The following is a 72,089-nucleotide window of genomic DNA, read 5'->3' as shown; positions in this document are numbered from 1 at the left end:
AAACCCAGAAAAATCCACGCGACCACGGGGAGAGAGACACGCAAACTCCAAATATACAGGCGTCAGGCACTTGCCCCCAACATTCCGTGTAGGCTTTCTCGGTGATCTTTGTCTGTGTGCCCTGTGTCACAGTGGCGAGAGAGCACAGGTGGTGAACCTACCAATCATCATCTCGGTCGGTTAACCCAACTCACCTGGGTCCCTCGAGTGACCTCCTGCCTTCGAGCCTTCATGCGTCACGAACCCGGCAACCCGCCTTCGAGTCCCGGGAAACGGCTCACGTGAGTGACTATCTCAAACCAGTGCTGGGCCTCGCCTAGGTCGACCCAGCCTCAACAAGTACCTGTCGCGGTGTGTAAACATGAGCACTGGGGAGACGAGACGCGGCCGGGCGCCGTGCCGACCTTTAATAGGTAGGTTTCTCGCTTACAGCACTTGCCCCAAAAGTCCGCGAAGGCTATGCGGGCGATCTTTGTCTCGAATGCGTGTGCGAGCGAATGCTCGCGTGGCCAAGCCCAGTCCAACAAATCCTGAGAGCCGCCGTAGCCGCACAGCACTCCGCAATGAAATTACCTCGTCCTGTGTTGTATTTTACTAACAAATAATGAAATCGCCTTCCAACCAGGTGCACGCCCGAACGAGCAAACACGAAATCATAATGAGTTCAGGGCTCCCCGGCGACGCGCGAAATAGGCCAAGCGTAAAGATCGACCAGCGAGAAGGAAAATGCTCCACTCCGCACACGCGCACCCAACCACCGCCACCACCGCCACCGCTGCCGTGACTACCGCGTGTATTGCTGATGAAGACGCACTTGCTTCGTCACGACAATCATCAGCGCCCCCCTCCCCATCCCTTCCCCTACCTGACATCTCAACAGCAGCTGCCCTCATGTCAAATCGACGGGCGGCCGGGCAGGCGGGCGAGGACATGCATATAACGTATATATGTTGAACTTCGTATGTTGAACTTCTTTCGCGCCGTACGTAGCCGACCGTGCTAATGGGAGGTGAATTAATGTAATGGAGTTGGTCAAACTTACTAATGTAGGACCGCGGAGCTTGGGCAACTTTGGGCGCCTTGCCAAGCGCGTGTCCGTCGTTTCTCCTGCGCCTCCGTGTGAACCACAACAGCGCGCTCCACGGATTCTGCAGCAGCGTTTTGAGATGCAATTCGCGTTCATCTTTGCGGAGATGTAGTATTATTGTTAGCATCATCATCCATCATCAACGCGTGTTTTTTTTGGACAATGTACAGATGTTTTACATTTCACGTCGTACATTAACTCTTATCTGTTACAACGTCAACAGTGCCGATTCATAAATAGCCCTAATTGGCATATTTAATTTGATTAGCTGATGTCGGGTGGCGCATTGTCGTTGGTAAACAAAAACAATTGATATTATACCTGCACGACGATCGAACTTTAAAATAATCTAGCTGTTAATCGTAGACATTGATCGCGAAAGCCTTCGTAGGCAATTCTAGACTTGAAGCTTTCGTGACTGCAAGGAATCATATTCTTAGGTTTTTTCGGTAAAGTCACGTAGGTAAAACATCAAAATTAATGAAAATAAAATAAAATAAAACAAAAATCACGACGTTTCGGAGGCAACACAAGTCTCCGTCATCAGGTGGGACCGTCACAGCCAGATTAGCTGCATCAAGTGAGGCAATGATTCAAGATGTAATCCCTTAAAAGCGAGTTGAGGGGGGAGGAGAGGGAGGGGGGAGCTCATCAGAATATGGTAGCCAATGAATGGAACGTATCGGGAGGGAGGGGGGGGGCGGGGCCAAAAGGGTGGGCGACGGCGTGGAAGCGATTGTGCGCAAGCGACAAACTACTGCACACGCCAACACAATGGACAGAGAGGGGGAGGGGAGGCCTGATACACATGATAGACAAAAGAACGAAAATGCCCATGTTTATACCAATGCTGGCTGAACAATGAAGAGAGTACTGTTATTTTTTAACAGTACTCTCTTCGTTCTTTTGTCAATCATGTGTATCAGACCTTCCCTCCCCCTCTCTGTCCATTGTGTTGGCGTGTGCAGTAGTTTATCGCTTGCGCACAATCGCTTCCACGCCGTCGCCCACCCTTTTGGCTCCGCCCCCCCTCCCTCCCGATACGTTCCATTCATTGGCTACCATATTCTGATGAGCTTCGTAGGCAATTTTAATAGCGCCGATTATGGCTGGCTGCTCGGGCAGCCAGCCACAATCGACCAGCCCCCCTCATTAATAATCATGAACAGGTTACGTCCTCCACATGGACCCCCCCCCCTCCATTAATAATCATGAGCAGGTGACGTCACTCCACATCGAACAGCCCTCCTCATTAATAATCATTATAAAGTGATGTCCTCCAAATGGACACCCCCCTCCCCATTAATAATAATTAGCGGGAGACGTCACTCCACATGGGGGGGCGAGGCGCCTCTTCCCCCCTCCTCGGCGTCAACTTACAACCCTCACTACAAAGGCAGAACCCTCACATCACGTGATCTCCGTAACGCTGTTGAGACATCAAAGTAAAAAGGACGTCGTGATGAACGAGGGATTATAACCTTTAAATGAAATAAGTCTGTGTCACCGCGCCCTTACAAATTGCACACGAATTGATGCAATGAATATCACGTCGCGGTCTGATTTTCGCTTGCAAGATTCAGATTTACTGCAACACAGCCGTCCTTGGACGGGCAAAAACCTCGTTATTTATATCAGTCTCGTCTACATTTTCAGATGACATTTCAACATAAGGCAGCTGTAATACAAAAAATCCTAAATTAATTTCAAAAGAGAATTCGTGCATGCGTGCATTAATGTTAATGAAAGTCGGTTTGAAAAGGTGTTAAAATAAATTAAAATAACCCCTGTGTGATTTAAATGTGTTTTTTTACCACCCTGTGCCTTGACTTGTGGGTCTCCCTGATGCAAAACATTACAGGCGGTGTTAAAATGTTCAAACACCAAATAGACACCCATTACACACCTCCCATTACTCCCCGCGCCTCCGATCAGCACGGTTGGCTACGTACGGTGCGAATGAAGTTCAACAGATTGTGCATGCAAGGCGGCAGGTGTGCGCTACACGCACTCGTGGTAAAACACGCAAACAAATGTGCCTCGGTAATGTATGCACTGCCCTTGAAACTAATAGGCCTTAAGCCTTGTGGTAGGCGTCTATTTCGTGTTTGAACATCTTAACGCCTCACCTCTATTATTGCCGTAAAAAAAATGGTCCCCAGAGACAATATATATTTGTATTTTATTTAAATGCGGAAGCTGCCGTGCTGTAAACGATCAGCACACTGGGGGACTTGCAATCCAAGGTCGCCGATTTCGTTCTCCCAGCTCGGCAGTTGAAAACGATAACGCCTCTGGTCCACATAACAGTAGAAACGAGCATACTCTTTGGTTCTTTCGGTAAAGTCACAGAGGTAGAAAAATAAAACAATATATCACGACGTTTCGATCGCAACACAAGCGGCCGTCCTCAGGCGGAAAAAAACAAATCCAGCAGTGGAACTGCTGAACCAGTAAGAACACAGCGAGAGAGCTGTTACAACAAGAGGTTATACTGGTAGGAACCTCATGGCTCCACCAGCCCACAGGGGATTATTGTGTCCGTCCGTCGTGCATCCAAAAATGAGAGGGGTGGGGCTGGGTGGGGAGGGGCTGGGTGGAGAGGGGCTGGGTGGGGAGGGGAGGGTGGGGAGGGGCTGGATGGGTAGGGTGAGGCTGGGTGGGGAGGGGCTGGGTGGGGAGGGTGGGGCTGAGTGGGGGGTGGGAGGGGTGGGGCTGGGTGGGGAGGTGCTGGTCACCCCATGGTGCCCTTATAAAACTCAACGTTTAACCTACTCACGCCGGCTTGTGCCCGCCCTCGCAGTCGAGCATATTTGCGGAAAACACCACGCCGCGGTTGACGCTGGCCATTGACCGAGCAACCCAACGTTCCTACCAGCTCCCTCCGCAGGAATGTGTTTTATGTTGGCGAAGGGCAAGCAGGCGGGGTCTGAGCTGGTAGAAATGAGCACACAAACTACGCTACTGCATCGGCAGGTTGTCGCGTGTGTTAGTGTGGTAAAGTGTGTGTGCTGCCACCGCCTTGCGAGACGTCAGTCCAGCGTGACAGGGTCGTGCCTTGCAGTACCGCATGGACATCGTGGGGTTGGCTGGGGGTGCGCTTTTAGAATGGGGGGGGGGGAGGGGGGGGGGAGTTCTTTCCATTAGACGCAGTGGTTCTTCTTAATCTGGGGTACACGCTGCACCCACTGGGGGTGGGAGATGCCCTTTCTGGGGGTGCGAGACGTGGCCACATTTCTTTTTAGAAGGTAAGATTATCGACAAACACAATAAGCACGGGCACTTAAGTACAACTACTATTTATTAACTGTTGTTTATTAATATTATTTTAAAACATTTACGATTGAGAACCAAAGGGGTGAACGGCTGCAGTCAAGGTTAAGAACCACTGCGTTAGGGGCCGTCCATAAATGACGTCACGCGATTTTGGACGATTTTTGACCCCCCCCCTCTCTCGTCACACGGCGTCACAAAAAGTCAACCCCCCCCCCCCTCAAATATGACGTCACAAAGCTCTGCCCCCCCCCCCCCCCCCCCAAAATAAAACGTGCTTCAAATCGCTTTAAACTATTGTCATTGCAGTGCGTATTTAATGTGGCGCTGCACTCTGATGTTGTAGGAAAAAACATTTATTAAAAAGTCTACTTAATTAAGTAGAACGTGTTGTCTATATTTAATTATAGTTGCGCATTTTGATGTGACGTCACATTTCTCAAACCCCTCCCCCCATCGTCACACATCGTTACAAATGTCTGACCCCCCCTCCCCCCTAGGTGCGTGACGTCATTTATGGACGGCCCCTTCGACGTAGTGGTGCGCTCCTGTGATCCAGCGATTTGGAGGTGAGGGTTGGTGGATCACGTAGAGATGTGTAAAACTCGAGATGCTGTACTAATAATAGGGATACAAAAAACACCGAGTACATTTAGCAGTTGCGTCATTCTTATCGTGACGACGTGAAAGCCTTGTGCGATGTTTCACAGAGGAGGCGATATGCAAATTTGGCAGAATTTAGAGCACGACTCTCGGCACATGACCTCCCCTGGCGTTTAAAAATATATAAAGGTCACGTGATCTTTAACGGACACCCGGAGCGTTAACCAGGGCGGCCGTTGCTCTCGAACCGCGAACCTCTTCAAAGACAAGCGGCGAACGCGCAGTACAACCGCACGGCCCGGTCACCGCCTGTAAACAAAGCCGGTGGGATGCGTGGCGACCAAACAGGATAGCGGTGCAACAAGTGTGGTTTCTTGAATCCATCTGTGCGGAGCTTTCAGAGTGTTATCCCCTCGTACGCGTGGTGGATTTTTTTTTTGGGTTTTCCTCCGTGCGACTCCCAAACGTGCAAGCCAAATAACTCGATCCCAAACGCAGAACTCTCGCGAAACTCAATGAATCTTTCCCGGATTAGGAATAAAAAAAAATCACACAAAGTTATTTCTCCTCGGGGTAACCAAGAAAGTGCAGGGGTCATCTCAACACGGCTCCCACAAGGGGAGCCCCTAATTAGGGTGGGAGGGGGGCAGGAGAGGTTGGTGGAGGAGGGCGGGGAGCGGACCCAGTCCGCGTTTTTTCTGCTCATTCATCACCGCCCGGAGCACTGGGTCACGGGGTCTGCTATTGGGTGCGTTACGCAATCCTGCATCTTGCACCACGAACCAGCGTCACGTGCACCCGGCACCACGCCCGAGCACCCAGCGTCACGAGCACCCAGCACCACGAGTCTGCACTCTGTACCACGAGTCAGCAGTCTGCACCACGAGCACCCAGCGTCAGAGCACCTTGCACCACGAGTCAGCACCCTGCACGACCAGCACCCTGGACCATGAGTCTGCACCTTGCATCACGACCTAGCACCCAGCACCGTGAGTTAGCACCCTACATCAGCGAGCACCCAAATAAACTACCCCTTACCTTTAAGCCAGATGAGGATCCATCACGGCACGTATGCGGGCATCGCTCGATATTCGGAACAGACACGTGACCAAAAATGTGTCCGTTAAACGAAATTCCATAAATCGATCCCTATTTCCCCCATTGACTTTCATTACTTAAATTGGAGATGCGTTTGTACGGAAACAGAAATATCGATTCTCAATTAAATGTGTGCCTTAAAAATGCTTTGCTACATTCCTAAGTGTGATATTCTTGTGTCTTGGGGCCGATTTTTTTCTGTCGTCGTCGGAACGCATCTCCAATGATATAACGGAAGGCAAAGGCGGAATAGGGTTCGATTTATGGAAGTTCGCTTGTGCGGACACATTTTTTTCCAGGAAGGGATCCGTGTTCCGTATATCGAGGGATGCTCCGACATCCTGACCTCTGGAATGTTATCACCCGGTCCAACAAAGGAAACGGCACTTGAGGCGGCATCCGATTAGCACGGTTGGCTACATGCGGTGCGAAAGAAGTTCAGTATACAGTGGATACGTACGTACGTACAGGTCAGGGGTCGGCAGCCTGAGGTTCCGGAGCCGCATGTGGCTCTTCTAAGGACCGCTTCTTGGCACCACACACGCAGTGCTTTGCGGATCTTGAAATAGTGAGCGTTGTTTTTTTTTGTTGCACCGAATTCAAAAAAAAAATGTCTCTCCTTGTGACTTTGCTTGCTGACCTCTGGTACAGGAAGAACCCCGTTTGGGATACGAACCCGGGTTTCTCTACGTCGTCATCATCAGCAGTGGTGGTGGAAGGGTGGGGGGTTATGGAGGGGGGAGAGGGGGGGGGGGGGTGGACCGGCTGTGAAGACAAAAATCCATTAAAATTATCGCGAGGTAAAGCACGACGTGCACATTTCCTAACGACGACGGCTAAGTCGCCATTAAATAATTAAGCAGACGCTTTAACGCGCAGACATCTCGCGCGCCTCCATTACACAGCCCCCCCCCCCCCCCCCGCGTTTCCGTTCCGCCTCAGCGACGCGGGCCCCCCCCCCCCTCCACTCCTGGACTCAGCCGCGAAGTCGCTTTTGTTGCTGTGGCCGAAACGTTGTTAATCGTCGTCAGACGTGAGCAATCCACTGCTGAATGAACTCCCCCCCCCCGAACCCCATTACCCCCTCTCCCCATTCCCCTCATCCCCCGTACGAATCGTCTGGATCGTTTAGATTATTTCGAGTATTTGGCTGCTATGAATTTCCACGCAATAAGTCACTCCGTTGAGATGTCATTTGTGGCGAGATCGCTTTTGAAAAGGCAGCTAATTGCTCAGTGGGCTTTAGCTGGTAAAATTAAAAAAACAGTTTAGTTTTGATTGTATTTGTGATGTGCTTACCTTTTCTACACTTTACACTCCTATCGAGTTGTTGTGTTGTTTGTTGTTGTGCGGTTCTGATCCGCCCCTCCTGGACATCTGTGAAATAAAATTGAGTTACACGATTTGAGGATACTACAACAACAACAGAGTGAGTTAAATAAAAGCGTGTAAAAAGCAGCTCTGTCGCTCATCGGATTCCTCCATCCACTCAAAGAAAAGATTCCGATTCCGATCGTGAATTCGGCACTCACCGACCCTCCTCGTCACGCTCCGTCTCCGTGGGTGGACGTCCCCTACGGGGGACGCTCAAGCTCTGCATGGGCAGCCACTCTCCGTTGTCATCCCTCTCGCTCCGTCGGGTCACGCACGCGGCTGCCTGTAACCCGGCGCTGTGGAGCCAGCAGAGGTCGCAACCGGGTACCCGATACCCGACTACCCGTACCCGGCCGCACCAGGGTGGCAAACGGCTACCCGTACCGTGAGTCACTGGTGAGTAACTGTTTGTCACTCATTTCGGGTAGGGTACGGGTACGGGTAGGGAACGGGCACCCGTACCCGGCCGGGTACTGGTACGGGTACCCATTTGCGACCCTGGTGCGGCCGGGTACGGGTAACCAATCAAAACCCGTTTGCGACCTCTGGGAGGCAGCAAGCGAGAGTTGGTGGATGACCACACTCATGTTGTGAAGCTCCCTTCCCGTAGGCGTCGAGGAGTTGGCACATACTCCGGGCTCGCCGCGGGAAGGCAATACAGCGGGTGGAATAGTCGCCACCTGTTTTTGTTACATTTGTACGGGGATATAGTGTTGCACCCTCGCGTGCGTGGATTTTAAGCGGGTAGTTCGGTGCTCTGGCTAAATAAGCGACGTGCCCTGCACAAATCCCACATTTAATTCCCTAAGTGATGTAAAAAATGGCGTCTCTACATTTGTATGCGTTCTTTTAGGGGCCGTCCATAAATGACGTCACGCACCCCCCCTCGTCACACATCGTCACAGACATTTGTGACGATGTGTGACGAGGGGGGGGGGTTTGATAAATGTGACGTCACATCAAAATGCGCAACTTTAAATAAATATAGACAACACGTTCTACTTAATTAAATAGACTTTTTCATATTTCGTTTTCTCCTACAACATCAGAGTGCAGCGCCACATTAAATACGCACTACAATGACAATAGTTTAAAGCCATTTGCAGCATGTTTTATTTTTGAGGGGGGGGGGCAGAGCTTTGTGACGTCATATTTGAAGGGGGTCTGATTCTTTGTGACGCCGTGTGACGAGGGGGGGGGGGGGGTCAAAAATCGTCCAAAATCGCGTGACGTCTTTTTTGGACGGCCCCTTATCCGCGTGTTCTTCTCTCTGCCTCTCAGCGTGACCTCAAACATGCATCTGCAGTGGCAATCATAATAATACTGAGGACGACGATGACGATGGGGCGACATGCAGCCTGCTCGGGGAGGAGTGACTGCGACGTCAACCTTGTACGTGCTCTAAGATCGTCACTGCAGTGACGCCACTAGAACGCTCCTCGTTAAAATGTAAACTTTTATTTTGCTGAACCAGGTCCAAAACGCCAAAACTTTACCCCACCGCACGCGAAACTGCCGTTCCTACTAACGAGCATCGACAGCGGTGTGCGGTGGTCATGGGGGGAGGGGGGTGGGTTAAGACGCCTCAGCATATTGCGCACGGCAGATGGAATCGATATTATTAGGTTTTTTCGGTAAAGTCACGTAGGTGACATTTTTTAATTCAAATTAATAAAATTAAAATTAAATTAAAAATCACGACGTTTCGGAGGCAACACAAGCTTCCGTTGCCTCCGAAACGTCGTGATTTTTATTTTATTTTTATTTTACTTTTATTAATTTAAATTTTAACTTTTTTACCTACGTGACTTTACCGAAAAACCCTAACAATATGAATCCTTGCAGTCACGAAAGCTTCAAATCTAGATGGAATCGAGCCAGTGGCTTCGCTAGTCGAGGGCCCCCCCCCCCCCATTTACACCGCGAACAGCTTCGTTGAGGTCGACCTCAATTATAAAATAATGAGATGGATGTCACGATGTCGTGGCTCGACGTTCTTAATCGATGCTCTCCGACAATCAACATTCGAGGCGAAGCCGCGCGGCAACCCGAGTTGATGCGGAATATCAATTAGCGCCGAGTCAATTAGCGTCATCGCGATCAATTAGCCCTGATTGCTAGCAGGCCGCGTCTCCAATGAAGTGACGCAATTAGTTCGGGAGACAAACCCCATTACGCGGGGGGGGGGGGGTTTGTGTAGAGAATTATGGGTAATGACACGTGCAAGTGTTTCCACGTTCAAGTGAATAAATGAATCCGGTGACGAGTTCCCCGCTTTCGCAGCAGCACGTGACACGAAGGGGAGAGGGGACCGAGTTCCAGAATGCAGTGACGCAATATTAAGTGGAGCAGCAGCCTCGGTATCTGTTTAAGCAAACAAACGGCATCAGCTGAAGCATTTTTTTTTACTTGATACAGCAGTCGTGCTGTGACGGTTCCACCTGAAGACGGAAGCTTGTGTTGCCTCCGAAACGTCGTGATTTTTATTTTATTTTAATTTTATTTTACTTTTATTAATTTTAATTTTTTTACCTACGTGACTTTACCGGAAAAAACCTAAGAATATTCTTTTACCGGTTTTGATCGTCTGGATCTCACCGGCTCAATAAGAAAATCTCAAATCCAGAACGGAGCGTGAAACTCTTTGCTCGGTATCCAATTTGATGGAGATGTTCACGCAATGTATTTAATTCTACTGCCCGATGGCCTCATCCGCGTGCTCCTAGTTTGGTCGTGAAATATTTTTTTTTATTTTTAAATAATGATTGCTGAGCGCAGGCCAAAAAGGCCCAAATCTCCAGACGATCAGCAACAAACAGCACTAATAGCGAAGGAGTCTAGACGATTTCTTGAATTGAGCAAGGTTATTATTATTAGAGCGTGTGGTGGGGGGGAAGAGAAACGATGGGAGGGAATGTTTAGTCGAGCAAAGCGAGGGAATATGCATCGAGAGTGAAGCCTTGTACAGGGGCAGTGTTGACGAGTGAGTGAGTGGGTGAGTGATGGAATTAGTGGGAGGTTTGTGTTGTTGTGACTGGCAGTGTGGTGGGTAAACAAAGCACGGATGGGACAGCATGGATGGAGGGATCAAGGTTGTTAACGACGTTCATAGGAGCCGTAAACATGGTAGTAGCGACAGCAGAGTGATCGGGAGGCAACTTAATGTGATGAAAGATTGACCGCTCGCTCATTCATTCATTTGTTAACCCAGCCTCACCTGCTGGTCACGTGCTCGTGCTTTTAAGACGTCGATGTGATTAGTACATTATTCATTCCAAGGCCACTTAGCGTCCACAGAGAGCCGCCCATGTCAGACAAAGATCACCCGTATAGCCTTTAACAGACTGTTGGGGCAAATGCTGTTTAGCGAGCACCTATGAAGGCCGGCACGGCACACTAGGGGGTGGGTGGCCAACACCGCGCTCGACCGCCTTTGTCTCCCCAGTTGTGACGTTTACGCACTGCACGAGGTACTCATTTAATGGTGGGTCCACCTACGGGGAGGCCCAGGACCGGTTCTAATGTTCGCCACTGTCGTGAGCGGGAATCGAACTGGGTTCGATCCGCAGCGCTCCACCATCGCACGCGCGCGTGCACGCACACGCCTGCATGGTGTATTGGTCAGCACACTGCACGGTTCGTTCTGCCGACGCGACAGTTGAAATAATGGAGCAAGTTTCCTGCCCAGTCAGCAGTGTATGAATGGATACATCACCGTTCGTCGAACGGCAGGATCGCGTGTGGTGGGGTAAAGTATGAGTGCTCTAACCTCTTGAAAAATATGTCTGGAGATCGTGGAAGAGTACCGGTCGGTCAAATAACCTCATAGAGCTCCCTTTAGGTGGAGGCCCATTCGCCCCAGCAGTGGCGTGAACAAGCACTTGCAGGGCCGCGCCTTTATCTTTACGCGTAACAAAGGGGTGCGAATATTTTTGTCTCGATTCGAGTATCATCGACGTGCGCATCCGTGATCGGTGTGACCTCATGAACTCTGTAACTCAATCACCATCCTCGCCGCGCGCGTCTCTCTCGTCCTCCGTCTTAATCTCTTTCTCCGCAAATCTCCGAGTTATCAAACGGGCCTCTCCCCCTGGGATGAGGTCGCCAGCATTAATTAGGCGTCTCTTCCGCAGCTGCGACGCTGGCGCAATTAGCGGCGGGCGCGCGCGCGCGCAATGAGTCACACAGGCAACGCGCACACAGGCACAGAGTTAATTAGGCTCAGAGAGATGGGGACTGTGTAGTTGGATCCCAGGTCTCAGCAAGGGGTTCCTGTACGGTCCCTGCTCTCAGAAGTGGTCTCCCTGCCTGCGTGGCATGGGCAGTGGCGCAAGAAATTGAATTGGGCAGGTTGTGATGGGGCTAGGGCCACGAGGGCTCAAGTGCAGTTGCACCGCCTGCACACTCGATAGCGACACCGCCGGTTCCCTGATCCTCGTGACGTTGAGGCCCGATCCTTAGGCCAAGCACGACGCCCCCACGAGCTCTGTGTCGATCTACTGCTGGATGAAGATCGCCCCGGCGCCGTCTCGATCAAATGGTTTTGTTTTACCAATGCTGCTTTGTGCGGGTCAACGAAGGGACGGGGCCATTTCAGACGTCACCTTCTTCCCCGATGTTAACCGTGGCAGGGAATCGAACGGAGGTCGCCGGGTTCACACCGTAGTGCGCTAACCACCGCGCCGCCGCTCCAATTTAAGGTCGATTTAAGTGAGCGGGGTTTTTGCCGCTGATTGGGCTCCCGATTGGAATTTGAAACCGATCACATTTGATTGTCTTACCACAGGCAATTAGCCCGCGGTGTAACTCTTACCATGGTTATTGCGCGCGCGCACACACACATCTAATATTAACCCTTTGATAATTAATCCACTGCTGGATGAAGGCCTCCGCACAATTGAATCACGTGGAGATGTTTGACCATACTTCACCACGCTGGTCAGTGCGGGTTGGTGAAGGGAGAAGCCCAGGCAGGACCCGTTTCGACATTAATTGCCACTGCTGTTCACCACGGCTAAGAATTACACTCAGCGGGCTAACTCCTGCGCCACCGCTCCCCGGATAGAATTGAGAGTGGATTATGTTTAAAAAAATTAACCCGTAAAAACAAAGTTTTTCACTATAAATCCTTTATATGCGTGTTCAATGGGCCACAACCCAGCCCACATTGGTCTTTGAAACGGGCGGCTAGAGTCCTCTCGTCCTCTGGCTTGAGATGGCTGCCACCTATGGGTCAGATGATTGCCTGCCACCATTAAGCAATTGGTAATTAAATATATATTTTTTTTCCTAAAAAGTGTAAAATTTAGGAATTTTTTTTCACGAAAATAAATTGTCACGCACAACGAGTCTGTGTGCAAAATGTCAGCTCGGTTGGATCACGGGAAGTGGGTTAAAAAAACGACCGAAAGATTTGCATGGTCGTAAGCGAGCAAGCAAGCAAGCAAGTGAACTTAATATAAAGGATTTAAAAAAGAGAACCGGGGAGGACGGCGTTAAACACGACACGGATCACAGCTCCGCCACACGCACGGATCGCGACGGGAATAACCTTCAGACCTTCATCGATGGCAGTGTGTTCGTCACTCAATTTCAGAGGGGGGCCCACTTTCGCCGACCAGACGTCAGTGTCATGAGGCCCGCCACACCGCCTGCTCGGGCTGTTTTCACATTCGTGTATTGTCGGGGGGCCACACGCCGCACTAAAGAAGGCCACCAGGGGCCACCAATGGCCAGCGGGCCTTGCAATGAACAACACTGGGCTATACCATCTGGCAGCACCACGCCACAGCGACAACGAAGCCTTGTTTTGTCCACACATCTCGGTGAGCCGAGGAAGCTCTGTTTTGCTCCGGGGTTTGAAAGTTCGAGCCGCACCACCACCCGGCCCTACTGGTGGAGCCGGCCAGGACCTGGTATCACTGGTGGAGTGGCCGTCTGGACAAATGGAGTGAATATGGATCCCAATTTGCCCATCATCACCACCAACTTTATCGCCTCTCCCCTCCCCCGTTACTGTCATGAGATTAAATCTTCATTAATCATTTCTAGATTTGAAGCTTTCGTGACTGTAAGTAAATAATAAAATAATAGAAATAAAAATAAAATAATAAATCACGACGTTTTGGAGGCAACACAAGTCTCCGTCATCATGAGCATAATAATTATGTTTTTCTTTTAGTAGCGGCCGGCACCGTCCTTCGGAAGTGACGGTCTGTCCGTTCGTTCGTCCATCCCTCGCTCCGGAGGGGACATGACATCCAGCCAGCCAGCCAGCAAAACTTTTTTTTCTAAAATAGTGTGAAGTATATGATATATATCCACGTATATATGCACGCCCTTTACTCTCAGCGGGCTGTGTACGCGCGATAAGCTACCAACTTCATCAAATCACCGGCTGCAGTCAGCACTGGCCTTCATTCATCCGCTATCTTCATTAAACCCGCGGTCTTAATTAATCCGTAGTATTCAAGAATCGGCTGTCTTAATTAAGCTGCCGTCTTAATTAAGCCCCGTGGTCAGCATTAAGACAGGGTCTTCATAAAACACCGGTCTTCGTGATTTTCTACAGTCTTCAATCAGCCGCTATAATATCAATTAACCTGTCGCCTTCATTAAGCTTCAGTCTACACAAATCCCGAATCTTCATTAAGCCGTATTTTTAATGAAGCCGGCACCTTCATTTAGATAGTCTTCATTACGCCCGTCTTAATTACACGCGCCTCCACATGTTTTTACCCCATCTTCTCCATGAAAATACAAATTAATATTCAATAACCTGCAGGATTAATTACAGGCCACGGTCTTCATTACAAGCGAGCGTCTTCATTTAATCCATCCACGGTTTACAGTAAACCTTCAACGCCCCATTATTCCGGTGGGGGGGGTCTTAGCGAGGCCGGCAGATTCAATTAAGCCACGATCTTAACTCGTCCAAAATGTGGAGATGATCAGAACAGCCCCTATCAAAACGGAAAAGGAGTGCAGGCGGTCAAACCTCGAGTGTGCAATGATCGAGTACTCTCTGTACAGAGGTTGATTGCTCTTGGCATTATGGGGTTTTTTTGTGTGTAGTTTCAAACTTCTCATCTTCACCCGGCTGCTATCTTCATTAACCCCACGGGTCTCTATCAAACCAATTTTCTTGAGAAAAGGCGCCGAATAATCTGGTTCGTCCACACCACCACGCGTTGCTTTACATCACAACGCAACGTTGTAACTGGCTTCCCGTGGTATTTAACAATGGATACTGAAATGTAGTTTTACGCAATGTGTTTTTACCAGTGTAATAATATATACCGCTTATTTGTAAATCCACTGCTGGATTTATTTGTAAATCCCCCATGCAGTGTCGGCCCTGTGGGTGGTATCACCTTATTTTAGGAATGTTTAGGCTTTTGAATACAAACGAATTTCTTCCTTTTTGAATATTTTTTTTAATTTAATGTTTATATTATGACGCTTTGAGTGGCAGATACGTACCAGAAAGGCGCCACGTGTTAAGCGAAAATAAATTGATTTGACGACTTGAGACATTAACCATTGTGCCATACGGGCGACCGACATTGCAGCTACGTTTCTGCTGGGGGAGCGCGGGACGGGGAGGCTCTGTCCGTTTTGTCTGGTGCGGGTTTGTTTTTCCCGACTGATGTTGGATGGAGGGGGAACAGCCGTGCCACCGCAAGGAGCAGCCGCCGGCTTGGGGCTATAATTACCGTGGAATTTCCATGGAATCAACCCGAATGGTCGGAACGCGGAGATGGCGCACGAGCAGTAATTGAATCATATCGAGGTCAGCAGTACACGCGGCAACGGGCGGGGATGGAATTTCAGCGACGCGCGGTTTCGGGGTTAAGCGATCTTGCGGCAGCTTTAATGCCGTATTATTTGCAGAGGTAAACACCACCACCCCCTACACAGATCACGCACCTTGAGTTAAGTCAGCATAATTTATCAGGATCGGAGCGGTGGTGCAGTGGTTGGCGCACTGCGCTAACGTGATGTATCCTCGGCTGAACATCAGCGGCAAGCGAAAGCTTAACTGGCTCTGGGCACCACTCCTAACCCTCCACCAACCCGCACTGCCGATCATGGCAAAGTATAATCAAACACCCTCCTTGACCCATACGACACTAGGAGGCCTTGATCCAGCAACAGACTGGCCTTGTACCTCCGATTCGCACGGTTGGCTGCGTACGGTGCGAAAGAAGTTCAACATACTGTCTTATTTACAGTATTTAGCAGGGCCATCTTCAGTGGCACGTGTCAGGTCAATTATTGTTTAAAAACAATCTATATCCAAGCCCGTTCTGTATAGAGACGAATCTTACCCATGTTTAATTTTATGCCTTTTATGAATTAACATCCCAATGATGTGGTATGCTCCCACTTAGTATCCACCGCAACAGAGCGCCGCAGAATATATTTAAATTGGACCTGCACTTAACGCTTGACTGCAGATACTCTTGTAGGTTTGCGTTTTATAGGAATCCGTAATAGCTCTTTATTGACATATATATGGATACATAAAGATCACAGGCTACAGTGATATATTCATATACAGCCAAAACACTCACCTCTGCTGCTATGACCATTGTGATGAAACATTCGTCCAGAAGGCCCCATGCTTGATGGACTATGAACAGGCAATACAGACTTTTATCGCATCTTTTTGAACAACACGGTGCAACATCACAATGAATGTTATATGCTTCATGTAGCCTGTTTTTTATGCATCGTGAACACACTAGCCTGGCCGTTTCACCAGATTCCACACAACATTGACAAGAAATGTGTCTCGGAGTGTGACGCTCAGATTTCAAACAAATGTTGTACACTAACGGTGCACGGTGATGCATCAGGATTGCCAAAATTTCACATGGCTTTCATGGCGGACGTTTTTACATTTTCTAAATTGAGAAACAATGATGAAAATGCCTGTGAAAGTTAAACAAAAGCAGCTCACAACGGGCACGTCAGATGCATATGGCCTCATCACATCCACACAATCCTCCACAACCTTGTGACAGTTTTGCTTTGAAGATGTCAATTTGGAGACAATATTGAATTGGTGAGATGTGCCTAGTCCACGATCGATGCATCCCCGCTTTGAACCGGGCATACTTGATTAAATTCTTAAACCGTGGAGCCGAGAACTGGTTGCGTAAGGGACTGTAGCTTCAAGATGTAATATCCTATTGGAAGTGTATCTGGTTAGAGTTGATTGCAATGGTAAATAAAATAAACAGCAACTGCTAAACACGTGGCGTGTGAAGGGATGTAGAATACGTAAAGGGTTGATGGGTAATACCTCGATTTCACCTGCTAGAGGCAACGAGGGACACATGACATTTCAGAAATCCTATCAACACGCACTTTTTCAAGTACAAAGTTCGGTTCAAATCGGAGTACCACTCTATGAATGTCCCTTGTGAGATCTGGTGTCACAAGAGATAGTGCATTGCACAATCATCGCAGATTTATCACAATCAACTAAGTGGTCCGAACTTCCTATATTCTCAGACACAAGAAATTAGATTTCGATTTAAAGCTTTCGTGACTGCAGGGATTCATCTTCTTGGTTCTTTCGGTAAAGTCTCGTAGAATGGAAACAATAAAAATAATAAAAATAAAACATAATAAAATATTGTTATATATTATATTGTTTCATTTTTCTTATTTTATTATTTCCCTTCTACGTCACTTTACCGAAAGAACCAAGAAGACAAGAAATTAGGTTTATGGTCCATCACACCTGTGCACTTGCAGTGCCCTATTGCCACCCAGTGGTGGCACGAGAGCTAACAGGATTTTCTTTCCCCTCAAAGACACTCAATCTGCATCGTGGTGTCAATTGCCTGGCACCCCAAATCATGATGGCTCAAACGCAACTGTCGTGTGAAGAGAATTCGTCAACAATCAGCAACAGCTCAACCCAGCATATGGAAAACAGCCGCCAGTCACTGCTCGTGATGGGGATGCCACCACAGTGTTTGTGCCAGGCTCGATGCATGTTGAGGAGACGTGAGGTTTCGAAAAAATCCCTGGCAGGTCAAGGGACAGACCCAGGTGTTTTCAGTGAACAGAGATGACTGGAAAATGCACCACCTGTGCCAACTTAGCCGCTCGGCACTAAAACACGGCAAACGGACACATTACGAGCATAGGCCGCCGCACTTTTACTGCGGGTGTGCGATTCCTTTATCTCCACATTTATACCGGTCGCTCGATAACTGTGGTTTATTGCAGCACTCCCGCACAAAACACCTCTGCACGTCGCCAACGCTGATGACTTAGGGTCTTCCCTCCCAAACGCATTAGAGTAGCACGCGCCGTAAAGGTTATTCCTGCACTTTCTTTACCATACACTGAACAGAGACAGCATCGTAAAATGTTGGCAACTAGACGACAAATGCAATAAATGCAACCGACTGAATAACAATACAAACGGGTAATCTTTATTTTTAAGTTATTTAATTTACAAAACAAACACGCGGACTCGTTTAGATTTGATAAAAAATTACACGTTACACATTCACCTAACAATTCACACGTTCATGAATAAAACACATCAAAGCACAACATTAAAAAGCACCGAATACATCCCAGGGTTTAAGTCAAAGCCAAAACGTCATGACCACTGTAAAATTTCCACAACCTATCGAGCCCTTCGTGTTGTCATTTGCTCGCGTGTTCTCCTTTACCACAAGACACTGCCAGGGCCTCCACCCTCACCTCACCAAGCCCTCCTTTGCCATCACATGAAGTCATCAAGGAAGTCCTCCGAGTCCAGGCCCTCCATGAGCTCGTTGGCCAACTCGGCCAGTTCCTTCTTGACCGGAGCGTCAGCCTTTGGCCGCTGCTTGCTGCTGGGTGGTGGTGCTTGCGGGAGGTGCTGGCTGCTGCTGCTGCCACCCTGTGAGGCTTGAGTGGAACCCGAGGAGGCCAATGTGTCCCACCGGCCCAGGCCGTCGGCCTCCTTCTTGGCCTGGCGGCCTCCCGACAGGAGGCGCACGCTCTCCTCAAAGTACTCGTTTGGGTGGTTGAGGGCAAAGCTCGTGTCCTCCACCTTGTCGAGGAGGCGCACACACACGGGGTTGCCACGTGTTAAATTTAAAAGCACTGAATAACAGCCCAGGGTTTAACATTAAAGCCAAAATGTCGGAGGAGAGATGTCATCTCCCTCGCCTCATATACAGGAGGTGGTGGGTTCGATCCCAGCCCTGACACTTGCTGTATATTTGGAGTTTGCATGTCTCTCTCCCCGTGGTTTTAGTGGATTTTTCTCCGGGTCATCTGGTTTTTCCCTCCACTTTGAGAAACATGCATTTAAGAATATTTGGCTGCTATAAATGTCCACATAATCCACTTCGTTGAGCAATCATTTGTGGCCAGGTCACTTCTAAAAAATTAACCCGTAAAAACAAAGTTTTTTACTATAAATCCTTTATATGCGTGGTGGCTAGAGTCCTCTCGTCCTTTGGCTTGAGATGGCTGCCACCTATGGGTCAGATGATTGCCTGCCACCATTAAGCAATTGGTAATTAAATATAATTTTTTAAATCCTAAAAAGTGTAAAATTTTGGAAAAAAATTTTCATGAAAATAAATTGTCACGCACAACGAGTCTGTGTGCAAAATGTCAGCTCGATTGGATCACGGGAAGTGGGTTAAAAACGATCGAAAGATTTGCACGGTCGTAAGCGCGCAAGCAAGCAAGCGAACTTAATATAAAGGATTTAAAAAGAACAATAGCTCAGTGGGCTTTACCTGAAAAATAAAATAGTATATATAGTTTTTGTTTTAAACGAACAAGCCATGGGAAAATGCATATATAAGCAGAACTCTGTTGACACATGTCAATAAAAAAACATTTTAGTTGACTGGCCCATTGGCCCTCCAGACCAATGTTATCCAACAACATTTGTTTAAGCAAGCACACTCGAAGCAATTTATTTAAACAAGCAAACGCTGCACGACAAATACTGCTGGATATTAATCTGAAAAGCCAATAGGCCAGAGGAATAGGATGTTTTATTTATGTGGATACACAGAACAGTGCCGCCTGCTTATATACGTACTTTGATCCATAGAGTTCCACCAGGAACACATGAGTTTTCTTTACATCTTATATAATTATGGCAGCTCGGCATATTTAATGTGTTTGAAGACTGATGTTGCTAATATTCTTGGAGAGTAATTTGGAAAACAAAGCTTACCTTGTGCGTAACTTCAAAGTACTTTTGGCAGGCCAGCTGATAATGCATTCCTTTAACCAGATCCAAAATCTAGGCATAAATATTGGCGATTAATAATTACTACATGTCTGTCCAAAACAAATACACACGATGAACTGGGCAAGACATAATATACACTAAAATACTATCGGGCAACAGCACCATAAAAATATATATGCTGACGAAAGCTGCAGTTATTTTAAGATAACATTTTGTAAATGCTTAAAATTACTATTGGGAACCCAGTATCCTGAGGGCACAATTAAAATTGACTCGCCTGCAAAGGAAAATGCCACGATCGGCAAATAGGACGACCTCTCCCTCCCCCCGCTTTCAAAAACAGCTGCTTACACGGGAGTCCTCAAGCCGCCAGACGTTCCAATCGGGGAAGCATTGATCGACCGCCACAGTCTTTGCACGCCCGTGCTCCCGCCTGCTCACCCGCCCCTATGCATAATTTAGGAGCAGCCGTGTGGTGTGGCAGTGGCTCCCAGAGGCCGCCCCCCCACCTCCCGCACTGCCGTCTCTACCTCTTCGCAAATTCCCATCATCGACCACGCACCAAGTGTCGTCTTGCGGATGTTTGGCCCACAAGGCTGCGGCGAGTGTTTGGGAAGTGACAATAACCGTAGCGTGGGATGTCGACGTGGCGTGAAGGTTAACGCCACGGCAATCCAGGTCACCGGTTCGATCTCCCGGTACAGCGGTCAAAACAATAGGCGAGTTTATTAAATCTCGCCGCCCCTGTCCACCCAACAGTTAAGTCAATCTGCAGGTTGCGTGTTGAACTTTAAACTGTGGGCACTTCACAAGACGTCCAGCTGGCATGGCAGAGTAGACCCAAGTACCCTCTAGAAGAGCTCTCTGGAGCTCCTTCTGGGGGAGGCCCTTCCTACAACACTGACATGACTAAGTAACTTCAGGATGCACCTTTCACGTTTTTTTTATACTGCAGTTGCTTAATGACTGTGTAAAATTCTCCCAATCTATCACGGAATGGCACGGTACACAATGGCTTATTGTTGCAAAGTCATGGAATTGGTTAAGCCAGTATGGATTTGCAGGCTGTGCTTTAGATTTTTTTCTCAACACAGGTTATAAAGCATTTGTGGTTATATTTGAACTGGAAAACCACTCGTTCCACAGTACAATTCGTTCATCAGCAGACTGTGCAAAACATCTACCATCGTGTAACAATCAAACCAATAACACAACAACCCATAACTGTACCATCATTGTCTATGTGAATGCGACTCGTTAACATACTATATGCATCGAAGATGGAGTGCTATGCTTGACTATAATTATGACACAAATCCATCCGGGCTGTTCCTAAGTGTGGTCACACCTTAACAAATTTTGCACAAGCCTTGGGGTAAAAATAGCAAACTTGGTAATGAAATTTCTTAAAGCTCTCGACTTAGCAATTACAGATTTTTTTTTCTTTTCTCTGCTTCCTGTCGATCTTTCAGTGTCAGATCGATGGTGACGATACCACACGACCACAACAATTCGGGATTTTCTGCCCGACACCACATCCCTCTTCCCCGAGCAATCGTTACGCCGCTCAGTAACAAAGGGCCTAACTAAACTTTCATTCCCTTCACCGTTCATCTTTCGTGACAGAAAATCGAAGCGGGGACGTGCAGAGCCTTGTCGCAAGCCGCCCGCTACTGTACTGCCGCAGCGCTCAACTCACCACCAGCCCCTCCCCCCATATGCCAGCACACCATCGATGCAATGCAATCATTTCCACACCTTTAAATGTTACCATAGGTGCACAAAAGTATGCTTAGAAGCTGTGATTAAAACGCTGAGAATGGGAACCCGTTGATCTTAATATGTATTGAGTAAAATTTGTTTCGTAACACACGAGATGTGGCCATGTCTGCATGCATGCTTTATGCAGTTAATTCCCGATCGGCCATGAGCGAATTAACTGTGCTTGCAGAATGTATGTATATCTAAACACGTTTAATGATTAACTTCTCATTATTTGCGGAAGGTCAGTGGCTCAAGTGTCCACAAGAGTACAAATGTCGGCAAATAAGTAAACATTTTCATCAACATTCTACATAAATACACAATAGATAAGTTCTATATCCTGTTTAACATGTTGTGCATTCTTTGTATTTTGTATGATCCAGGACACTCTTCCACCTCCTGCTCCCATTACCACAGGTAATCAAGGGTTTGCCGTACATGCTTTACACTACCATTCAAATGCAATCCCTTACGTTTCAATATGCAGAGGAAGGTAGTAATTGAGGGAATATTCCTTGGTAAAAGACCGAGAGGAAGAAAGAGAATTTTAAATGCTCGATGGTGTTCAACAAGGACTGACGTACAGATGAGAGCAGAATACATCACAATGAAGGAAAACGTAATGAAATTAACACGAGAGAGAAATGCAATTCATCTAACATCCTCATTTCCAACATCAGCCTAAAACTCTTATGAATATTTTAGAGTTAAAAGAATGCAGTATAATGAACCCTCTAATAATGTACATGCAACTCACTTGGCTAATGTCTGCTGAAGGCACTTTATACGCCAGGAGTTTCATCTTGAGAAGTTCCGGCTCCGTATGACGGAAAGGACAACCTGCAAATTAGAACCCTCACGTCAATAACTTTTAATAAATAATAGCCATCACTGAGCACTGACACATTCACTCTTCACTCAAGCCAAATCTCAACATTCAAGCATAGACGTGGTGGTGGCAGCAGTAGTAGCAGCAGCAGCCAGCTGACAGCGTGTGGCGGCAAGGTCATGTGACGTGCCCTCTCTCGTGTCAAATGCCAGGATGATGTTCGTCGTCTCCGCTCCACCGCACACTGCAGTGAGGGTGCCTTTTGTGAAAAATAAGGTTACTATTTAAGTTGCGGTTCATGAAGTTGAGTAAGTGTCTTTAGAATTTATATTAATGTGTGTGACGATGCGATGTCTTGATAAAGAAACGTTGCGTGAGAGAACATCTCTGTTCCAACGAGAGGGTACATCATTTGCAATTTTGTGCAACGCAAGTTAAAGTGTCAGCGAATGCATGTCCAATTCTTGAAGCGAGTGTTATTTCCAGGCTGACGTGTTCATAAAAATTTAAACAACTCCTCCTCCTCACCGTGGTGGTCACCCTGTGCTGGCGTGTTGGTCATGATGATCTTCATGCAGCTGTAAGGAGTGTAGTCTGTGCGCTTTCCCTCCTTGCCGTAGTTGTGCCTGACGTTGTAAGCGTATGACTTGTCAAACTAAAAAAACCATGATTGGGAAGTCGGCAAAACAATGAGGCAAATAAAAAAAAAGGTTATTTGCATTCACAAGTTCCGAATAACATTACCGTCATAACATAGCCTTTGTCAACGCACTGCTGGATGAGAGCTTCCACACGCTGTGTGCATTGTGGAAGGGATACTGGACCAAGATTCACCACGCTGGTCAACGCAGGCTGGTAAAAGTACAGATATGGGTGCATGTATTTTGCTGTATTGCATTCTACTCGTTACCACGTAGTCACACTTCATCATCTTAAATCTTTAACTAAATTTTATTTGACAGCTTAAAGAGCAAATCTAACTGCCAATTTGTACTCTCGTTCGCCACATTTAACATTTCTCGTGCGATTTTTCTTTAAGGAAAACATTAACTGCCACACAAACGAACAAGTGCGCATTCCTTGCCGAGATTATTTTTTTTACGGCAAGGAAGTCGCTCACTCTACGGTCATCATACCTTGTCAGCGCCCACACCCAGCGCGAACTCGGCCCTCCAGAAGTCGAGGGACTGCTGCAGGGTGAGGCCAATGCCCTTGAGGTAGAGGCCGTACTGCATGCGCCCTCCGTGCCGCAGGTGGTGGTGCTCCCGCAGCGCGGAGTGCACCTGGCGCATGCACAGCGGGAAGGAGCGCGCCGCGTGCTGCAAACGTGGCGCCGCCGGAGACAGAAGCGGAAACAGACATCGTCACCATCATCGATTACTTCAGCGCCCTTGCAATGGCTTGCCATGTTACGGCGCTACACGACTGTCATCATAATTATAATTTCCCCTCACACAATGTGGTAAAATGGTTAGTACACTGGACTTGCATTGTGCAATGAACGACACGTGAAAATAAAATTAATAAAACAATTACATTATCAAAATGCTGTGGGCATTTACATGTATGGAAGATGCTTTACTTACAGAGTCTAATTGATCCAGAGAGATTTGCCCAGCATGCTTTGGTGCACTGTAATCCTGACCTATGTAGGACTTGCTGCAGAACACAATCGGACATGAACACATTTGCCAAGTAAGTGCATTGGGTACTCTGCCATTCTTACAGCACAAGAGCTATCATAATGACAACAACCGCCATTCGCTTGTGCCAGGCTGTGTGCACGTTAAGGCCTTATCATAATGGTTCACACACACACTAGGGCATATGAACATATATCTGTGCAAGCACAATCATGTGCGCAGTCATGTGTGCCTGGCTCACACTGCATAGTAAGAGACCAGAGGGCTTTGCTGAGGCACGCTTCCATCGAACATCACAATCACTTAATGTAAATATCGTGTGAACTGGCTAAAGAAAAACAAAAAAACAATCGCACGAGTTGTGGTCAAATATTGAGAGTAAGATTTGACATTTTGCCAATGCAGAACAACCACTTAATCAAGACATCTTTTCACTGGATTTACTCTTGCGTTAATATATAATATATGGTTTCTTCTCAAGCAAATCAGTAATTAAAGTAATCCTGAAAACATTTCTGGTAAGAACAATTTCTGGCAAGGAGACATTAGCAGAAACCTGAGGCGGATATACCGTGTCACACTCCCGAAGCTCAAAACTGAACGGCGTACAAAGGAATTCTGATTTATTAATGGCTGCATCTACAACAACTGCTCTGAAGCATCACACATTAAGCAGTCAGTTTGGTACTCTACGGTTCAGTAACCACTGTAGAACTATATTTTGCATTTCTAGATTTGCTTGTGATTTTCAGTGGTGTTTTTAAACCTTTCTTGTATTAGTGTTCAAAAAATATTTGTAAATGAGAAGTAAAACAAATAACATTGCAAGCTGTAAATGGGATAATTTTAGTCTTCATCAAAGCAACAGGGTTTGGTTTCAAAAATGTATATACTGGTGCAAGCTACTACCCCTGAATTAGCCAGGAATTTAGAGGGCACAGTAGTTGACCTGTGTAAGACACCCAAATGTGTCGGTCACTTGTGCAGAGGACACCTGGATGTGTTCAGCTACCAGTGTGGAAGGCAACCGGATGTGCCAGCATACCTCAGGTGGGTGAGAAGAGGCTGCAGTCGCTCATCTTCCTGCACGGAGGGCAGGAGTCGTGCTGTTATCTGAGGCACAGCAGAGAGGACGGCATCACCTGCAGCCCTGAACTCGCCTGGACCGCCCATTCCGCCCCTCATGTCAGGGGCTACAAACTCGTAGTCTCATACTTCTAAACGCATCACCCAATTTCCAATCACGATGCGTAGAATGTTACACCTTCATGTGCTCCGTGTTGTAAATTTGTTTTTAAACTTACAATTTTGTTGTTATTTTTCTCCAATTGTATTTCGAATGCACGTTTGCCTTCATGTCAGAAGATAATTGCAATTCCATTCAGAAAACTCACAGTGAGCAGTGTCAGGTAATGACCACCGAAAATTAACAACAAATAACTACTATATTCTTGGTTCTTTCGGTAAAGTCATGTATAAGGGAAATAATAAAATAATAAAAATAAAACAATAAAATTATTTCCCTTCTACGTGACTTTACCGAAAGAACCAAGAATATGAATCCCTGCAGTCACGAAAGCTTTAAATCGAAAAAGAACTACTAGCCAAGTTAATTCAGCAGGCCTCTTTAACCACAATAGGTGGCAAAGCATTAATATTGCCTGCGAACATACATGGCATGGTAATCGAACCAAAAGTCCCGGAGATGCCATCAGCTGAAATAAGCCACAAATCCACATTTTATATGATCACAATTTTGTACAGTGACTGGGGAACAGGCTATAACTATCACCTTGCTATACTCAGGAAGCAAAGCTTTATCACAAACGGATGAAAGATTAATTTGAACAGAGCATCTCAGCAGTGCCGGTTTATTACATTTACTGGAGTCTGATGTTCCACAGAGCTCTGTGTTTGATATAGATTTCACCATTTGACTATTAATATAAAAAAAATACTGGCCCTTTCAAATACCAGCATTAGGGAAATTCCCTTGAAAAAATAATCAGTCTCTGCCTATTGTCCCACATGAGGGAATTGTGTAGCCCTCAAGTAATTTATCTTCCTAATTTCCTGTAATCCTGAAAAAAACACACACGCGCTTGACCTTTGCGAATAAATGCAGCTAACAACATCGAGTATTGCGTCTTTGCCTTCTGCCTTAAATGGAAACTGCAACACGCTGCAACATCTATTTAACAGATGCAAGCATCCACAGTCCCTGTCTTAACCTTGATAACCTGAGCGCTGGACCCATAGATTGTGAGATCTGTAGTTTTACTAAGAATGAAACAGTGTGACCAAAATAATAAGCAAACTGGGACCAACACTGGGGATAAGCACTTACACTCGATCACCTTTGTCACGTGAAAATATATAAACAAGTCATTCAATTTGGATCTAAAAATGTAATTTTGATTCAAGATTGGAATTTTTCGATTAATATAACGTATTAAACTAGCATTACCACAGGCGCTGGAAGCACATCTGATAGGACCCATTTTTATCGTAAAAAAATGTAACATTCACCCTGGTGTACATTTGGCACAAAGAATTTTAAAACATAATTCCGAATTTGCATTAATAAACATTTGTACGTCTAGTACTGAATTACATGTTCAGTATTCTCCAAATACATAGAATATTAAACATAAATATTAAAATAAGTAAATAGATCAACTGGTAAATACTGATTTGTCTTCAGCCAATTTATTTTCCAAGCAATTTTTTCCGTCAGCACTCAGGATGGGCGAACGGCATCTGGGTCACTGAACACATTGTTCATGAAATAAGTCATTCTAATATTCATCAATTGAGTATTTTTTTTATTTTAGTTAATGATAACTATGTGCAGCTGACAATCATCAAGCAGGACAATGTGACAACTACGGACTAAATACCAAATTGTGACTTAGGATGAGATGTAATTAACAAGTCAGAATGAAATAATTCTAATAAAGACAGCAGTGCACGAAGGAAGACCAAACATTGTTATTGGCTGTAAATGTGCGTAAAAAATGTTGATCACGTTCACTTATTGGCTGATCTGATTGATATTAGGGAAGGAGAAACTGCACGCCTCTCACACCAACATTTAATAACGAATAATGGATTAAATGCTGGACAGATTTCATCGACTAGACTAAGAGAATGACGATAAAATCCACAAACGAATACGTTTGGACAAACACGCCACGAGCTGCCATCAGTAAAACTGAGACGATGACTGAAAATAAAAGTGACTAAAATTACACTGCTGATTCAGTGGTCAAGGCGCATGTTTCGGAAATTCTGCGCAACTCACGGTCAGCGCCCGCGACAGGTTCTGGCGGAAGTCATTGAGTACAATGGTGACCAGGTCCCTCTGAGGAATGAAGGCGATCCCGCGTCGCACGAACACCTTCCGGCTCCGCACCAGTTCCAGTGCATCCGTGAACGGCACCTGCACATGCAGCAGTACATCATTCACAAGCGTCCAAGTTCAACGTAGAGCAGTCGGTTGATTGATGATCCAACACTCGCCGATTCACTCCAGTTGCTCGCTCAACGGCAGTTCGTCACCGCCTTATCACTCTACTACTGATACTACCATGGTAATTGTTCCAATGTACTTCACTCATCAATTCCCATGTTGAGTACTCGGTCTAGCAGATTGAATGTTTCGTCTCATCTATATTGTGGTCAACCACCACAGGTCAGGTCACGACACTTCTCTTGACGCTTCTTCCATCACACTCCTCCAATTTAGAAACTCCTGCCCATCGTCTCTTTTCCCAATCTCTGGTAACCTTTCCGAATTCCAGAATCGTTAACTCGAATCGATTACAACTTTGAGAGTAGTTTGTTGTTGGTCGCTTCGAGTTTTGGGCCTGTGCTCAGCAACTGTAAAAAAAAATCCTCCCAAAGGCAGGAAACACGCTCTCAGCGTGACACAGCCGATTATTTTGGTGACATGAACAAGCCTACATGTGGGAAAAAAGGTGAGACTTTTTTTACAACTATTTGTGTAATTCAATTAGTCGAGTAATCAACCCGCTAACTGGAAGATTAATTGATGACTTTAAGAATTGGATTTCCCAGCTTAGTATAAATCAAGGATGGGATGTCTGTGGCCCACAACTTAATTTCACACAGCCCACAGAATCATGAGGCCTACCAATTTGAAACGGCCCGCGTACGATTTGTATCCATTACTTAGAGCATCTTAGCCGCAGTGAATGCAGATTCGAGGGGAATATTACTACCTGTAAAAAAACGGCTTTTAATTTTAAGGCACTGAGGTCTGTGTTAAAATGTGGCCCGCTAAAGGTATTTGGAAATCCGTTTCAGCCCTCTGTAAGGAAGAACCCTGCTCAAAAGACACATGATGATAGGGCCATGACATAGCCCAGCAGGAGCACTTTCATCGCTTGTTGCAGAGGTTCACAGTTTGAATCCGGCAGGCCACCCTGGTTAATACCGCGGGCGTATCAGCCATACAATGTGGCATCTGCTTTACAGAGGATGTTAAAGACCTTGTGACGTCATTCAAAAAGAGCTTGCCATTGTGTGCCATCGTCATGGTGCAACATCTACCAAAATAAAACAAAAAATTACCTGCTAAAGTGGCAATAATTGCCCCGACTGGCAGACTAGTGCCCACTTGCAGGCCGGTGTCGTCACCGTGCCACACAGGGATAGCTGCCATTGGGGTGCCCTTCGAATGGTTGAGATGAGATGTGATGTAAAGTAGTTTGAGATGACGAGGCATTTAAGCACCCTATACATGTGTAATAAAGGTCGTGGAAGAGACTTCTGGAATCCGGTCTGTATTTGTCTTTCTTTACAACACTCCTTCACGTTGCTGACAGACAGCGTGAGAGGGATAGAGAGAGAGAGACACGCGCGGCCACGTGGCAGCCTGGACTCCCGCGTGACCTCCTCCTCCGTTCGTTCCAGTTCTGACCACGTGTTGTTCGTCTCCACCCCTATTTAATACCCGGGTCACGTGGTACCTTTCCACCAATCCTGGTTAACCTCTATGGAATCTTCCAGACTCCACCGTAGGCTCCCGGGACCACGCCCCTGACTCGTCTCCCCATTGGCTGTGGGTAAAGCCAGCAGAACCAATCCTCTACTTACAGATGTCACCTTCCCATTACGTCAGGGCCACGCCCCTAGGCTTCCCCCCCATTCGCTATGGGCCAGGACCGGCAGAGCCAATCATCGTAACGATTTGTGATCCGTCAGCGACCCGGATATATCCTCACATTACACATGCAAAATTATAACGATTGAAAATGGCCCTTCTGAAACCATGGCTCATAATATGAGAACTTGAACCATTTTACAAACACAGTGTTCGAATATTCCCCTAGATATATTGCTTGTACCAAGATTTGGTTTATGCTACCTCTAGATAATATGGCAAAGATGCTCCAAAATACATTTTAATCTCTCCGCCAAGGTAAAGTAACTTATTCAATGGGCGAGGACATACTGCACCTTGTAAAACGTGGACTCGTTGACTTTGTGATGACTCATCCCATAGCTGGAAGCGGTCAGCTTAAGTTCGTGCTCTTTTATCTCCTCTTTAGACAACTGGATGAGATGCAAAGACAAACAAAATAAACAATATATATATATCACTTTTAATAGTTTTCAAGTTGCATAGAAATTTCATATTTATATTACTGATAAATAACTAGCAATATCACAATTAAATAATCGACTATTATAAGACAGATAGTTTTTTTGTCGGGACCATCTGAGGTTTGTAAAACAATCTGAATACAAACTGTACTCTACCTTATGAAATGCATAGGCATAATTTAGGTGTGACAAGCTTAAAATGTAAATGTATAGCATCTGATATTCTTGGTTCTTTCAGTAGTCACGTAGAAGGGAAATAATAAAATGATAAAAATATAAAAAATAAAATGCTCACGACATTTCGACTGCAACACAAGCAATCATCATCAGGTGTGAAATCCACAGCAAGAAAATTTTAAAAAAGTGGCGTTTTTTTTTCATAACGTCAGCACCACGGACAGCGATTTGGCAGTTGGTCAGATGGGCGAGCCCATCTATGTTCGGAAAAGAGGGGGGAGAAGAATAGCATCTCTCACTCCTGTCTCGGTCTTGTACAAATCCAAGTCACATGAGCAATGTGGTGGGCCTGTTTCCCTCACATTATGTCTCTGGCGACCACTGGGCTTCAACAACCCTGGTCATTTCACAGTCAAGTCTTCTATCATTCATTCCTTTCTTCACCCAAGAGTGGTTGTATTTAGAAACCTAGGGGTGGAGTGTTTCCCAGTCTGCAGCTTCTCATAGTGTCAGGGGAGACACTTAAGTGTAATTTAATCAGGAAATTATGAATGCCATTGATGACCTCTTTATTTAAACGACGACAGTCGTTGCAGAGTCAACACCTGATGTTCAAAGTCATTCCTAAGTCGCACACTTACACATTTAAATGAATGGTGTGGATATGAGTGTGTCCCTCCACCATAAGCAGTACTCCCAATTATTTACCATGTCCTAGTATCCCCATTGTCAACTCCTCTTCTCCCCCACACCACCTCCCCCTAGCCTCATTCTCTATTGTTTCCCCCCACTGATGCATCGCGTCCTGGGATGCTTGACAATTGCAAAGCATATTGTACGATCGTCTTATATTGTACTGCTCACGGATTCATATGTGAGGTTGTTTTGGTTGAGGAACGAGGTGACCGATTCGGACATCTGCTGCAGAAAGCGGAACCGAAACAGGTCCATCTCCTGCTGGATGAACCAACGCCGCAAATCTTCTCTGGAACAGAAACGGAACACACCCGCCCAGCATGAGTGCCGACTCGCACAAGAATATCAAACATTTACGTTCACATGAAAATGCCGCACATTCTGGGTGGCCATGTGATTCAGGTGTCACATACCATGTCAACAGCACTGAGCCCGAAACCAGCCCTATACCATGACCGTATTTAAAAAGAGGGTATACAAAAACTCTAGGGGCGTGGTGGGGGGGGGGGGGCACACAGTCAATGTTAAACAAACATTAAACGAATCCTGATCGGCTACACAGAATGAGTAACAATATAATCTGCTATCATTCATTCTGCTCTAGCTCTCACCATCTTTGTATAAGTTACAACACATCTATCGCTTAATTGCCACCGGTGTTAAATATTTTACCAACATTTTTGGCTCGACGCCCTCCAGCTCCACCGATGCTATGGGGCTGCCAGAAATGCGTATATCCTACGTCTGAATCCAGGCATCCACCCATGATTTAACTGAATTCTTGAGTTGAGTTAGTGACTTGTGGTCATAGCCCAGTCACCATTGAGTACCCAAAAAACCCGTAATAATGATTTTAGTTTTTCACTTAATTTAACTTATTTCAGCCGAGAACTAAAGTTTTCAGTTCAAGTGACACGTGACAAAACAATGTTTTTGAAGGTGTGCTGTCAACTGCCTGCTCCTGTTCAAGTAGTCCAGGCTCAAGAGCCTTTTTGCTCTGCCTATAACGGTCTCTTTCTCTCCTTAAAATAAATAAATATGCCCCATTTCCTCAGCATTCAAATGTCGTACTGTTCTGTACAGCACCATTCCAATGTCGTATTTTTCTATACGGGATTTTTTTGGGTAATCAATGGTGACTGGGCTATGACCACAAGTCACTACTCAACTCAAGAATTCAGTTAAATCATGGGTGGATGCCTGGATTCAAACGTAGGTGCTGTACTGTTCTATATGAATCTAAATTGTCATCTTATGAGGCGGCTCTGCAACTGTGGTACACTGCTTACGATAAGAGTTACAAATGTATTTTCTGTTCATCTTGTGACCCGATGCCAACCACAAAACTGAAATAGGGAGAAAAAAAGCAACAAAGATATTGTGAGCTTTCAAGTGCAATTGGTGAGCTCATTTCTCATTTACAGCTACTCAACATGAAACCAAGCGTGTTTCCCATTGCGCACAACAAAAAGGGGCCTTAAATTAATATCTGCATAAAAGGATAAACATCGTCAATATTTAGATGTAGGCAGCGTGGATGTAGAATATTACATTAAAATCAAATTAGGTTGAATTGGAGTGGCTGAGTGTGTGGGTGGGCTTCATACTGTCTGTGTGCAAAGTAGTTGCAGATGAAAGCAAAGCTATGATTACATTTATAATGAGCTGTAATTTAATTAACACAATATGGTAATCACATTAACATAAATTTCGATTTAAAGCTTTCGTGACTGCCGGGATTCATCTTCTTGGTTCTTTCGGTAAAGTCACGTAGAATGGAAATATTAAAATAATACAAATAAAACTTAATAAAATAATTCTCACGACGTTTCGGCCACAACGCAAGCAGCCGTCCTCAGGTGAAGAACAGGTCTGTCGAGAAGACAGAGTCTGAATGAAACAAACCCAGTATCATCAGTATACTAAATATACTCTCCAATAAGCTCAGCTTACATACTATGTAGTTTATACTTTAGTTGTTTACGTGGTGGTTTAGTTACTGCAGCTACATACTATTAACATTCCTTCCCTTTATTAATGCTACCCCTATCCGCTCCCTTTGATACTGCTAATCCTGCATAATGCACGGGCATAATGACTTTAAACACCCCGCCCACCTCCTACGCATTTCACAAGTAGTACTAAACCCATATCTGCATTTTCCATAAATATTCTAAATTCCTCTTGATATGCAAATTATTTTGTCAAGGCGCTCTTCCCCCTCCAACCCAGCTTAAATAGACGCTCCAAGCCTGGGGTTGTTTCATTCAGACTCTGTCTTCTCGACAGACGTGTTCTTCACCTGAGGACGGCTGCTTGCATTGTGGTCGAAATGTCGTGAGAATTATTTTATTATGTTTAATTTTTATTATTTTATTATTTCCATTCTACGTGACTTTACCGAAAGAATCAAGAAGACACATTAACATACTTTCATGCAAAGTCAATATTACTGTACATCTAAGTATACTATCCCCACCAATTCCCATAACTATAAAAACTTTGGTAGATTTTTAAAATGTAACATTATTCTACATATGTGAGAGTGCTTTTTTACTTTTATTTTACCGGCGGTCAGTGAACTTTGATGAACCATGTTAAAGGATTTTTGGGCACAAAAGCCTGGAATGCGTCGCTAAATGTAGTGCAAAGCATCACTTTAAAACATGTGTAAATATTGACTCCAAATATGTGAACACAGGAAAGACAGAATATTTAAGTACTGCTGCGATGCGCTGGAAATACAGAGTGATAAGTTAATAGACATGCAACAAATATATCAAAGACTTTAACTTATCAATCATTAAATAACGTAAACAAATCACACTGGCGATGGAGATGAGCATGTTAAAATATTTAACAAGTGTGTTTGATTGGTGGGTGACATGAAGAGGCTATGAATACAAATATTGCTGCCTCCATAATAATTAATCATTATTTCAACTTATAAAGCACCGTTAAAGTCATTCCTAGGGCGTTAATTAAAAAATTGCAACAATGACAGTACAAACATTTTGAAGTTTATAACTCCAGAGTTGAAGTTTATAACTCCAAAATACAACGGATTGCTCTGAACCTCAGCGATAAATTAGGACCGCTAATGAACGACGATGGATTACGACTGTGCATGTGTAACGTCATAAACAGCAAGATGCGTGTTTCTTCCAGGACATAACACCTGGACCACTGCGCTCTTACGATTGACAGTAGGCAAGACGAAGGATGAAGTGGGAGATGTGGTCCCTTTTTCTTGGTTCTTGGTCATCAACTTCTGTTAAAGTAATACTATCCTGCACATCAAACATCATATGTAAAAAAAACAATACAACTCCTGCATATTGTGACGGTAAAGCAAATTTACTGTTGAAACCATTAATATACTTGAATTAAAATTTCAAAGCTATGGCTTCCTTTTCTTCCCCCAAAAATGTTTTCAATAATGTTAATGGTAACGTGTTAGTAGACAGATTACAATTCTGTACTCTCCCAGCTCACAATGAATCACCTTCAGTCAGAGAATGGTCCAAGGTGATAATACAGAACTCTCTCAAGTCCCTTTTATATATTTATCGACAGTAGGAGACGTACATTTTGTTACCTTCAAGGTGCTCATCACGTCAAACCATTTTTATGCACAGCGGTAAAATAAAACAAATTAAGTGAAAATCCAAAATTTATGTGTGCTTTTTACGCTAGTGACCACAATGACTTGGTTACGAGGCCGAGATCATCAGGTCATTATATTTGAGAACCCAGTTTAATCCCAAATGGATGAAACCCAGACTCAAAACCAGGATTCTAGCTGTACAAGCTCAGTGGTAATTAACTTCCCGCACAACCTGGCTAATTAAACACACATTTTCCATTGATACAAATTAAACAGGGGAAGCTGCCATGGTGCAATGGTTAGCACACTGGACTTTGTAATCCAGAGGTGGGCAATTCTATTCAATCTCAAGGTGCGGCCAGTTTAACCAAATGGTGAGTTTCTTAAATCCCCTAGTCCCTGCCCACCTAGAAGTAAAAAAAAATGGTCATCCCAGTGAGTCAAGCGGCGAGACGTGTATGGTGGGCTAAGTGCGAGTGCTTGCACCTCTTCCAATACAACTTGCCAGTGTAGAATAGGCCGAATATTTATTGAGTTACCCTCCAGTACAGGCGTGAGCAAGTGAGCAATTAATTAGAGGGCTGAAACTTTACTTTCTTTAGCCATTTAAGTGACCAGGCCACCACTTAAAAAAAAAAGTCTGCGTATACTTGTGCCTGCAGGACCAAGTGCTAAGTACTCACTCTGTATGGAAACTTTGATTTCTTCAGCTCCTCCTCCAGCTTCTTGTCGTAATTCTCAGTGCCCCTCATGAACAGAACTCCGATCCGCTCCACCGACTTGAGAACTAAAAATTCCACGCAGTCATGTTACCGTCATTGTATGTACCCAATGCAAAAACAGTGCATTAATTTACTATTCATTAAATACGATATGATGAATCATCCATCCTGACAACACTACAAATGCAAAGTCTTCACAAGAAAAAATGCCTTTGTCCATCTTCTTTTGGTAGTTGATAATGGAATATATATTACCAAAAAACAAGTTAAATTCCAGTGCATATATAAGTTGCAAAACATACAAAATAAAGCACGTTATTATACTTGAGTGGGTGAAGGTTTGGTGTGGGGATTGGCAAACTGCACTATGAAACTAATGACTTGAATTTAATTCCCAATCACAGTTAATATCAAGTACAAGTTTTTTTTTAACACAGGTGAGAACTCAAGATACCAGAATAGTCTTATATGCAAGAGACTTGGGTCACCAAAGAGACAAAATTAGAACAGATAAAGTACGACAAACAAATATTGATTTGAAGCTTTCGTGACTGCAGGAATCCATACTCCTTGATTCTTTCGGAAAAGTCACGTAGGTAGAAAAATAAAAAATATATTACGACGTTTCGATCGCAACACAAGCGGTTGTCCTCAGGCGGAAAAAAATAATCCAGCAGTGGAACTGCTGAACCAGCGAGAGAGCTGTTACAAGGTTATATATGCCACATATATAACCGACTTCTCTATATATATGCCACATATATAACCTTGTTGCAACAGCTCTCTCGCTGGTTCAGCAATACCACGGCTGGATTATTATTTCTTCCGCCTGAGGACGACCGCTTGTGTTGCGATCGAAACGTCGTAATATATTATTTTTTATTTTTCTACCTGCGTGACTTTACCGAAAGAACCAAGGAGTGTGACAACAAAGCCAACAGAAATCAGAGAAAAAAACTAATACCTATTGAACGCACGTAAATTAATGTTAAATAAAGTCCCTGTCGTGCAAGACGGTTGGAGAAGATTAATTAGACCGATCGTAGTATAATTACAATTGAGTTACCAAACATTAAACAGATAGTGTATAGGGTGCCTATTATATCAATGAATGAGTGACATCCGAACCAAATCTGGCCTGGATCATCAAATCTCCCATGGCTGACATGGCATGGGGAGGCATTCATCCAGTAGTCCATTCGCAAAGTGCTGTCAATTATTTAGATTATGTCTACTGAAGTGAACAAAAAAATCTACATATTTATCAATAACACTGCCTTAAATTAAAAAACGATATAATCAGTGATGTTTAGGGAAATGGTCCTTCCATTTAGAATTTAAGAAAGTTAAATTTTAATGTAGTCCCAATGAGTTCTCACCTGGATAAATATGTAATGAATGTAACAGTCGAATTACTTTTCCAATCGAAATTCACTCAAAGGCATATCCTTGTTCATGAATGCAGCTCCAGGTAAGAGAGGTGCAGCTGTACCATCTAGTGGGGGCTTCTGGTACTGTTAGAGAAGTCGATATCTTTTCACGTACGCGAAAAAAACCTCAACAGTTGTCAACAACATAACGCCAAAAACAACGCGTATATAATAGGAGACGTGGGACCTTTTTACCAGTATCAAAGTATTAACAAATAAGAATGTTTTACCCTTTCTGGAAATAAAACAAGCGTTGAGATGTTCAAACACCAAATAGAAATCTGTTGCAAGGAATCACGTCTGCATTAACCACACGTACATGCAAACAGACATGCTCTGACAGAACTGTTTGAACATATTAACACCTATATTCTTGGTTATTTCGGTAAAGTCACGTAGATGGGAAATATTAAAATAATAAAAATATAAAAGAATAAAAATTCTCACGACGTTTCGACTGCAACACAAGCAATCATAATCAATTTTCTTGCAAGAAAAATTTCTTTCTGTGGATGTCACACCTGATGATTGCTTGTGTTGCAGTCGAAACGTCGTGAGAATTTTTATTGTTTTATATTTTTATTATTTTATTATTTCCCTTCTACGTGACTTTACCAAAAGAACCAATAATATAAATACCAGCAGTCACAATAGCTTTAAATCTAAATATTAACAGCTGTTTTATTGCCAGAAATGGCAAACCCTATTTTTATTTTTTCATAATAGGAGACGTCTCGGGCAATGCCTTCCCCCACCACTACCACAACACACAGATAACCCAGTGGCAGTCGTCATGGTGATACTAATTGTGGTGACGATCATGGACTCGTGGTGGTGTCACCAAAAATGTCACGGTCGCTTTGAGCCCAATAATGACAATGGTATTGATCTCACCCGTGATCAATCAATATACCACGATCGTGATAATGGTTATCATCCACACGACCATTATCGTGATCATCGTGGTAATTATGATCTTGAAAGCAGTGGCAATCAGTGACGACGATGATGATGATGATGTTCAGAGTGGTGATCGTGGTGGTGTTAATGGTCAATCAACCGTTATCACCGCCACGATCACCACGACGATGATTATGATCGTATGGATCGTGGCGATGATCGCGAAGCTCCTCACGCCGCAGTCTCTGGACGGCGAGGGCTTCGAACTCGACGAGGGAGACGGATCCGAGAGGCGGCCGCGAGTAGAGCTGCAGCACGTGAGGGTACCGCTGTTCCTCATCGCCAGACCCCACGACGTTCGCCTCCAACTTCTTCCCCGCGGTCGACAGCAGCATGGCTCTCCTTCCCCCCCCCCACCCCGAGCTACCTTGGAGACACAACAACAATACTAATACTCATCATAACCAAACAACAACTACAGTACGGCAGAAGACTCATCTCCTCCCGCCTGTTCAGCATCATCAGTCTCAACATCAGCAGTGACAACCGCGCCGCTAACCAACCTGGCAGTGTGTGACGAGTTCACGTGGAGCCCCGGGTGCGTTCTCGTCGCTCTGTGAGGTATTTATCGTGAATATCTGATTGTGTAAAGTTGTTATAGACGCGGTTAAAGGTGGTGGTGGTGCTGATGATGATGGCGACGGCGTAAGATGGAAATTTCCCGCCAAATCTGTCAGGCAGTGGGGCGTGGTGACGTCATTTCCTGGTTTGCGCGCCACCTTGTGGTGACGTCATTGCTTTCCTTCGTCATGACCGCTTCGCTCAGGTTTACGCTGACGTCATTTTTAAACTGTGTAATGACATCATCGTTTAGGTTGTAATGCGGCACTGTATTGTACAGGTACCACGTTTTACATTTTAGCTTGGCATTGACGTCATTCTTTAGTTTGGTAAATACGTAATAGTTTAGCATTGAAATGTTATTCGATTGATCGTGACGTCATATGGATAGATTCGTAATGACGTAATGTCATTCCATTGACATTTCGTAAATGTGTTGTTGCATTGCAAAGTTAAATGTTGATTAATAAGTGTGATTTTGACAACCATCGTTACCGTAATCGTTAGCAATATTAATATCGTGATTAACATTACTTATTGAAAGGAAAAAACACACATGTGTGCCTCAGTTGGAAGTTGTAGCAGTTGTACGTTAAACTCGCCTAATCGTAACTCTGATCTGATCATAATTAACTTGATCGTTATCTATAATCTCCTTCATGGTTAACAAAGCTACAATAATCGATACCAAAAATAAATATTTGGCCCTAATTCTAGATTTGAAGCTTTTGTGACTGCAAGGATTCATACTCTTAAGTTCTTTCGGTAAAGTCACGTAGGTAAAAAATAAAAAAATAGAAATAAAATAATAATAAATGAATTTTGTTATTTTCATTTATTATTATTTTAATATTATAATTTTTACCTACGTGACTTTACCGAAAGAACCTAAGAGTATGAATATTTGGCCCTCCACTTAAAAAAAGAAAACTGTTTTACAGATGCCATCAGCCACACGGCCTTACAGGAGTGAATTATTTCATCAACGTAATGGATAATTTTGTATCATTAACATTAGACCCGTAACTATACACCATCTATAGATTGCAATCGATAATCCATTCTCTTCTCTTTCAATGTTGGTGACTATAGCGGCCTCTAGTGGCAGTAAGGGGACGTGCAGCGTATGGAAATTGCAGCACCGTAATCGATACGAAACACGATTCGTTGCATGGGTTATGAGAATAAGAATGATTATGGACGATTAATCGATGTATCCATAGTTGATGCTCTGCACCTATCGATACCGCGGTCGTTTCCACAATATTCCATCATTAACACACTCAGTCAACACGTTAAGGTTTGGGCAAAGTTGGCTCAACATTCACCCAATGTTACACGTTTACTGAGCAATCATCATTATCATTGATTTCACCATTGTTACCATCGTTATCATAATAAGCAGCATCAATACTCGGGAAATAAATTTAAGATTATATTATTGGGTCTTTCGGTAAAAGTCACGTAGATAGGTTCTACGTGACTTTACCGAAAGACCCAAGTATATGAATTCCTGCAGTCACAAAAGCTTTAAGTCAAGATTAAACTTCAGATTCTCATTATCACATCCATTATTATTAGCATCAAGAACAGCAGCAGCACCAACAGCATTGTCGGCAGAAGTATAATCATTATCACGACCATCATGAACGCATCGCCATCAGTGCCATAATGGTCAATGTCACAACCATTATCAGCACATCATTGACAACACACCACCATCATCATCACCAGTCCCACCATGATCATCATCATCATGATCAACGTTATAATGTGGATCCGCTCTGCATAAAATGTTAGCAAACGAACGTAAGAGTCCATCAGAGCAAATAAACCAAAAATCGTTGCCACCTTCGTTTCCCCAACATGCATCAGATTGACGAAACACTTGTGGAAGCCTTTATTCATAAGTGAAGAGAACATGACCCTTTTGAATCACTCCTGACAATGTAGACAGTATCGTGAACGTTGCATTCTGACGATGTTAATATTATAGTCGAGTTTCATGGGGGGGGGGGGGGAGAACAATAATTGTTGGATTGTAATTTGCATTTTTTTTTCTGTGAGCCCTTGATTGTGCCAAATGATCACTGCAATTAAGGGCCTTTTGTCTATCACAGCACTGCAATCCAGCAATTAAACGGCTATTAATATAATTGCCGCTGAGGGGTGGGGTGGACAGGAAGGTATTGTGTTGCGATTTAAAATAAATACCACGCAACAATGCAATTCAAATGAATCTCCAGAATTCAGTGTACACGTGCGCAATATCGTGTACCATGCGCTCATCACGACATGGAAATGTCACGGGGGGGGGGGTGGGGGGGGACAAACAACAATAATTGTCCCAGAATAAAGCACAGTACAACGCCGCATATCTGACTTCCTTGGGAGATGAGGGTGGGGGGGGGGTCTTGAGGCATAGTCGGATAACTGAGAAGGTCGGATATGTGAACATCGAATCAACACCATGAGCAGATATTGCACTCAACATTAGTCACGCGGCGTTCCACAGGTTGTGGTGGAAGACACTGAGACGAGGCGCAGCTATGCGTGTGATATACACAGAATACAAACTCCACACGCTCGACCAGAAACACTGCAATTAAAACAAAATGTGTATGGTAGGCGAAGTTTCGGGCAATGACCCGGAATGATTTATTATTTTTTCTGGCCGTTCTGCATCGTGAGCGCTGGTGATCACGTGCAGGTCAGTCGTAGTTGTTGTTCTCTCTGCCATGAAGAAGGACCGTTACCCGAAACGTCAGCTATTGTTTTAATTTTAGGGCAGTGTTGTTGACGAATGTCATTTTTCGTTGTTTTCGCTAAGACTACCGTACTACTCTTACAACTAATTCATGCCTCGAGTTTCCTGGCTGGCTTCTGGCTGGGCTCCTTTCCACCGCAACAATAACTTTACTGCGAGTGGCTGCCACCGAAAGCAGCGGAAGAAGTTCGGAAGACGTGATGATCGATAGCGACACACGAAGAGGTGACGGACGACAGAAGGCTGACAACGGTCCATTTAAAATTGATGGAACTCTTCAATGTGCTGCTCTTGTTCATGCAATTCTGTCGCCAACGATACACTTTAATTACTAGAGAACATCAAAACTAACTCAGAGTACATGCTATCTTGCAATTGTATTATTACATAAAATATATATTGTCAGTGCTCCTAGTACAGAAGAGTATGCAAATGGCATCTGTGCATTCTCGACTTAGCGATTGTAAAAAAGACCTAACGCTGATGAAATTCACCGAAGCAGCAAGGCAGCGGGGGCAGACAGTGTAACCCCCATCGCATGGCCTGCTCCTCCTCCTCCTCCTCACCCACACACCGGCTCCCTCCCCTCCCTCTCCTCCTCCTCCACGTTTCCACTTAGCAACCAGGCAACAAAGAACGCTTCGCAGTCCACACACACACCGCTTCAGCACACACACTCACACAAGACACACACGCACACAGAGACACGGCCCGAGGCGCTGCCACACAACACAAGTGGGGCTTTACTACAACCTGGAGAGAGCTGGTCGCGTCCAGGTCAGTCGTGGTGGGTTGGTGGTGGTGATGATGATGATCGGTGGAGGTAGCGTGTCAGATGCAGGTCAACTTGTCCTGTTGAGGATATGCGTGATGGAGGGTGTGGATGAAACGTACACACACGCGGGCCCTAGACGGTCTTGTTGAGGAGGCCGGGTGGATTGTTAAAGGGGGCCCGGGTCGATTGGTTATTGGGTATAAAGTCACGCAAAACCGACGCAGAAATGCTGACATTTGCAAGTTGCGGTGTATTACGGCAGGGATGCCGATGAGCCGTACAACACGCATTGTTACGTGGTTCAATGTGGGTTAATTCATATCGCTGGCAATGTGGGTCAGCCAGACTTGCTGCATGCCGTGACGATGGTGGTTAATATAATGAGTCCATTGCATCAAGACTCTCTTACAAGAGGGTCCTGCCTCGGTATACTTGGCCGATTTTCTTGTAAATAAGTTTGTTTACGCTTCGTGTGTGGGCGGAAACCCAGAGAATACCAGCTCATCAACACGAAGGCGTTAACGCTCGGAGCCACGCTATATACAGATGGCTCCATCAACCCACTTGCTGTACTACCAGCTCCCGGCTACCTAGCGGAAACCCAAGCGGGAGGTGGGGGAGTTTCACGTCAATCTCTGCGTGATCCACCAACCTTTACCTCCAAAGCGCTGGATCGCAGGCGTGTTCTGTGATCACCGATCGCAGTGCGTTTGACACGTAAGCATGGTTACTGACAGCGCTGCCAACAGGTTCACGGACAAGGAGCGTGGCGAGGTTAAGGTTCGGAATTAGACGTCCCAAGTTCAGTGAGGGGTGGGGTGGCGTCGCTGGGGCGTGATGTTATGCGATTTAGAGCAGCGGTTCTTAACCTGGGGTGCACGCTGCACTCCACAGGGGGTGCGAGATGCCCTTTCTGGGGGTGCGAGACATGGGCAGATTTCTTTTAGAAGGTAAATAATCGAACACACAAATTAATCACGGGCACGTAAGTACAACTACTTTGTTTAATCAGACCTATGTATTTATTCATAGAATATATGTTTTATGATTGAGAACCAAAGGGGTGGAAGGCTGCAGTCAAGGTTAAGAACCACTGGTCTAGAGTAGCCGTGCGTCGATTCTTCGATTAATATCGTCGGTTCTGAAGTTTACAATACTCGACGCAGATTTGAAGATTAACATTGTTCCTTAAACTCGTGGCATTCTTGCGTGTGGCGGCGATATGTGCAGGAGCCAAATGCCAACTTAGAGGTCTGCTAGCCACGACGAGACGGCTTCATGAGAGAGGTCGTGGAGTTTTGCTAAGCTCATGATATATGTGTATGAATGACTCAACGCATTGACCAATGCATCTGCCTTAAATAGATGCCCTAATAAATACGTTTGATTTATGTGCTACGAAGAAGGGTCATTGCCAGAAACGTCGTCTATTATATAGTTTACTTATTAAGGCACTTAAACAGCACAACACAGATGCTCACTGTTCTGGAAATTAATCTACGTTTCAGTACAGCACGCATTCCTGACATAACACACGAGCACCTTAGTTATGGGCTCACAGCACACACTCATGGCACATATTACATAACACAAACGCGCGCGGGATCAACATCTCATTCGAGATACAAATATCGCACACCTCCTGGCTCTGACAATCATCCTGCTCAAAGACACTGGTTGGTGTAAACATTGACCGCATCAGAACATCAATAGGCCGATCTGCAACATGTCCTTAATGAATGGAAGATTAAAGACACAGGCCACGGCAGTGCGATTGTGGCCATGCAAACTCAACTGTGGACCATATTGTAAACCACTGCAGTCTGGGCTTTTTCAACGGAGGAGGAACAGCAAAACGACACACATTTTCTGTCCTGAAGCCCCCTCGTCGTGGCTAGCAGACCTCTACAATGGCTTTTAGCTCCTGAACAAATTGCCGCACGGAAGGATAGAAGAAAACAAACACACGTGCGGGATCACTAACAATAAAATAAATCCTTTATCAGCTTTAAAGCACTTAAGACGGAGGATGGAATACAGATAATTTATTCCAACGGCAGCTTTAGTGATAATCCTAACGGACACCCAGTAATCACCAACGTCATTATTGAGTCCTATTTATTAAGTGTATCGAAATAAAATAAACAGACCATATGCCCCCTTTGCAGATTTGTCACGCCACTTAAAAAAAGAAACAGTATTTATTTTACACATACCATCAGCTACACGACCTTAATTCTGGGAGCACATTCTTGTTTTTTTTACCAACGTTGACTCGGACGTTATTATTAAACTGGCAAGGCCCTATTCATCTAAACAGATCTTTTACAAGACCACAGCCCAATACCGTCCTTGCACGTGCAAACTCTGGAGCGGTTTCCCCAATCGGTGTCTCATCAGCAGCGTCAGGCTCGCTTTAGCTACACGGCATGACTGCGAACACACCATTGGTTCTCAACATATTTGTAAAGTCCCCCCCATCAAACCAAGACCACTGGTCTCTGCCCCGCTACCCCCACCGACCTACTACCTTGCCCCATCCCCCCTAGGTTACGAAGGCCACAGTGCAAGAGAGATCAAATGTCTATGCCCCCGTTCTACGCGGTATTCATAAGGCATTAGTTTCATGTTTCACGCTGCGTGTTAGCGCCTTTTTGTCGCCGCAACGATGACGTTCCCACCCGGGGCGCACGTTCGAAATGTGTTCTGCACGGTGTCCATGCCGCAGGCTGCCTACTTGTCCTCGGCAGGAGATTGACACCGTCTTGACTGCCATATCTAAACCGATCGCTAAGGGCGCCGCGGTGGCGAGATGTTAACTATCTCCCCTGGGAAATAGAATCTCGTGGGTTCGATCCCAACCCTAAAGATTCCTGTATATTTGGAGTTTAAATATCTCTCTCCCCGTGGTCGCGTGGATTTTTCTCTGGGTTCTCCGGGTTTTCCCTACACATTTAGAAACGTGCGTTTAAAGTATTTGGCTGCTATAATTGTCCACGTGATGAAAAACCACTTCGTTGAGCTATTACCATTCGTGGCCAGATCGCTTCTGAAAAAAAAGCTATAAAAGCTCAGTGGGTGGGGCCTTACCTGGTAAAATAAAATAAAACGTTTCGAGTTTTAGAAAAGTTAAAACTCATCAGCAGGTGGCGCTAGCCGGCAACGGAAATGCGTCGAGCAGCACCGCGAGCCCCGCTCATTGTCATGCAAATTGCGCAAATTGTGATCCAAGATAGCGCATCGCTGGACCGCAAATTAAAAAAAATGATTCACGGCCCTCGTTAAAAACGCACCGCTCCGCCTGACAAAGAGACGAAGGCATTGGTTGGCTGCGGCAATTCGGCGAACCCACACGCACCATGGGCTGCTGCGCGCAGTCGTCATGATCGCGCGGCGACTGCGAAACCCGACCGCCCGAGTTCGACTCCAAGGCCACGGCTGACATCAGTAGCGAGTGGTGGCTAGAGTTTCCCAGTGTTGATTAATCCTTAAATAAGGACAGTACTGTGTGCCTGGTGTCGCGGCCCCTTCTTTAAAAGTAGTCACTGCAGAAGGACCGTTGTCCGAAACGTTAGCCTTTTGTGCTGCACGTGTCTTGTGATGAGGCAGCGTTAAGGAAGAGCCTCCACTAGAGGGAGCTCTTGACACCACCTACACAGGATATTACCCCACCTATTCAATCCTGGCCAGACGTCTTGGAAGAAGAAGTGGGATGTACCCACATGTTGCCCCACCATACGCGACATGCCGATTGAGTGTGCTCAGTCATACTGCTGAGTTGGCAGAGCAATTCTGAATTTTTTTAAAGTCAGAATTTGATCATATTCAGCCCTTTGTCAATCCACTGCTGGATGGGGGCGGAGTGCCTCTCTGCACCAGGTTAGTCATTGGGTTGTTTCACCATACTTCACCACTCTGGTCAATGAGGTGGGCATAAAGCGAGTGGGGCGGGGGATTGCAGGACTGGTTGAAATTTCACTCGCCACTGATGTAGCAGTGGTCGGGATATTGAACTTGTGCCCCGGGTCTTTCGTGCGCTAACCAGTGCGCCACCACTCCACCCAGCCCGTGCGTGTTTAATAACGCCGTGCGCTCCGGTCGAAATAAAAAAAAATTGTTCATCAGCAGAATGCGCTCACGCTACAGGACTGAGTGCGATGCACTAAAACCACAGCGCCACCCGATAAGGCTCACTGAGCTATTATAGCTCTTTTTCAGAAACGACCTGGCCACAAATGATAGCTCTACGAAGTGGCTGATCGCGTGGAAATGTACAGCGGTAGAATACTCCAAACGCACTTTTGTAAATGTGCAGGGAAAATCCACGCGACCACTAGGGTAGAGAGAAAAAAAAGAGAAAGAGGGGAGAGTGTGGGCAGGAGGGAGAGAGAGGGGAGAGTGTGGGCAGGAGGGAGAGAGAGGGGAGAGTGACCGAGAGAGTAAGCGAGAGAGTGAGCGAGAGGTGGGGGTTTACATAAAGCAAAGTAAAAAAAAAATACGAAATGATGAACGAAGCAAAGTGCCGAATACACCGATCATCTTCTTGTTTCCACTGATCGTAAAAAAAGAGACGTGGACACTCCAAATATTCAGGCGTTAGGGTCGGGATCGAATCCACGGCTGCCTGCATACTTAAGCGAGCGAGTTAACATCTCGCCATCGCAGCGGCCCCCAAATCAATCAAATCTCCACGCTAATTGTACGAGATGAGCGCATTTAGGTATTAAACGGGGGGGTGGGGGGGGGCGAGATAGGAGCAGGGAGGGGGCTCAAAGAACACGCGAGCGCAATTAGCGATACCGTTCAATGTTGCACACAGACAGAGAGAGAGAGGCGTGCACGCGTTAACCCGCGTGGCCTGTCAGGGGCTCAGGGTGAACGCCGGCGTGATGATCAATGCGCGATACTGACGGTCGATGGCGCCGCAAGGCATTGAAGGAAAGCAAAGCGACAGCCGAGGAGACGCCAAGTAGCTAAAGGCGTCGTTGAACGCAACCAAGGGAGGGCGATCGGCCCAAAGCGTCAGCTCGAATCCGGTGGCGAATGAACGTCAAAGAGCCAAATAACGTAACCCGGCAAATGAAAAGCTCTCATCTCTGGCTTGCCTGCAGCTCCCTTTCATCTCCATTGTCTGCTGATTGAAGTTTTGAAGGGCACGTGGGTGTTGGGCGGGAAGGATGTCCGATGGTGGTCGAGATTAGTGGCAGCAGCCAACGCGTCTGATAGAGAGGGCGCCGGGGAGAGGGGACGTCCAGCGTGGAGATGGAGCGATGATGGTCAGATTAAAATTGTTTAGTAATAGATTTTTACCCTTTCAACTGGTACAAAAAACTGACACCTTTATACAAGGCAGTTTTTTGTACCAGTTGAAAGGGTAAACACCTATTACTATATTTTGCCACTGGTAAGGGAGATGTCTCATAGTAGTAAAATTGTTTAGTTTTATTTTTTTTAAGTGATTTGTTCACCGTAACCCATACTTTGCGCTCCTGTCGTGTTTTTGTATTGTTTGTCGTTATAACGTTCTGACCCGCCCCTACTGGACATCTGTGAAAAAATTGCTTCATAGCTCATCGGATTCCTCAATTATAAATACATTTTCTGATTCTGAGAAGCATTTAAGATGCATCACGTTTCCGCGAGGGATGGTAACGGCGTGAAGGGGTGGGGGGGGGAGAGCCCTTCATCCAGCAGTGGATATAACATGGCTGCTGCTCATGATGTTGATGATGAAACTCCACCTCGTCATGCAGTTTAATGACGTCATACATACACACAGACATGCAGACAGAGCCGTCCCCAGGGGTACAGCGATTGGGGGGGGGCACCCGCCCTGGGCCCCGCGCTTTGGGGGGGGGGGGGCCCGCGATTCTACGACACGGCGTCAGATGTCGTACTTACAAATTAGTTTGAAGGTGTCGGGGGCCCACTATGGGGTTTGTGACGGAGCCCCCCCTACAGACAAAGACACACACAGACCACACGCAGAGCCATCCCGGCATTTAGGTAGGGCAAGTGCTGTTAGCCAGCACCCATTAAGGTACCAACACGGCACACGAAGGGGTGCTTTGGATATCACACCATGCCCTGCCACCTTTGTCTCCTAAGTGGTGGCATGCTAATTTAAGGCTGAGTCGACCTAGGGAGACCCAGCACCGGTTCAAATATCCGCCACTGTTATTGGTCACTGAGCGGGAACCGAATTCGGGTCCGCAGCACAGTGCGCTAACCACTGCGCCACCGCTCCCCACACACAGTCACACGAAAAGACAAAGATCCCACGTACAGCATAGCTTTGACAGACCGTCGGGGTAAGTGTTGTTACGCACCAAGGCACGCATCGAGACAGACGCGCAGAGACGTCGGCACACGCACGCACCGACACTCTCCAGGGCTGACTCAGCGAAATGAATAACCGGTGGGTATTCACGTGGACGAGCCGAGAGTTTTAACAAAGGGGCGCATCCATCTCTGTCCACAAAAGGTTGGGTGAATGCAGCCGCTTTCTTCCCTCCGCGAATCACGACCCCCATCCAAGCCTCCCAAACGCTCGCTCCGGCACACGCACTGGGGGTGATTATGGTGATGATGCAGACGTACGATCAGTTTGGAAACCAGCTGCCTTCGTCCGCTGCATAATACAAATTATGAAACATAAGCAAGTCCTCGTGCATATTGCGCGTGTCCGTGTGTGTGAGCGGTAGTGCAGCGGTTAGCGCTACGCCGCGCTACGAACCCGGGCCACCCGAGTTCGATTCCCGCTCACGGCCGACACCGGTGACGATTATATCTGAACCGGTCTTGTGCCCCCACCTAGGTCGACTCAGCCTCAAATGAGACCCTGGTGCGTTGTGTAAACATTGCCACGAGGGAGACGCAGGCGGCCGGGCGTGGTGCTGGCCACCCACGCCCTCGTGTGCCTGTGTTGGCCTTCGTAGATGCTCGCTAACAGCACTTGCCCCAAAAGGGCCCATACAGATTATAGGGTGGGATCTTTGCCTTTATACGGGGGGGGGCCGTTTAGCGCACGTCACTGAATGCCTGCTGACATCAGTGGCGAGTGGCATTTACATTTAAACCCGACCTGGATCTCAACCTCAAACATTTGTTGAGCTTATGATAATTGTTTTTTTACCCTTCCATCTGGCAACAAAACTGACACCTTTTTTACAAGGAGTCATGTTTGCATAGACCACAATACCTGCAGTCATAATGCAAACAAAAAAGATAACTCTGATAATGTGCACTGTCCTTGAAGTTGATTGGTCCACACCCGAGACAGCTTTCCTTAGAGCCTAGTCTCACATGGGTTGGACCAGATGACGCCAAAAGGCGCACAACTCAAAGACAATGCACCATCAGAGTATGAGAGCTTGGGGAAAGCATTTACACCATTGGAACCTCATTTGCCAGTAAAAAAAAAATGTTTGTTTGCATTATGACTGCAGGTATTGTGGTCTATGCAAACATGACTCCTTGTAAAAAAGGTGTCAGTTTTGTTGCCAGATGGAAGGGTAAAAATCCAATTATCATATTTTTTACTGGCAAATGAGGTTCCAATGGTGTATTTGTTGAGCTTCTTTCGCACCGTCCGTAGCCAACCGTGCTAATCGGAGGCGCGAGTATCTGGTGCGATGTGCAAACATCGCCACTGGAGGAGGCTCCGTCGGCCGGACGTGGTTGATAAGCCACATCAGCCCCTTGTGCGCCGGTGGCGGCCTCCGTACAGGTGCTCGCTAACAGCACCTGCCTCAACAGTCTGTTAAAGGCTGTGACGAGGCACCTTTGCGTGTTCGTAAACACACACACCCGCTTGGCGTGTCCTAAGCCGTGTCCCGTTAGTCACACGGGGGGACGAGTGTTTAATGAGCACCACGGTGTGAGTCACGTTCGTGGGGACGAACTCCTCTCACCCTCCACCCACCTCCCCGCCCCCCCCCGACCCCCCCGCCCCCTCCCCCCTTGCAGGGATCCCCCCCTGCCCCCACTACTCACCCCACCCCCACTACAAACCACCTCCATTATTCAGCGACGGGATATGAAAAGCTCAGATTCCTCCAATTTAAATTGCATTTTTAATAAAGGTCACTTGGGAATCCAGCAAGGAATGCGTCAAGTGTGAGAAGTTGCTTCCGGGAGGGAGGCTTGCCCAGAACGCCGGCTGATTGTGCGGGAGAGGCCAGCTTTTAACAACGCAACGCCCGTGCTCTGTGCGTGTGTGTTCTTGTGTTTATACCTACGTGACTTTACCGAAAGAACCAAAGAGTATGAAGAGTATGAAATTTGGCACGTTTTGTGAGCATGGATTCCTGCAGCCACGAAAGCTTCAAATCAAGAATGTGCCAAATTGTGTTACTGCACAATTACTCTCCAGCACACGGGCGTGCTGAACCAGTGACTGATTGGCGCATTTTGTTTACATTCACAAACCTGTTGACTAATTGGTGGTGTCGGGTGGCGTAGGGTTTTGACGACACATTTATATTTGCGCGATCTCGACCTTCTCGTGTTGCCCCGCAGGACGCGACCACTTGCTGCCCATCCCGATCCCGTGCCGGCGAATGAAGAGGAGTACCCACCCCTTCGCTCCCACATCTGTCTGCGAGCTCAGACAAGGGACGAACGTCTCTGCTTCTGGATCGCGCTCCGATCCAGATAGCGGCTCTCCCCACCTCCTCCTCCTCCGCCTCCTCCTCGATCGCCTTCGTTGCTTCGAACGGACGGGCGCTCGTTTATTTGAATCGAGAATTTTGTTCGGGGTAATCGATCAGGGAGAAGTACATAAGTTTGTTTATGCCCCTTCAAGCAAAGTAAACAACAACACAAACCTACCCTCTTTGCGAGCGGGATAGAACACGTGTGCGTTTGTGCAGTATGCGCATCCCTAAAATATGTTTGATCAAATGAATGCGTTTGTAAGGATGCGGTGAATATTTTATCTGACGGCGGTGGGGTGGGGGGGCGAAGTTAGAGCCACGCACGACAGTTTTCATCCAAGCGAGCGCGGGCACAAATCAGGTCGCGGCTTTCAAAAACGATTCCAAAGTCACAGAGGCGCACGCGCGGTGCCAACACCAGCTACTTTTGAGAGAAGAAAAAAAAACGACTTTGACGTTCACGAACATCCAACTTGGTTGCGTGTCTAAATGATAAAAACAAAAAAAGCACGTGCAGTTTGATTCAAATCGACGTCTTCACCTTGCGCATGGCCGCGTTTCAATATCGCATCTTATCGCCACGAGGTGGCATTTGGTGACGCCGAGTGCAGAACGCCGTCCACTTGATCCCCCATCGAAAGATCCAAGCTGCGCGAACTCTCCGATTCCCGTTCGCGGACACTCGGTGAGTACTCGAGAGTGGCACATCGGTCGGAGGTGACCGCATCTCGTCCCGGCATCCCAGAACCTGGTATCATGCAGATTCACGGTCTCATATCTCCATCCCAGGTTCACATCCAGAGGCCCGGCTAGCCCCAGAGAAAGCGCCGAATAAGCCGTCGCGTCCCAGCAGCTACGCTCCGAACCGAATCCCACAAGTCTTCACACGCGGCTGGCCTTTAAGCGTGACAGGGGTGGCCACTGGCCAGGAGGTCCGACCTGGTGGGTCGGTTACAGGGTCGGTCAAGCCCAGGCGGAGGAGATAGGCAGAGCGAGACGAGTGGCAATGCAGGAGGAGGACATCGAAGTGGCTATCAAGGTGGTGGTGGTCGGGAACGGATCGGTGGGGAAGTCCAGCATGATCCAGCGCTACTGTAAGGGCGTCTTCACCCGCGACTACAAGAAGACGATCGGCGTGGACTTCTTGGAGAGAGAACTCCGGTGAGTGACCCCCCCCCCCCCCCCCCACCGTGTCACGGTTTTTCCAGGGAACCGTCCCTGTTTTTGAAGTTAGCTCCTGTCCTTGGGGAACATCTGTACGTCTTCCCGGGGCTTTAGAAGTCCCAGATTTTGTCAATTGTTTAACGACGTCTATCTGTTTTTTTCCCGTACGATGGCAATTTGTTCAGGAGCTAAATGTGAATGTCGAGGTCTGCTAGCCACGACGAGGGGGCTTCAGGAGAGAGTTTGTGTAGGTTTGTTCCTCCGTTAAAGACGCGCCGAGTACAGTGGGTTTACTATATGGACATAGTTTGGATTGCTTGGCCACAATCACACTCCTGTGGCTTGTTTTTAATATATATCTATGGGTCTCTGTAACTCTACGCGCCTCTATGGATATCTACGTGGCTGTATGTGTTGGCGTATCTCTACGTGTTCCTATGGGTTTACTATGTGGTCCACAGTTTGGGTTTCACGGCTACAACCGCTCTTCTCTTGCTTGTCTATAAGTTTCCGTTCACGATGGAGGTGTGCGCAACGGCCTGTTGATGTTGACGCGCATTAGTAATAAATAATAAACCATGAAACTAAACTATTTTTTATCTTACGAGGTAAGGCCCACTGAGCTATGTAGCTCTTTTTCAGAAGCGACCTGGCCACAAATGATAGCTCAACGAAGCGGCTTATCACGTGGAAATTTATCGCAGCAAAATACTCCAAGCGCATGTTTATAACTGTTGGAGGGAAAACCGGAGGGCCGGGAGAAAAATCCACGTGACCATGGGGAGAGAGACACGCAAACTCCAAATATACAGCAGGCGTCAGGATTGGGATCGAACCCACGACCTCCTGTGTACCAGGCGAGGCAGTTAACATCTCACCACCACGGCGCCGATCCCGGGAAAAAATAATAATACGCCACCTAAAGGCACGTCGCTCTCCCCTCTCGTGGTATTGTGAGATTTTATTTTTCTTCCCATGGCGTGTACCAGTTTTTTGTTTGTACCTCAAACGCTGACAACGCCTCGTGGCACCACTCCTCCTTACCCGATCCCGGGCCTTTCACGCCAGGGATTAATCTCAGCCGAGCAGGCCCTCTCCGGATCAGCGACCATGGCTTACCTGTCTCTGCGCCCCTGGCTGCTGCTTCTCGCGTCCCTCCCGACACCCCAGTCTATTTAACACGTAGGCTTTCGCGACCAATGTTATTCATAATCAACGATTTTTGGGTTTAGATCGCGTTATTTATAAATGTGTCGTAACCCTCCACCACCCGACACGGCCAATCAGTAAAAATGTGTCACGTTGACAAAAGACAAATAGTTCACTGCTTTAGCCCACCGGTGTGTTGAAGCCACAACATTTACAATTTGAGTACGACGTTTCGCTGGTAATTGCATCCAGCATCATCGGGCAATTCGCCAGAATGGTGAGGCTCTGCTGTGTCTCCCGTTCTTATATAGAGCAGCAATGATGACGTCACCCTGCTGCTGCTCTATATAAGAACGGCAGACACAGCAGAGCCTCACCATTCTGGCGAATTGCCCGATGATGCTGGATGCAATTACCAGCGAAACGTCGTACTCAAATTGTAAATGTTGTGGCTTCAACACACCGGTGGGCTAAAGCAGTGAACTATTTGTCTTTTGTCAACGTGACACATTTTTACTGATTGGCCGTGTCGGGTGGTGGAGGGTTACGACACATTTATAAATAATGCGATCTAAACCCAAAAATCGTTGATTATGAACCCCAGTCTATACCGGCCACCTGGACAAATATTCAGCGACAAATTCATCCCCGACCTCCATAAGTCTCAGGATCCTGCAACGTAACGAAAGCATTGCGACAAAGATCCTCCGTGTAGCCTTGGCGGTTGGCGGCAGTTGCTGTTAGCGAGTATCAGCGACGAAGGCCGGCGTGGCACCAGAGGTCGCAAACGGGTTTTGATTCCTTACCCGTACCCGTACCTGGCCGCACCAGGGTCGCAAATGGGTACCCGTATCCTACCCGATACCCGGCTACCCGTACCCGGCCGGGTATCGGGCAAGGTACGGGTACGAGTACCCGATTGCGACCTCTGGGATGAAGCCATGTTGCAGGCGCGGGTGAGTTAATTCTAGGAACATGAATTGTGAGAAGAGACAAGACGTTGGGAAATGAGTGACAAACGGTTACTCACCAGTGACTCACGGCCTACCCATACCTGTACCCGGCCGCACCAGGGTCGCAAACGGGTACCCGTACCCGGGCCAGGTACGGGTAGCCGAGTATCGGGTAGGGTACGGGTATCGGGTACCGGATTGCGACCTCTGCGCGGCACACGACGGGGTGGGTGGCCTTTGTCTCCCTAGTGGCGACGTTTACACATCGCACCAGGTGCTCATTTGAGGCTGAGTCGACCTAGGGGAGGCCCAGGACCAGCAATCTAGCACCTGCATGCAAGCTGACTTCATCGCTCCACTCCATCCCCCTGCTGCTTGATTGTCCTCTCGGACACACTTTGATTCTTCGACTGTCACTCCATCGCGAATGTTCGACCGCAGTAGATTGTCCCTTCTCACCCTGACATGTCCTGCCCACGCTCACTTATGAGCGTGGGAGACGTCATTAACCCGTGTACACTCTGTTCTCTTATAACGCGGTAGGTGCGTTCCTGAACAACACCGCGTTATGGGGGAGAAAACGCGTTCCAATAATAGATCAACTATGTTTATGGTCTTTCGGTAAAGCCGCATAGACAGAAAAATTACTATTTTCCGCAAGACGACCGCTTGTGTTGCGATCGAAACGTCGTATTTTTTGTTATTTTTTCTGTCTACGTGGCTTTACCGAAAGACGCAAAGAATATGAATTCCTGCAGTCACGAAAGCTTTAAGTCAAGATTTAATATATGTACTATCGGGTAAAGCGCAGTCCGCGATAGCACGGTGAGACGGGTACGCAGGCTGAACAAAGACTGAGGCGCGTGGGTAGCATCTAGAAGGATCCAGCAGCATCCCGCTGCCTTGTGCGATGCTACGCCGAGGCAGCCGTACGACCACTTTATTCCGACTTCGCGCGACGTAGCTCTGTTCACTCAATCGCGTGATATCCAATTCGCATCCGCGTTGTAACAAAAAAATGTGTTTCCTAATACATAAATCGCGTTATTTCCAATTCGCGTTATGAAAACAACACGCGTTTTAGGAGAACGGACTGCAATGTCTTCCTCTTTAAGTCTCTCAATGTAATTCCAACTCTGCTAATATTAACAATAATAATCGTCATTAAACGTAATTCAGAGCAGGACAGTTCCCCAATTGGACAACATCACAGTCAACATTTCATATCATCCTATTAATACATCTGTGTGTAATTTTGGAGGTAATTATCTGCAATTGTAGTAATGTGGCTTATTTATGGAACGAGTCGACGGTTTTGACGCGTAAATGAAACTGGACGCACAATTGCCAAACCAGCTCATCCGAGTACGTCCGACACCATGACATTTTTTTACCGAGCATTTTACCACTTAGAAGATAAGTGGACCTGTGATATCCGTATGAATTACGACCCAAGTCGGCCGTCATTTTACGGTCAAGTAAAACGAACCACGTCACAATCGTTACAATGTCTGACATGTACACCCAGAATCATGGAACTGCCCTCCCCAGTTAGTCAGTCTACTGCTGGATTAAGGCCTCTCCATCCCATGCCATTCACAGGGTGTTGTTCGACCCAGTGACACAGCTATCGAGTGGTGTGCAGTCGGTGCAACTGCATCGGGACCCAACGGGCTCGAAAGAGGCCCAGGCACCGGGCCACGAAGAGGGGGGAGGAAATCGGACAGGGGACCCGCTAGTCATTCCGTGCATCAGGGCCCATGACAACCACGCTCCTACGCCACTGGTCTCACCATACTTCTAATAAACTAAAGCTAAACTATTTTCTATTTTACCAGGTAAGGCCCAGTAAACGATATCGCTCTTTTTTTTTACAGAAGCGACCTGTCCATAAATGATAGCTCAACGAAGCGGCATATCATCATGTGGAAATGTTTAGCAGCCAAATACCCTGAGCGGATGTTTCTAAATGTGGAGGGGAAAACCGAAGGACCCGGAGAAGAATCCACGCGACCAGACGTCAGGGTCAGGATCGAACCCACGACCTCCTGTATACCAGGCGAGGTAGTTAATATCTTCTAGCCACCGTGATGATGATGATGATAATAATAGAGAGAGACACGCAAAATCCAAATATACAGCAGGCGTCAGGGTCGAAATCGAACCCACGCCCTCCTCCATACCAGGCGAGGTAGTTAACATCTCACAACCGTGGCGCCGAGTCTCAAGACTCCTAGTCAGGAGGATCCTGCCGCACTGAGATGTTTGGAGCCTCAGCAGTTCCACGGCGTGGGCTTTTTGCGGCTGCGCTGCACGGCTCTCCGATGCGTTTCCGAGTTGTGCCAACGATTGCGTACAACCAGAACACACGACGGAGGGATAAAAGCGTTTGGCCCCATGTTGGGAGGAAACCGAGGGTGGGGAGCGGTGGTGTAGCGGTTAGCACGCTGGCGCTACGAACCCGGCGACCCGAGTTCGTTTCCACCAACACCGGTGACGCTTATCTGAACCGGTGCTGGGGCCTCCCCTAGGTCGACTCAACCTCAAATAAGCACCTGGTGCAGTGTGAAAACATCAGCACTGGGGAGACAAATGCGGCCGGGCGTGGTGCTGGCCACCCACCCCCTCGTGTGCCGTGCCGGCCTTCATAGGTGCTCGCTAACAGCACTTGCCCCAACAGTCTGTTGTAGGCTATACCGGGGATCTTTCTTTTTTGGGCGGGGGTGGTGGTGGGGGGTGGGGTGTTGGCGTGACGAAGAGAGGGTGCCAATTCTAGACGGCTGGCACGCACACGAAGCGAAGCGGAACCGCCGCTAATCCCGTCTGCGATGGTTTTGTCACCTGCAGTCATTCGCGTCGCTCCAACCTCCCCGCGTTACAATTTTAGGCTGCTGCTGCTGCTCCTCCTGCTGCTTCGGCTTAAAATCCCCTTTCTGTTTTTATTTTTAACAGGCGAGCGGATAAAATTAGCCGCGCAGGCTGATTCTTTTCTCTGGCTCCGTTTTTTTCTTCTTTCTGTTTTTAGACAAATTCCCCAAAAATGGGCACGGCCGCAGGCGACGACTTCCGTGCAGAATCATCAGCGGGGATTTTGCCGTCACGGCGCGCGGTCTTCATCGCCGTGGGGCGGGCGGTGGGGGGGTTCCACGCTCCGGTCTCTTGGCCCTGCTGTTGTCTCCTTTAGCCAGCTCTCTTCAACCCATTGTTGGGGGCTGTGTTGTTGTTGTTGTTGTGGTTTTTTGTTTCGCTGCATTGTGCGCACGGTTGAAGAGGAGACATTCCCCCACCCCGCACCACCACGTTCCAAGCAGATCGAGGGAGCTCGTGCATAAACGCTTAAATCCTTCTTTGGAAAGCGTTCAAGTTGAACCAATTAATACGGCGTCGAGGACAGGAGGAAACGTTTGTCTAGAACAATAGAAGAGTGAAGGGGTTTTTGGACACGGGTTCGCGAATGATGAATACAGAAACGACGCCACAGCAGACTGTCCCTGCCCAGGTAGGAGTGGGAAAAAAAACCAAGTATGGAATAGTGAAATGAATTGACATCGAACAGGAGTGATCGTGAGGCAAACAACGATCGAGGGAGTTCAGTTCTTGCGACGGGTATTTCGTGTCGTGCGATGCCGAACAACGCGCCGGAGAGCCGAGTGAAGCTCCCTGCAGGCGCGTGGAGCGAAACGTTGAACATCGTTCTCCTCCCCACCTCAACATGAGCTCTGTTGTCAGTGGCTGCGGGCAGCCGTCAGCCAAATCTGCCGTCTCGTGCAGTTTTCGTTGCGCGTGGTTCATTTTTGTCGTCCTTGCCCCGCACCTGCGATCAGCGCGGTTGGCCACGTACGTGCGGTTTTCTAAAGAAGTTCGGCATACACACACTCATATTCTTAGGTTTTTTCGGTAAAGTCACGTAGGTAAAAAATTAAAATTAATAAAAGTAAAATAAAAATAAAATAAAAAAAATAATATTCAGGGCCTACCTTGGCTCCTCCCACCCTCAACTAGTATATATACAAGGACTGTTTTCTTGGAATTTCTCTCACTTGATACAGATATCGTGCTGTGACGGTTCCACCTGAAGACGGAAGCTTGTGTTGCCTCCGAAACGTCGTGATTTTTATCACGAAAGCTTCAAATCTAGAATTGCAATGACTTGTAGAACCCTTCCCACCGTCCCTCCCGCCGAAGGGTTAACGATGACGACGACGAGGTGAGGCTCATGCTATGGGACACGGCCGGCCAGGAGGAGTTTGACGCCATCACCAAGGCCTACTACAGAGGTAACGCCGCCACCTGCGCACCCATCGCGAACTACTCGGACTGTGCTCGCCGTGAGCAACTGGTTGCCCGCAACTGGTTGCCCGCAACGGGTTTCCCGCAACCGGTTGCCCGCAACGGGTTGCCCGCAACCGGTTGCCTTCAACGGGTTGCCGAGACGCCCACTGTCACACGCGGAACTCGGTTGCATGTAGACAAGTTGCATGCAGCGAAGCAAAAGCTGAATAGGACCCCAAAGCGGCTCAAAGAGTCGCCGAAAATTAAACCACCTTCACCAACCCGCGCTGACGAGCACGGGGAAGTATGGCTTAATTACAGCCTCAACAATATTCACGCACCCGACACCAGTGGCGGCTCCTGCAAAATCTCTCAGGGGGGGCAAATGTCTGGATGATTTATAAGGATAAGGTCCACCCATGCAAAGGATAAATTAACAGCTTAAGCATGTAAAGGCAACTTCACTTCTTTAATATTAATGAAAAATAAAGTGACTCTTACAATACATCTTGTTTGTTTCTATACTCACTATTAATACAATCCACTCAAGTTTCTTTTATTAAAGATTCCACTAGTTGGCGACAAATAATATTGTTGGATGAAACGTGCTTACGTATGATGACGTAAGCACGTTAGTGCGAGCCCTCCCGGAAGCCATAGAGAATGCATTGCAGCGCCCCCCGTTCGAAAAAAAACATCTTTGAATGTAAGTCTATGGGACCACTCTGGGCGATTCTCAGCCGGAGTGAAATCGCCCAAAAAGAGGCGGTACTCCACAGAACGTGACATGACGCTGATTGGACTATATCCAGAGGCACAGTGACGGCTAGCGTGACTCTATGGTTGAATGACATTGGTGGTGCGTCGCCCAATCGCCCTAATGAAGAAACCGCCCCTGCCCGACACACCACATCCCACAGTATATCTCTCGCTATGGCTGTAGCTTCTTGCCAGTTACCCTTCACCCTGCTGAGCGCGGTCTTTAAAAAATAAAAAACTCGCACAGCGTCGGGAGGAGGCCCCTCCATCCAGCAGTGGACTGACCACGACTGTTGCTCGCGTGCAGGCGCGCAGGCGTGCGTGCTGGTGTTCTCCACCGTGGACCGGGACTCCTTCCTCTCCGTGGCCGCGTGGAAGGAGAAGGTGGAGCAGGAGGTGGGAGGCATCCCCACGGTGCTCGTCCAGAACAAGATCGACCTCCTGGACGAGGCCGCGGTGCACAGGCAAGGGGCCCGTTGCCACTGCCACCCAGCGCCAACCATCACCCACCAAACACCACCAATCACCACCGCTACCACCACCAAACACCACCAACTACCACCAACTACAACCGCCACCAAACACCACCAACCCACCACTGCCACCAGCCACCACCATCAAAAACCACCAAGCACCACCGCCACCATTACCACCACCACCAAACACCACCAACCCACCACTGCCACCACCCACCACCACCAAAAACCACCAAACACCACCGCCACCATTACCACCACAGCCAAACACCACCAACCCACCACTGCCACCACCCACCACCACCAAACACCACCAACCCACCACTGCCACCACCCACCACCACCAAACACCACCAACCCACCACTGCCACCACCCACCACCACCAAACACCACCAACCCACCACTGCCACCACCCACCACCACCAAACACCACCAACCCTCCACTGCCACCACCCACCACCACCAAACACCACCAATCACCACCAACGCCACCACTACCACCACCACAAAACACCACCAACCCACCACCGCCACGACGACGACGATGACGTTGACGACGATGACGACGACGATGTTGCCGCGTCTCTCTTTGTGCAGCGACGAAGCCGAAGCGCTGGCGAGGAAGCTGCGGCTGAGGTTTTACAGGACGTCTGTGAAGGAGGACCTCAACGTCAACGAAGGCGAGCGGCGGCCCACGAGACACGCACACACACGCACGCACACACACGCACCCACACACACACGCATACACACACACGCACACACACACGCACACACACACCCCCACACACACACGCACACACACGCCCACATACACACGCACGCACACACCCACACACACGCACACACGCCCACATACACACGCCTACACGCACACACACGCACGCACACGCACACACACCCACACACAGGCACACACGCACACACGCACACACACGCAGTACACACACACACACGCAGGACACACAGAGGTCCCCCGTGTAGCCTTCACAGTGCTGTTAGCGAGCACCAATGAAGGCCGACACGGCACGCAAAGGGGGTTGGGTGGCCAGCACCACGCCTGGCCGCCTTTGTCTCCCGAGTGGTCATGTTTGCAAACCGCAACGAGTACTCATTTGAGGCTGAGTCGACCTCGCGGAGGCCCAGGACCGGTTCAGATAATCCGTCACTGATGTTGGCCGTGAGTGGGAATCGGACTCGGTCGCTGGGTTTGTAGCGTAGCGCTAACCGCTACCCCGCCGCTCCCCATCCTCATCTCTCCTGACCCATTGCTCCAGTTTCTCCGTTCCCTTTCCATCCTTTTCTCTCTTATTTACCATTGATGTATCTTCTCTCTTCCCGTTCCTTTCCCCATTCATGACATCCTCGACTCTGCTCCCCGCACCCGTGCTCTGTCACGGACATAAAAAAAAAACACTGCTAGTATATACACACACACATATATAATTTGTCTTGGTTAAGCATTGGTCAATCCCGTGTACGTTAAACCCCCCTCTCGCTGTGTCCCTCTGTTGCGCGCAGTGTTCAAGTACATCGCCGAGAAGTATCTGATAAGGGTGAAGCAACAGAGGGTAGAGGAGCAGAGCCGGCCGGCATCCAAGGGCAGCCGCATCGGTAGGGCTGCACCCTCCGAATCCAACTGCTGCCATTCACCATCACAGCGCAGTGTACATTGGTGTGGCGTATGACCATCACCATAGGTCCCTGTGTGAGTCTGTGGGTCCCTGTGTGAGTATGTTGGTCACTGTGTGAGTCTGTTGGTCCCTGTGTGTGTCTGTGGGTCCCTGTGTGAGTCTGTGCATCCCTGTGTGAGTCTGTGCGTCCCTGTGTGAGTCTATGTGTCCCTGTGTGAGTCTGTGGGTCTCTGTGTGAATCTATGTGTCCTTGTGTGTGTCTGTGGGTCCCTGTGTGTGTCTGTGCGTCCTTGTGTGTGTCTATGGGTCCCTGTGTGTGTCTGTGGGTCTCTGTGTGTGTCTGTGGATCCCTGTGTGTCTGTGGATCCATGTGTGAGTGCGTGGGTCTCTGTGTGAGTCTGTGGGTCCCTGTGTGAGTCTGTGTGCCTGTGTGAGTCTATGGGTCCCTGTGTGAGTATGTGGGTCCCTGTGTGAGTCTGTGTGCCTGTGTGAGTCTATGGGTCCCTGTGTGAGTATGTGGGTCACTGTGTGTGTTTGTGGGTCCCTGTGTGAGTTTTGGCCTCTACGTGAGTCAATGGGTCCTTACACCGGTCTGTGACTTCCGATGTGAATCTGTGGCTCCGCCGCATTAGTGGCTCGGCAACGTGTGTCGTGTGCCCTCCTCCACATTTGGCTGTGCCGGATGGAGGAGGGCACACGACATAATACATTGGCATTTCACCCCCACGTGGCAATCCCACCCGAAAATCAATCACGAATCGCGCCGTTGCCCGTGCACAAACATAGACACACGTCAACAGCTCTGTCGTGCCAGTAAGATGATTGACGATGATCATGATCGTGCCAGGGTGGCGAGTCTTTAACTACCTCGTCTGGTATACAGGAGCCATGGGCTCGATCCCGACCCTGACACCTGTTGTATATTTGGAGTGTCCATGTTCTAGCCGTGGTCGTGTGGATTTTTCTCCGGGTCTTCCGGTTTTTCCCTCCACATTTAGAATCAACATCACGCGTTTAGAGAATTTGGCTGCTATAAACTTCCACGTGACGATAAGCCACTTCGTTGAACTATCATCTGTGGCCAGGTCGCTTCTGAATAACAGCTACGTAGCTCAGCGGGGACTTAACCTGGTCAAAAAAAATGTGAGTAAGATGATGATGAAAACATCTTTGAATCCGTCGCTAGTCGTCGTCGTCGTAGGTAGCGAATGCAGGAAATCGGTGCGCGGTGTTCTGCGTAGTGCCATTCTCTTGCCGTGTCGCCCCAGGGAGTAACCCCTTCTCGGCCGTGGGCACCTCGGCTGAGCGCCCACACTGGGCGCAGGCGAACCGCTCCGACCTCGTGGCGCTGCGGCCCAGCAGACAGCGGGCCAAGCGCAGCCGGGCCACCCTGGGTGGCTGCCGGGTGCTCTGAGCGATGCTGCCGCCTCTCCCTCATCCTCCCTCATCGTCATTATCCTCCCGATCTTCATCCTTGCCCCTGCTCTCTCTTCCTCCGTCCGTCATCGTCGTCGTCACGGCTGCTGAGCGAGCGACCGCGGGAGCCTGCCGATGGCTCGCCGCGGGTGCTTGAAGACGTCGTGCGGTTCGGCTGATCGTGTTGTCGATAGTGGGTGTGTCGGTCGGCTGACCGTGTTGTCGATAGTGCGTGTATCGGCCAGGGCCGGATCTAGAGGGATGGGCAACCCCGGATGGTTTTCATTCTACTGGCTCAAAACTTCAGAGAGGCCTAGAAAATAAATGGAAAAAAAAACGTAAAAATGAAAATGTTTACGAATAATGGTGAGATATTTTGTTGTTAAATTCATATTGTCGTTTTATTATGACGAATATAAACCGTGTCTTTATTACGAGCGCTGTCACGGCGTAAGTGCTTCTCACACCGGACTTTTACAACCCAGAGGTCGCCGGTTCGATCTCCCAAGCCCGGCAGCTGAAACTATGGTGTCAATTTTATTAAATCCCCCCCACCACCACCACTGCCTCTGTCCACCCAGGAATATAAATGGCTTCGTGTGGTGGGGTAAAGCGTGGGTTACTCCCCACCTCTTCCAAGATATCCGACGAGCGGCCTCTGTAGAGCTACGTCTGTCGTGTAGGGAGGGGGCAGTGCTGTGAGAGAAAGGCAATGGCTGCGGTACAACTTTACCGTTGATCGTTTTTGCAGCAAAGAGTGTGTGGAAGGCAGGTTGGTGACGCAGTGTTAGCAGTCGTGCCTCGCAGCAATAAGTCTCCCTGGGTTTGATGTCCGACTCGGGCATCTTTTTTAACATGGAGTTTGTACATGTTCTACATGGGGTTTATCCCATAGCTAAACAGAAAACAACCGCACAGTGGAACTGGTGTGGCCCAGTTAGCTGCTGAAATTTTACCTGCAAATTACTTATGTGTGATTACTCACAGCGGCAACAGGATCAGAATCATCTTTATTGATCCTGGAGAAATAAGATGAAGCTCTTTTTTTACAGATGTCCAGTAGGGGCGAGTCAGAACGTTACGACACTTAACCCCGACTGTAACAACTTGGCAGGACCCTCCTGAATGAGAATCTTGAGACTCAGTGAGGCTTTGCTGGGTAATAAATAAATACAAATATTACAATAATCAAAAAGAAACATTACTTGCTGCTTTATGAGGTGGTTTTAATTCAATCCTTCAATTTTACCATATCTGACATCCGGCAGAAAGGGATACGTTGTGTGCGCGTGTGTGTGTCTGTGTGCCGTGTGTGTGTCTGTGTGTATGTGTAAGTGGGGAGCGGTCGTGTAGTAGTGAGCAGAACTGCGATGTAAACCCAACAACCCGCGTTCGATTCCCGCTCACGGCCAACATCGATCCGTAACGATTATCTGAACCGGTCCTAGTCCTCCACTGGGTCCACTCAGCCTTTATCGAGTACCTGGTGCGGTGCGTTAACATCAGCACTGGGGGAGACAAAGGCGGCCGGGCGTGGTGCTGGCCACACCACCCCCTCACACGTGTGCCGTACCAGCCTTACTAATGGGTCTGTTGAGGCTACATGGGGGACCTTTTTGTGTGTGTGAGAAGAGGTGGGGGGGATCTGTTCTGCCCTGGTGTTCATTCCGTGGAGTGAGGATGACTAAGCCTGGCCCTGGCAGTGACTCTGTGCACTATCTCTGGGGTGTTGTCGTTTCTTGCAGTACATGAACAGTATTTATTTGACAAAAAAATTTTGCCATTGCCTGTGGCATATTTTTTGAACAACTAAACTAAAACAAATACAAGGGGCATTTTTGAAGTTAACGAAGAGAGAGGAATAATAATAATACTGTAATGAGAAAAAAATTATCGTCTCGGGCGATTGGGGTTAATGAATCGTGATCGGCCGATAGATTGCTGTGGATCCCGATGCAATGTTGGCGGCTGGCCCAGGGCTTAATTACAGCCAAATATTCCTGCAACCGGCACACCACATCCAGTATACATCTGACTCATTATCAACGTGTTTGGGTTAGATCGCGTTATTTATAAATGTGTCATAACCCTCCACCACCCGACACGGCCAATCAGCAAAAAAGTGTCACGTTGACAAAAGACAAATAGTTCACTACTTTAGCCCACCGGTGTGTTCAAAAGTGAAACCACAATATTTACAATTTTTGCCCGATGATGCTGGATGCAATTACCAGCGAAACGTCGTACTCAAAAATGTTAAATGTTGTGGTTTCACGCTTCAACACACCGGTGGGCTAAAGTAGTGAAATATTTGTCTTTTGCCAACGTGACACTTTTTTTGCTGATTGGCCGTGTCGGGTGGTGGAGGGTTACGACACATTTATAAATAACGCGATCTAACTCAAAAACGTTTATTATGAATAATATTGGTCGCGAAAGCCTCCCACGTGTTAAACTTACATCTGACTGTGGGCTGTGGCTACTTCTAGTCACGTACCACCTCGTCCAGTCGACCAGTGACCCAAACAATGTGTCCGCGTCCGGCACGCCGTATTCAGCATATTCTTGAGTCTTTCGATAAAGTCACGTAGATAGGTTCAAAGAAAACAACAAAAAACTAGGGACGTTTCGATCGCGACACAAGCGTTCGTCATCAGGAGAGAAAAAAGAGCGGGCAAGCTGCTGAGGCAGGCTGTTTTAAAGGTTTGAAATGGGTGTAGCTCAAGGGTCATAAACGAAGTGGGTGAGGCTTAGTGATGTTAAAGTGAGAAATGTGCATGTAAATGTAAGGTGGGAGAGCGACGTCCATCCACCTATAACACCACTAGCCCCGCCAACTTCGTTTATGACCCTTGGGCTACACCCATTTCAAACCTTTAAAACAGCCTGCCTCAGCAGCTTTCCCACTCTTTTTTCTCCTGATGACCATTGCTTGTGTTGCCATCGAAACGTCGTAGTTTTTTGTTATTTTATTTGAACTTATCTACGTGAAATTTCGATTTAAAGCTTTCGTGACTGCAGGGATTCATCTTCTTGGTTCTTTCGGTAAAGTCACGTAGAAGGGAAGTAATAAAATAATAAAAATAAAACATAATAAAATAATTCTCACGACGTTTCGGCCACAACGCAAGCAGCCGTCTTCAGGTGGAGAACAGGTCTGTCAAGTAGACAGAGTCTGAATGGCACGCTCCAGGCTTGGAGCGACTATTTATGCTGCTGGGATTATCTACGTGACTTTACCGAAAGACCCAAGAATATGAATTCCTGCAATCACGAAAGCTTTAAGACAAGATGTCTTCAGTATACCGAACAATTTGTGTGAAACTAAGCCCTGGTCGGACCAGTCTGTGGGTGCGGCTTGTCCTGGAAATAAATCACACCTTGTGACTGCACCAGGAGTGGAGTTCTTTATCGCTGTGCGTACCACACAGAGCAAACAAACAAACAACACCGCTGATACTGATGCACATATCACCGCTGCTGCAGCAGCAACTTCTACTGCTGCTTATGATACACAGTCACTGTTGCTGCTGCTACTGCTGATGATCTGGTTGCTGCTACCGATACAATGGTGATGCTGAAGACGCTGCTGATGATGATCATCATGCTGCTACCGATACAATGGTGATGCTGAAGATGCTGCTGATGATGATCATCATGCTGCTACCGATACAATGGTGATGCTGAAGATGCTGCTGATGATGATCATCATGCTGCTACCGATACAATGGTGATGCTGAAGATGCTGCTGATGATGATCATCATGCTGCTACCGATACAATGGTGATGCTGAAGATGCTGCTGCTAATAGACGTGGCATTGCTCTCGCTACTGCTGTTGATAACCCTCATGCTGCTGACGGCAATTCTCACTCTGCTGCTTATTCTGCTGCTACTCCAGGAACCAATGTTACCAGCGCACGGGTGGGTGACGTGGGGGAGGGGGGGGTGAGACGGGGGGTGACACTGGGTGGGGGTGACGGGGGGGGGGTGACACTGGGTGGGGGTGACGTGGGGGGGGGGGTGAGACGGGGGGGGGGGGGTGACGTGCGGGGGGGGGTGAGACGGGGGGGGGTGACACTGGGTGGGGGTGAGACGAGGGGGGGGGGGGGTGAGACGGGGGGGGTGACACTGGGTGGGGGTGACGTGGGGGGGGTGAGACGGGGGTGGGGGTGACGTGGGGGGGTGACACTGGGTGGGGGTGACGTGGGGGGGGTGAGACGGGGGGGGGGGTGACGTGGGGGGGGGGGTGACACTGGGTGGGGGTGACGCGATACGTATGATTCACTGCCCAGGATGACTCACTCCGTTGTGCCGGAGCGCTTTCTTGTTGCTGCTGATGCTGCTGCTGCTGATGACCACGCTGCTACTCGCAGGGAGACCAATTAGCGGCTGCTTTGCCAGCGGCGGCAGATGAATGCGCGGCGTGCGGATTGCACGACGGTGACTCCGCTTATCGCCATCGTTAGCAGCCATGATCAATCCAACTGTGCTGGGTGAAGGCCTGCTCCCCCCCTCCACCCTCTCGAGTCGTCACCATCTCTCACGGTGCTGCGATGATGTGACAATCCGCAGGCGGCATTCGCGGGCACACGAGATGATGTTTCGTCGCTCCGTCTCCACAGTTGGCGTCTTCTGTTCATTGGCTGCCGCTCGGTTGTTAAACTGCGCGTGTCTTCCAACGGGGAATTTGTTTTTTTTTTTAACACATTCGTCAACGACGCTGCGGTCTTTAAAGAAAAAAACAAAATATGCGACGTTTCGGACAATGACCCTTCTTCACAGGACATATTTACGCTACATGATGTGCTATGAAGAAGGTTAATTGCCCGAAACGTCGCTTATTATATATTTTAAGACCACTCTGACTAATGTGTTTGGGGTTTTGTTGTTTTGCTTGTGAACCAGTGCCAACGCAGCAGCAGCGTCACCAAATAACTCGCCTCTTAATGACACTTATTTCAAAGTGTTACTTATCTCAGTGGCTGTTAACGATGCCATTTAATCTTCGTACGTTCTCCAGTCCGGGTCCGTGACGCGGAGAAGACAAACTCAAACATTCCGCAACCCGGCACACCGCATCCATCACCACTGTTGTGTTGATCTGTCACAAGCAATGGGCATCGGGGTGTTTCTGGGACCATGTGCTTAACATCAACACTCATGGGCTCTGTATCACGCGTGGAGATGCTGTCACGTGCACGCGCTATTTAATTCCACAATTGCATTGCAGTGGTTCACACAGACCCAGAGACTCACATAGAGAACCAAACACTTATATAGGGACTCACAGACTCGTATAGAGACCGACATACTTACACAGGGCTCAACAGACTCGCATTGAGACGCAGATAATACTCACATAGACACCCATAGACTCACAGAAACCCATAGGCTAACATAGAGACCAACATACATAGAGACCTACATATTAACATCCTACGACTGCCACTCTATAAAAAACGCTCAGTGTGACTGTACGGAGTCTTTACACGTCGCCATATAAACGTATAACTTCTTTCACACCGTACGCTATATATATGCAAATAAGCTCGACACATCTGAACTTGCACACGTCTCGAAAGAAGGAGTGACATTTCTCATTAAAGCCGCTTTTGTTCGTGGATTTGCAAGCGCTTTGCTAAAGTGTTACATTCCTAACGCCAGCTTGTCTGAATATCGACTCAATATCGATGTTAATATCGATTCAATATCGATATTAATGTCGATTGAATATCGATTTAAAAACACAAACCTCGCGAGTATAAAAAAAATTACACGCTAGTATCCCACATCGTTGAGGATTTTCGTTCTGGCTCGATGACTCCGATGATGATGATAAACCAAAAACTCGAACCAATTTTTTATATTTTCACAGGTTAAAGCCTATTGAGTAACGCTGCTCTTTTTCAGAAGCGACCTGGCCACAAATGATAGCTCAACCAAGCGGCTTTACATCACGTGGACATGTATAGCACGCACGTGTACATATGGGTGGATTGGTGGATGGATAAGGTCGATGGATGTGTGGATAAAAGAATGAAGGATGGGTGGGTTACTGTGCGGATGGATGTGTGGATGGATCGGATGAATGCGTGGAGAGGGGGACGGATGTGTCTATGGGTGGATGTTTTGGTGGATATTTTACTGGTAGGAACCCACTGGTTCCACCAGCCCACAGGGGATTATTGTGTTCGTTTGTCCGTCGTGCAGGGAGGGGCTGGGTGGGGAGGGTGGGGCTGGGTGGGGAGGGGAGGGTGGGGAAGGGCTGGATGGGGAGGTGAAGGTTGGGGAGGGGCTGGGTGGGGAGGGTGGAGAGGGGTGGGTGGGGAGGGTGGGGCTGGGTGGGGGGAGGGAGGGGTGGGGCTGGGTGGGGAGGGGTCTGGTCACCCCATGGTGCCCTTATAAAACTCAACGTTTAACCTACTCACGCCGGCTTGTGCCCGCCCTCACAGTCGGCCATATTTGCGGAATACACCACGCCGCCGTTGACCCTGGCCATTGACCGAGCAACCCAACGTTTCTACCAGCTCCCTCCGCAGGAATGTGTTTTTGTGTGCATATGCAGAGGGTTACTTTGGTGCGTGGATTGATGGATGGGCAGTGGATGGTTACATCTTTGTCTTGCCTAGCTTTATACACAGCACCCCTGTCCTCCCGTTGTATATTGCTTTGTAATCACATGGTTGTTCCGTGCAAGAGACTGTGTCTCGCTCGGCTCTCACGAGATAAAACCCGTGATTGGCTGACTCACACCCTCGGCCGCCGCTTCATCGCCCGCCCGCCCCCTCGCCTCCATGAGAAGAGGAGGCTGGGAGCGGCGTGTGGGTGGAAGTCAGAGACATAGCCCCCCACCCACCCACCGGCCGCCTACAGAGGGGTGGACGAACCATGACCTCCGTGATTCCTGCTCCACCCATTAGCTCAACTTGAATCCCCCCCCAACCCAACAGAGAGAGAGAGCCAGGTTCAAACCTCGGACAAAACACAACCACACGCATTCATTAAAACCTCCACAAATGGGAAATTAAAGCCGCAAGCCACAGGAGTGCGGTTGTGGTCAGCCAACCAAGGCTACAGTTCATATAATAAGCCACTGAACGGGGTGGTCCAGATGTCTCGTGACCACCAAATTAATTGAGCCCGAACATGTTTTCTCTTTCGCATGTTAATTTCTGTTTTAAATACACCATACTTTAAAATATATATTAAGGTTTAGATAATTCAATTAAGCTCTCATGTGGCAAGCAGACCTGGACATTGGCATTTAGCTCCTAGACGTATTTCCATACGCAATTTTTTTTTCGATTAAACCTCGACTAAAAATAACCCCACTTTCTCGGGTTAAAACTCGACGAGGCCATTTAAACTCTGACTTAACCCGAGACCTATCTCGGTTAAACCTTGACTTAAGCCAACCCACACTACTGTTAAACCTCGACCAAACCCAACAACGAATCATCGTTTGCATTCACCACTGTCCTGATCACTCTCAATCAGAGCACCACCATTCGGCCCTTAAACGATAAGATAATTGTGTTCATTGCTCACCATTGTGTCCTCACCACCACCCTATTGTCTGCTCACCGCTCACCACAGCAACATTATATGCTCACCATTCACAACACCATTGTATATTCATTACCAATATGATCAACATTGTTCACCACTGCGCATGTCACCGCCCTCTGCTCGCCGATAATCATCACCATTGGTTGCTCACCACTTATCACCAACATCGTGCGGTATGTTTACTCTTGTCTGCTCACCACTAAACACAATATAAAATGTGCTCGTCCATTTCTGATCACATCACAACTTCACACATCCCTAGTGTCTGCTCACCAGAGGTGTGGACTCGAGTCATGTGACTTGGACTCGAGTCAGACTCGAGTCATGAATTTGATGACTTGCGACTCGACTTGGACTTGCATAACAATGACTTTGTCCCACCTATGAGATGTGGACTCGAGTCATGTGACTTGGACTCGAGTCAGACTCGAGTCATGAATTTGATGACTTGCGACTCGACTTGGACTTGCATAACAATGATTTTGTCCCACCTCTGCTGCTCACCGCTGTTCACCACGCATGACGTCACCATTTTCCGCTCACCACTCATGACGTCACCATCCTCCGCTCACCACTTCTCACATCACCACTCATGACGTCACCATCCACCGCTCACCACTTCTCACATCACCACTCCTGACGTCACCATCCTCCGCTCACCACCTCTCACATCACCACTCATGACGTCACCATCCACCGCTCACCACCTCTCACATCACCACTCGTGACGTCACCATCCTCCGCTCACCACTTCTCACATCACCACTCGTGACGTCACCATCCTCCGCTCACCACTTCTCACATCACCACTCATGACGTCACCATCCTCCGCTCACCACTTGTCACATCACCACTCGTGACGTCACCATCCTCCGCTCACCACTTCTCACATCACCACTCGTGACGTCACCATCCTCCGCTCACCACTTCTCGCATCACCACTCGTGACGTCACCATCCTCCGCTCACCACTTCTCACATCACCACTCATGACGTCACCATCCTCCGCTCACCACTTCTCGCATCACCACTCGTGACGTCACCATCCTCCGCTCACCACTTCTCACATCACCACTCATGACGTCACCATCCACCGCTCACCACTTCTCACATCACCACTCGTGACGTCACCATCCTCCGCTCACCACTTCTCACATCACCACTCATGACGTCACCATCCTCCGCTCACCACTTGTCACATCACCACTCGTGACGTCACCATCCTCCGCTCACCACTTCTCACATCACCACTCGTGACGTCACCATCCTCCGCTCACCACTTCTCACATCACCACTCATGACGTCACCATCCTCCGCTCACCACTTCTCACATCACCACTCGTGACGTCACCATCCTCCGCTCACCACTTCTCACATCACCACTCATGACGTCACCATCCACCGCTCACCACTTCTCACATCACCACTCGTGACGTCACCATCCTCCGCTCACCACTTCTCACATCACCACTCATGACGTCACCATCCTCCGCTCACCACTTGTCACATCACCACTCATGACGTCACCATCCTCCGCTCACTACTTCTCACATCACCACTCATGACGTCACCATCCTCCGCTCACCACTTCGCACATCAGCACTCATGACGTCATCATCCTCCGCTCACCACTTCTCACATCACCACTCGTGACGTCACCATCCTCCGCTCACCACTTGTCACATCACCAATCGTGACGTCACCATCCCCCGCTCACCACCTCTCACATCACCACTCATGACGTCACCATCCTCCGCTCACCACTTCTCACATCACCATCGTCTGCTCACCACTCATCACATAACTAGAGTTTGCTCACCAACGACCACCACTATTGTCTAATACTCTCATTCATTACCATCGCCTGCTCATCCACGCGACACAACAGAATGGTCTCTATTAATCGCAGATCACACATCACCACTCATCACCAGTGTCTGCTCACCACAAGCTCACCACAAGCTCACCACAGGCTCACCACCACCACCACTATCCCTTCCTGCTCCACGTGAATCGGCTGCCGGTGAAGTGAGTAATCTCGCGTGGGCGCTTCGACTCTCTCGGCGGGGAGGGAGAGGGGAGGAAGGGAGGGGGTGGTGAGTGGCGAAATCAAAGGGAGCGCGGCGGCGGTGGTGGTGGTGAATGAATCAGAATCGTGGGAGGGGTGGGGGGGGGTTAAGGGGGGCGAGGGGGGTGAGTCAGGCTGGCGATGCACAGGGTGGTTCAGATGATGGGGCGCTGTTATACGATTAAATCGGCCACGGTAGCGAGATGGTATCTGCCTCGCCTGGTATGCAGGAGGTCGTGTGTTGGATCACGACCCTGACGATGTCTGCGCATGTGGAGTTTGCACGTGTCTCTCCCCGTGGTGGCGTGGGATTTGTTTTTTGTCCGGGTCCTCCTCCCGTTTTCCCCTTTCCACATTTAGAATCGAAGTACGCTTCGAGGTAAATTTGGCTGCTAGACAATGTCCACGCGGTGATGCCAAGCCACTGTATCGAGCTGTCGTTTGTGGACAGGTCGCTTCTGAGCTATGATAGCTCAGTAGGCTTGACCTAATAAAAAAAAATATGTTTAGTTTAATTTAACTTGTGACCCCAATTTCATTACTCTAAAACTGAATATTCGTTTTAAGGCAAGGTTTATTTACAAACAAAAATTAATATCTTGATTTGAAGCTTTCGTGACTGCATGAATCCATACTCTATGTGCTTCTTTCGGTGAAGTCACGTAGGTAGAAAATAAAATAAATCACGACGTTTCGGGCGCAACACAAGCGTCCGTCATCAGGTAGGAAAGCGTGGTC

The 72,089-nt window shown here is 47.7% G+C and overlaps 2 protein-coding genes across 2 annotated transcripts; one reads left to right on the top strand and one right to left on the bottom strand.

Annotated features, from left to right (window-relative positions):
- Positions 1-17,870: 17,870 nt before the first annotated feature.
- Positions 17,871-37,804, bottom strand: PRIM2 (DNA primase subunit 2). The gene is made up of 14 exons (XM_078613656.1): positions 37,633-37,804; positions 37,305-37,496; positions 34,701-34,804; positions 33,609-33,700; positions 30,579-30,699; positions 29,391-29,486; positions 27,211-27,348; positions 24,952-25,019; positions 23,850-23,922; positions 23,400-23,582; positions 22,792-22,918; positions 22,192-22,274; positions 19,653-19,721; positions 17,871-18,503 (listed from the first exon to the last, which is right to left on the bottom strand). The coding sequence occupies exons 2-14, from the start codon at positions 37,462-37,464 to the stop codon at positions 18,192-18,194; spliced, it is 1,626 nt and encodes a 541-aa protein (XP_078469782.1). The 5' UTR covers positions 37,465-37,496; positions 37,633-37,804; the 3' UTR covers positions 17,871-18,191.
- Positions 37,805-50,735: 12,931 nt separating this feature from the next.
- Positions 50,736-62,056, top strand: LOC144732239 (ras-related protein Rab-23-like). Its single transcript, XM_078613641.1, has 6 exons — positions 50,736-51,050; positions 57,341-57,432; positions 58,494-58,650; positions 59,261-59,343; positions 60,185-60,277; positions 61,566-62,056. The coding sequence occupies exons 1-6, from the start codon at positions 50,896-50,898 to the stop codon at positions 61,709-61,711; spliced, it is 726 nt and encodes a 241-aa protein (XP_078469767.1). The 5' UTR covers positions 50,736-50,895; the 3' UTR covers positions 61,712-62,056.
- The last annotated feature ends 10,033 nt before the right edge of the window (positions 62,057-72,089 follow it).

Source organism: Lampetra planeri, chromosome 2 (assembly GCF_965212315.1).
Source record: "Lampetra planeri chromosome 2, kcLamPlan1.2.h2, whole genome shotgun sequence".
NCBI classification, from domain to species: domain Eukaryota; kingdom Metazoa; phylum Chordata; class Hyperoartia; order Petromyzontiformes; family Petromyzontidae; genus Lampetra; species Lampetra planeri.
The sequence above is the reverse complement of the archived record's forward strand: the minus strand, read 5'-3'. Positions and strand labels throughout refer to the sequence as shown.

Coding starts and splice junctions, on each gene's coding strand:
- LOC144732239 (XM_078613641.1), top strand. CDS start 50,896: ATGCAGGAGGAGGACATCGAAGTGGCTATCAAGGTGGTGGTGGTCGGG. Junction 59,344..60,184: donor GGACCTCAACGTCAACGAAG/GCGAGCGGCGGC, acceptor TGTTGCGCGCAG/TGTTCAAGTACATCGCCGAG. Junction 60,278..61,565: donor ATCCAAGGGCAGCCGCATCG/GTAGGGCTGCAC, acceptor GTGTCGCCCCAG/GGAGTAACCCCTTCTCGGCC.
- PRIM2 (XM_078613656.1), bottom strand. CDS start 37,464: ATGCTGCTGTCGACCGCGGGGAAGAAGTTGGAGGCGAACGTCGTGGGG. Junction 34,805..37,304: donor CGCCGTCCAGAGACTGCGGC/GTGAGGAGCTTC, acceptor TGGAATTTTTAG/TTCTCAAGTCGGTGGAGCGG. Junction 22,919..23,399: donor TGGGTGTGGGCGCTGACAAG/GTATGATGACCG, acceptor TGGTTTTTTTAG/TTTGACAAGTCATACGCTTA.